At 38.1% G+C, this 72,089-nt stretch overlaps 1 protein-coding gene across 1 annotated transcript; it reads left to right on the top strand.

Moving 5' to 3' along the window:
* Positions 1–35,181: 35,181 nt before the first annotated feature.
* LOC128636669 (olfactory receptor 1-like) lies at positions 35,182–58,227 on the top strand. The gene is made up of 3 exons (XM_053689660.1): positions 35,182–35,253; positions 43,038–43,116; positions 57,287–58,227. Exons 1-3 carry the CDS (start codon positions 35,182–35,184, stop codon positions 58,225–58,227), a joined length of 1,092 nt encoding a protein of 363 aa, XP_053545635.1.
* Positions 58,228–72,089: the final 13,862 nt, after the last annotated feature.

Genomic DNA, 72,089 nt, shown 5'->3' with positions numbered 1-72,089 from the left:
GGTGCTTTATAAATAAAGTATAATAATAATAATAACAATGTACCCCAACTGTAGCACAAATATTAATGATCTTTTACATAAGCAAAAATGGAAATCATGTGTATCACTTGATTTCACAAGCTTATATCAGATGTTAAATAAGTAAATATATAGGAATCTGATATTTATTTTATGTTTTCAGGAATTTAATATTTGGCAATATTATCACAGAGAATAATAAAACACATAAAACACAGATACAGTTGTAATCAAAATTATTCAACCTCCATTGCAAATCAGGTTTATTGTAAAAAAAAGTACTCTCAGCTGTTTGCAATGAACAAATCAAACAAAAGCAATTGAAATAGCTCAACACAATGAATGCTTCAAGTGGTTTCCCCAAATTCAACTGAAAGTGCAACTCTTAATGAATTCTGCAGTCTCAAAATTATTCAACCCCTTGTTTTAAGCTTTTAATTTGTGCCTTCCTAGTGCAGCTTTTTTTATTTCTCTGCAAAATTATTCATCCCCTTCATGGCAAGCATCTTTAGTACTTAGTAGAGCACCCTTTTGCTGTTATGACTTGCTGCAAACAAGATGCATAGCTAGACACCAGCTTCTGGCAACATTCATGAGGAATCTTAGCCCATTCCTCTTGATCAATGGTCTCCAGTTCAGTAATATTTGTGGGTTTGTGTGCTGCAACCACCTTCTTCAAATACCACCAGAGATTTTCTATGGGGTTCAAGTCAGATAACTGTGATGGCCACTGTAGAATCTTCCAGGACTTCTGCAATCAAGCCTTGGTGGAATTTGAGGTATGCTTGGGATCATTGTCCTGTTGGAAGGTCTAATGACGCCCAAGCTTCAGCTTCCTCATGATGTTTTCTCCTAGGATTTCCTAATACTTCAATTAATCCATCTTGCCTTCAACACACTGCTGATTTCCAGTGCCAGAGGATGCAAAGCAACCCCAGAGCATCACCAAGCCACATCATAATTAACATTACCCAAAGTGTTAATTTCAGTGTATGCTTCATTCTCCTTCCTCCAGACATACCGCTGATCCATCGGGTTGAAAAGTTCCAGTTTTGTTTCATCGCTTCAAAGAACAGAATCCCAAAATGTTTGTGGTTTATTTATATGATTTTTAGCATATTAGACCTGACTTTTCGTGTGCTTTTGGGTCAGTAGTGGTGTATGTCTTGCAGTTCTGGCATGGAAACCTTCTGCATTTAGTACGTGCCTTACTGTGCAAATTGAAACGTTAGTGCCTGTTTCTATCATGTCTTGCTGCAGGTCTTTTGGAGTCACTCAAGGGTTTTTCTCAAACTGCCTTCAAAGAAATAAGGTTCCAGCAGTTGATAACTTCCTTTTTCTGTTCATCCAGGTAGGGTAACCACTGTTCCTTTAACTTTGAACTTGCGAACTATGCTTCCAATGGTTTCTTTAGGAACATTCAGTGCCTTTACTATCCATTTGTATCCTGTTCCTTGTTTATGAAGGGCGATGATCTATTTTCTTAACTTTTTGGACCATTCTTTTGACTTAGTCATATTTCTAACTTGCTGTCACAAGCGACACTCAAAAAAAAACCCTAGCGAATTCAGGTATTTCATGTGTTCTATCTCAAGCACACCTGGTGCAACTAATGAAGCCCTTGATTAGTTGCATCAGGTGTGCTTGAGAAAACACCTGTTTTGCATATGTGTGCTGTTGTAAGGGATTCTATTCAGTGGGTTGAATAATTTTGAGACTGCATAATTCATTAAAAGTTGCATTTTCAGTTGAATTTGGGGAAACCACTTAAAGCAATTGTTGTGTTGAGCTATTTTAATTTCTTTTGTTTGATTTGTTTATTACAAACAGCTGAAAGTCTGTAAATTTTGACAATAAACCTGATTTGCAATGGGGGTTGAATAATTTTGATTACAACTGTGTATGGTCCATTGATAATAATTATTATATGCAAATAATCTGCTTCTTACATTAAAACAGAGAAAAAAATAAATGATTTTCTGCACGATGAGGAAAGTATGCACAGTTTATCTGTCTTGTTTTATTGCAACATACTTCAGTATGATGCACTTTACCTATTTCACAGTGGCATTTATCTGACACTTGTCTCTGTGACACTTACTCACAGATCATATCACTAAAGCTCAACTCCAGCCCTCATATGTCACTAACAAGCCAGAGTCTTAGGTTTTACTAATTTGAGGGGAATCAATGATTGAGCAGTGGTCTAACCTAGGAAGGGAAATACTCACACTGCCCTGTTAGGAATGCTCAAGGGTAGAAATGAGAAACACAGCTTTCTTTGATATGTCTACAACAGATAAATCAGTAAAAAAAAATATAAAGCCCAATTCCTGGAGTACCCCTTGCCAATGCCCCAATCCACCAGGGGTACACGTATCACAGGTTGAGAAACTAGGCACTAGAATACCTCTGCCCAGTTCCCTTAATGCTAACTATTAGTGAAGTTTATAAGGGGTAAGAGGAATGGAAAAATATAACTGAGCATTTTAGAGGCTTGTAATGGCTTTGAATTTAGAATTCCAAGTACTTTATATTAATTTATTGATGGATTATAATTGACTTTTATGAAATCATTCAAAGGCTCTGATGATATTGATACATCGTTTTCAAGGCCCGATTCTCCAAAGCTCTGTGGTCTGGTGACATTATCTAAGATGTTTCTTCAGTCTTGTGAGGTCCCTCAAAAATATAAAAAATAAAAGTAGCTTCATGGATCTTTATCTAACTGCAGGTTCTGGATATGATGCACCTACATCAAAATATAATGCTAAAAAAAAAACTCCAAAGCTTCTAAGTGGTTTATCTCCATCCAGGTGAGTTTTAGATCAAAGGGTCCTCAAAAAGAAATGCTATGAGAGTTGTGCATATTTATCTACAAACATAGTAGGTGAGGTTGAAAGAAGACAGAAGTCCATCAAGTTCAACCTATACAGAGATCTGATTTACTCTAAATAAGCTGACAATTGAACTTACATTAAACAATTAGAAAGCTGAATCAGTTAACAAAAGCAATCATATCCCTGAATTCTGTTTTAGCCAGAAATGTATCTAAGACATTTTTTAAATTGATCTAATATATTGGCATTCACTACCTCCTTAGGCAATGAGTTCCACAATTTGATTGCATCATTCATGCTTATTTAAAATGAAATGAAAATAAATCTATAGAATTAGAAACACTAATGTAAAATTCACTTCTATGCATTAAAAAACAAGTAAACACTTCTATATTTGCATTTAACTTAAATAAATGCTTTGAGATTTGTGTGGAAACCACTTGGAAGTTTGTAATTTTGCAATTTATTCAGGCTTTTTAAGGAAATCAATAGATTATTTATGAATAAAACATTACAAATTATTTCCTTTTATACTATTATGTCATTATTGTTACTAGATACGTGTATGTTCTTACAAATAGGTTGCACCAGCGAGCATACTTTTGGTGTGTGATTAAAATTTAATTTGGATGTCTTGTTCCCACAGAATATATATATAACAGCAAAAATCAATCTAAGACATTATTTATTTAAGAAAACCAAAAAGCAGGAAAAGACAATAGATAAAAAAAACAAATACGTTTATTAATTCCAGAAAATATCTTATTGAGGCTGTAATGAACAGTACATTACTGAGAGAATTCTATTTAAAGACATTCTTGGTCTCTGAACAAGGCCAAATTATGGTTTTTATTGGAGTTTTACTCATGTATCTGCTGGCTGTATGTGGCAATCTAATTATTTTTACAATTGTAAGTCTTGTGTCACAACTACACACGCCCATGTATTTGTTTTTGCGTCATCTTGCAGCCCTGGACATTGTGTATGTTTCATCTATACTTCCCAAACTCATGATGATGACGATCACACAAGACACCAGCATTTCATTTTCAGGCTGCCTTACACAGTTGTTTATATATGTATTTTGCATTGATACAGAATTTTTACTGCTTACCTCAATGGCTTACGACCGCTATGTGGCCATTTGCATCCCACTGCGCTATTCTCTCATCATGAACAAAACATTGTGTTGCTTACTGATCACTATGTCCTGGATCGGAGGCTTTCTGAACTCATTTATTTTATGTATGATGATGTCTAATGCAACATTTTGTAAAGAACATGAAATTAACAATTTTTTCTGTGATGCTATAATCTTACTGAAGCTCTCCTGCACTGACATCCTCTACATAATGATATTTATTACTACAGAATCTATAATAATTGGTTGGTTTCCATTCATTCTTATCATAATTTCATACACTTGCATTATATTTACTATCATAGAGATACGATCATCATCTGGAAGACTCAAGACCTTCACCAGCTGTTCTTCCCATCTCACAGTGGTTATACTTTTCTATGGGACTTGTCTGGGCTTGAACTTTAAACCTAAGTCAGTATATTCATTAGAAATGGATAAAATACTTTCTATGCTTTACATAGGTGTTCCTATGATAAATCCTCTAGTGTATAGCTTGAGAAATAAAGATGTCTTGAGCGCCATGAAAAATGTTTTAATAAAGATATTTAGCAAATACTCAAATAATGGTGACATACATCTTTGAGATTATTATACAATGTTTTTGTGATATAATGGAAATTATTTTATAATTAAATGCTTACAAGATTGCAACCAATCAAAACGCAATGTTCAAGATAAAAAAGAGCACAAAGGTTGATCAATGTCATCAGTTTAAACAAGATAAGTAATAAAGTTGTTTCACATCCACATTAAAAAACAAAGATAACACTGTAATGATTAATAATAGACTACATAATTGAGTATTATATTAAGACATAATCAGCAAAATCATTATATCTGGACACACACATTATAATTCCTAATTATTTTATTTATAAATATAAATCATTAAATTACATTAAAAAAAATATTCAAACTTTCAATGCATAGAAACAGACAGAAATAAGTAACTGATGAAAAAAAGTGTCCATATACTGACCAAAGTGCTCACCAACCTCCTCTTTCTTGTCTTATGCTAAGAAAAAGTTGAACCAGACTGCAAATGAAAATCCAAAACAAAAGAAAAAAAATTGCAGATAAAATCATCATAATGATGACGAGGCAGAGGAAATTGATGAGGGCAACAAAATGTCATTTGTAACTGGGAAAAAAGTTTCTAAAGTCTCGAAGTCTTAGGAAACAGGTAAACCAGGAAGGAAGAAATTACAAACTGAGAAGAAGATTTCACTATGAAAGTCTTTCTTCATTTTTTTCAATAGAAATCTTCACTTTGCATTTTTTCATTAAAATCTATCCAATTCATGGAATTTAAGTGTAATACAGATATTTCTAAGGATACTAATATGTAAAGCTTATGGAATTAAATTATATCCTATATCTTTCTCAACTCCTTAGCTTCTCTTCATAATGACATTTTTTATTTTAATTTTAACTGATATATTTTTTAATAAAATGCAGATTCTTTCAATAAATCGTGCTATTTTTTATATTCTTGATATCTGTTTAAAATAAGAATTGCAATTCCCTCAGTTACATTTTAAAACAAGGTTTTTAGTCTTATTATTACATTTAAGTGCATTAAGAAAGTGCAGGGCAAATAGCCCGGAACGTAGCTAAGGGTTAAGGCCTGGAGGAGTGAGGGCTGCTGTGTGTGTGTGTTAGTTACAATGTTGCATTGTGTTGGGAGGGGTCTACTAACCTTATAAAAGAGATGTGCAGGGATTCCACTTCCTCTTTGTTCCTGTGGACTCCCAGAAGATCTTTCAGCATAGCAGCTTGCAGCATTTCCAATGGAAGGAGAATCTGGAGAATGGGAAGAGATGGTGTTAGAGGACGTCGATTGGGTCGCACCATCCCCATCAGGAAATATTGCGGTGGGTCAGGGCCATGTGTCTGGGCTGTGTCTGCCCGTTTCTCCCTCAGGGGGGGAGGGTAGCCCTGTTTTATTTTCTTCTCCTGCACAGGAGAATTTAGTGGGGGATGGTGGGCCCAGGCAGGCTTATCAGCCTGTCGGGTTAGAGTGTAAGCCTCAAGGGGATGCAGGGCCTGAGGGGCGAGCAGGCACGCTAGGAGGGTCAAGCGTAGGGCCTAGGGGGTCCCAGGGGAGTTCCGGTTTCTGCTCCGGGGGTCCCGGTGATGCACCCTGGGGTTCCGGAGTGGGCCTGAGGCAGGGGCCTATAGTTGCTGGGTCCAGTGAGGACATAAGGGGTTCGGGTACCTCTGGGGAGGGTTTCCGTTGGCATCGGTAGTGGGAGCAGTGCGGCCTTACCTGCGTCGGTGGTCCTCTCCAGGGAATCTGTGGCGGCGGCGGTTGCCCTCCTGCAGTCCTTAGCATCGGTCCTCGCGGGTGCGTCTTCGGGTGCGGCGGTACTTCAGGCCCAGGCTTCGGCCCATAGTAGTATGCAGGCCTCCGGTTCGTCATATGAAGCATCCAAAATGGCCACCGCATCGACTTCCGGTGGCGTCGCGCGTCCTTACGTCACTTCCGGTGACGTCACTCGCAATCTGGCCAGTGACCCGAGTGGATCGTTCCCCCCTGGCTCCGGAGGTAAGAAGGGAGCACCTCGGGGGGGACACCCGCTCTTGGGGGCAAGACTGTTAGGCCTCTGGAGGCCGAAGGGGCACATGGTAGGCCAGAACAGGGGGCAGCCGAGAGGAGTCAAGGGGCAAGTGAGAATGAGGAAGCGGGGCAGCAAGGCCCCTTGGGGGGCACTCCGGGGGTGGCGCAGCAGGGAGTGCGCACAAGGGCCTCAGCGGGAGCAAGCAATAAAGGAGGGGATGCCGAAAGGGCACCCTCCTCGCGCTCGTGGCCTACGTTAGGAGGGGGCAAAGCCAAGGCGGCTCGCGCACGCGCTGTGGCACAAAGTAAAGGAAAGGCCCCCGCGGCTAAAACCGTGCATAAGGGGGCCAGTGTGGCACATAGCTCAGGGGGTTATGCCGCGGTAGCAGAACCCCAGGAGCAAAGCCTGCAGGGTATGTTAACGCCCAGCAGGACCTCACCAGCACGGTCGGGGCAAATAGCCACAAGAGGGGCTGTAAAAAGGGGGCATGCTAGCATTAGCGAGGGCCCTGGTGAAGGCCTGGAAAGCCCTGGGAGGGGGTTGGTAAGACAGGACAGGGGATCGAAGTCTCAGGGTCGGAGTAGGACCGTGAGATTTCAGGAGGATTATGCAAGTGGGCAGGCCACCAGTACGGATGATGATGGGAGTTTGGCATGTGGTTTGAGTGATAGCGACCGGGAAGGGTATCTAGAATTTGGGAAAGGGGGGGATAGGGAGGAGACGGCTGGCTCTTCCCGAGGTACTCCCCTCTTGGCTTCTATTTTGCAGGTACCCAGGGCATCCTCATCCAGCAGGGACATGGCGACTCAGAGTTCCGGAGCTCTCGTGCCTAGAGGAGTCAGCAGTACTTCTGGACAAGGCCAGGCTGCATCGGGTGCTTCCTCTGGTGAGTTACATATTGGTTTACCTAGGGGGCGGTGTGGTTCCTCCAGCTCTAGCAGGTCAGTATCGGGGTCTGAGATAGATGGGTCCCTGGGACTGCACATGAAAGGGCATAGGAGGATGTACAGAATGTTGAGAAAGATGAGTAGGGGCAATCACGGGATGGCAATGCTAGTAGTGTGGGGCAGTCATCTCAACTCCTAGGGGTTGCTGGGGGGTCACCACAGGCAGTAAACAGGAAAGCAGCAGTACATGGGGATACTTATTGTGCCAGGTACACAGTTTGCATGCACACCTCAAGTCTAAGACGGTGAAGCGTATCCAGGACGGTAAGTATGTAAACATGTTCGAACTGTCTGCAGAGGCATTTAAGTTTAAGGAAATGGCAGAGGACTGGACGGGCCCTAAGAACTTTAGGCGGCCCGATACCCTTGAGGAGTGGCATCGGTGTTTTCGTGTCTACGCCACCTGCTACTTGGGGAAGTTTCCCGATCAGGGGACTGCCCTCTTTAAGTACGTTGACACCATTTATGCAATACATAGAAAGTTTGCTGATGGTGCGTGGAGAGAGTACGATATGTTATATCGTAAGAAGAAGGTGGGCAACCCTTTAATTGATTTCAGCACAATGGATTTGCACCTCTGGGCGCATCTTGATGCGGAACGGAGGGCGCAGGGAGGCTCAACGGCGGTATCGCCGGGGAGTAGGCAGACATTGCGCTTTCGACGGCGGCAAGGGGGTGTGTGCTGGCGATATCAGGACAAAGCTTGCGAGCAGGGCACATCGTGCACGTTCAAGCATGTCTGTAAGTTCTGCAGCGGACAACACCCTGGAGCTGATTGCTCCAAGAAGCGAGATTCCCAAACTGATCGGTTCGGGGGCAAGGGAGGCGCTGGGAGTAAGGGCGGATTTGCCCCTTAGGGTCCAGGTTATCAGCAAATGGTTGAGCAGGTACCCGGACAGGGCGGCTGCTCAGCTGTTGGATGGCGGTTTGCGTAAGGGTTTTATTATCCCGATAGTGGGTCGGGTAGTGGGAGCCCGAGACAGGAAGAACCTGAAATTGGCTTCTCAGTACCCTGAGGCAGTCAGGGAGAAGTTGGGAAAAGAAGTGGCCTTGGGGAGGGTTGCAGGCCCTTTCAGGGAATTACCAATGCCAGATTTGGTTATTTCCCCGCTGGGGCTTGTCCCCAAAAAGGAAACGGGTAAGTTCCGGCTCATACAGCACCTCTCTTATCCGAAAGGGCGGAGGAATTGAGCTCCGTCCATTACCAGTCGTTTGATGACACGCTGGCTATGGTCAGGGAACGGGGCTCGGGAGCCTTGATGGCGAAGTTAGACATAGAATCCGCGTTTGTCTGCCCATGGGCTGTTCAATATCCTGCGCGTATTTTGAAGCATTTAGCACTTTCCTACACTGGGCGGTGGTCTCGGTGGCTGGAAGTGACAGAGTTGCACACTATTTGGACGATTTTCTCCTGGTTGGGGCAGCCAATTTGCAAGAATGCGCCTCATTAATGAAAGTCATGAGGTTCATGATGGCCAGGTTTGGGATTCCTCTGGCAGAGGATAAGAAGGAGGGACCGTGCACGTGTTTGACGTTCTTAGGCATCGAAATTGATTCGGTGGCAGGGGAGTGTAGGTTGCCTAAAGAAAAGGTTGCCAAGATGTTGGCGACAGTCCGTGCTATGGTTTCAGCACAGACATGTTTGCTTCGGGAGCTGCAGTCGCTCCTTGGTCTCCTTAACTTCGCGGGGAGAGTTATCCTGTGGGGTGGGGTGTTTAGCAAGCGGTTAGAGCAGTGCCTGGGCGGAGGTAGGGCTCCGGCATCGCGCATTCGCATCACGAGGGATCTCGTGGCGGATTTGCAGGTCTGGGAGAGGTTTCTCCAGCACTTTAACGGCATCTGCATGTGGTGAGGTGATCCAATATCTAACCAATCACTCCATCTGTTCACAGATGCCGCTGGAGCATCCGGGTATGGGGCTTACTTTGAGGGGGCATGGAGTGCGGAGCCCTGGCCGACCGAGTGGGCAGACCGAGGGCTTACACGCAATCTTTGCTTTCTGGAACTGTTTCCTATACTGGTGGCAGTGGAACTGTGGGGTCACCTGTTTAGTAACAGGGATGTGATTTTCTGGACGGATAATCTCAGCGTGGTGTTTGCTATTAACATACTTTCAGCTTCATCGCCTGTGGTGGTGCATTACCTGCGACACCTGGTGTTGAGATGTTTGCAATGGAACATTGACTTTAGGGCCCGGCGTGTGCCAGGGGTGCAGAATATAGTTGCTGATGCATTTTCTCGCTTCCAGTGGGAGGCATTTAGGGCTGCGGCACCGGCCGCGGCTCCTAATGGTCTTTCTTGCCCTCTCTTTTTGTGGCAGATGGCGAGGGACTACAGCAGCTGATTCCCCTGTTGCGGGCTTCGTTGGCACCCAGCACATGGTCGGCATACATGAGGTACTGGAGCGAGTGGGTAGGTTTCTGCAACCTACGTTAGTTCCCCTCCTGTGAAGGAGAACAGGGGTTTCTGTTGCACTGGCTGGCTGACCTGAGAGGTAAGCGAGCAAACAAGGGGGCGGTGGTCGCTAGGCTATCGGCTGTGGCTTTCTTCTGCAGGTTATACGCTTTTAAAGATGAGTCATCCTCCTTCCTTGTGAAGCAGTTTATTAGGGGTTGGGGCCATCTGGAAGTTCCACGACGGGACGCAAGGGAGCCCATTATGGCAGAATGGCTGGTAAAGTTGCTGGCGGTCCTACCAGGGATATGTTCCTCGCCTTTTGAGGTTCTGCTCTTCAGGGCGGCCTTCGGCCTGGCGTTTCATGGCGCATTAAGGGTGGGTTGGTACTGCGCGCCAAAACGGCGGTCACAGGGGGGGTCATGCACAATCATGTTAGGTTGGTGGATGACTCCGTGCTATTGTTCATTCCCAGGTCGAAAACCGACCAGGAGGGCCGGGGGGCTTGGCTGTCCTTGCCGGGGCAGCCTGGTGTTACCTGTTGCCCAGTACGGCTGGTGTCATCTTACCTGGAAGTGCGGCCAGGAGGCTCCTCCGGGTTTCTAATACATGCCAATGGAGACCCGCTGACCAGATACCAGTTTGGGAAGGTTTTAGGTAGGGTTGCACAAATGGCTGGTCTAGACGGGTCTCGGATTGTCCCACACTCCTTCCGAGTGGGGGCAGTGATGACAGCAGCAGAGCTGGGTTGGTCCTCGGATTGCATTCGCTCATTAGGGCGGTGGTGGTCGCAGCGGTACAAGTCCTATGTTAGGCCGCTGTATGCTTGAGAACGGGGGTCAATGTGACAAGGGTGCAAGGGTTTGGGGGCTTGGGGGGGTGATACCTAAAGAGTAATGGGCCAAGGTTTGTGAGTATCTGGTCCACTGCAAGCGGGCTAACTCTTGTTTTCTTTATTTTCAGAAACACGTCCAGGTCCTGTACGGGTGTGGATCGTCGGCCATTCTTATGTGCACTGGGCCACAATTAGAGCTGCAGCCATGCCAGGAGGACAGCAGCTAGGATTTCCTTCGTCCAGGGCTGTGTTACGTTGGCTAGGGCGCAGAGGCTTGGCCTGGGCAGATCTGCCTGCATTGCTCCAGACTGCCGCGAGAAGGTGGGAGAAACCCCACATTCTGATACTTCATGCCGGTGGCAACGATGTGGGGGCCATTCCCACATTGGATCTAATTCGGGCAATGCAGTCAGACCTGAGGCAGTTCAAACTCTGGTTTCCAGGTGTGCGAATCGGGTGGTCGAATGTGATCCCTAGATTAAGATGGAGGCACATGGTGTGTCATAAGGCGGCTTTTCAGGTCAGAAAAAAGATCAATAGGGACCTGAGGAAGCAGGTAGTTGAACTCGAGGGTTTTGTGATAGACCACGGGAACATCTCGGCAGCCCATAAGGGTTTGTATAGGCAGGATGGGGTTCATTTAGAACCAGCAGGAGTAGATTTGTTCTTGCAGAACATCAGGCAGGAGTTACTCCTAAGAGTATAGGGTGGCGGCAAGAGTCAGGAGCATTGAATATGCAGGTCAGTCTCTTGTGGCGGGTGGTCAGGATCACGGCTGCAGACTGGAAGGAGGTTTGAGTAACGGCCATTGCGGTCAGGGTGACGTCACAGGCTTGGTATGCTTGGGCGTGCTCGGGCTGATTATTGTTGGGCCGAGAAACCCCTAAATTTAAAGCTGCGTGAGTATCTCCGCCTTGTGGTCTGCAGCAGTGTCCCTTGGCCATTTTCTAGAAGGGGTTATTTCATAGTTAGAATGTAGGCCCCGATTGCCGCTACCCGTGGTTAAGTTACCTGCCAGTTCCACGGCTGGTATCAATAAATGCGACCCACGGGTCTTTTACCCACAAACTGTGTTGTGTTGTTATTTATATATAATAAAGTTTTGGTAAGTGTTAAGTTATGGTTAAATTAGGTTACAAGCAGACACTCAGGAGATGTAGGGCATTTAATCCCTTACAATTTATAAAAAATATATGATAGGATATTTGCATAGACTAAATCAAAGCACTGTAATGACAATATCTATGTAAAAACGGGTGTGTAGAAATTATTTTTAAAATCTTTTTTTGTATCAAAATGTGTTTCTTTTAAAGGTGTTAATTTTATTATATTCAAACAATTGTTAATGGAAGTAGATTGCTACTCTATCTGAATCGTGAAAGTGTAATGTTGAATTGAGTGTCCCTTTAAAGACTGAGAAGCAAAAATATAAAGATAGCACTATGTTAGCCTTTCTTAAATCTATTCAATAGAAAAAATCACTTCGCATATTTCTACTAAATCGATCAAATTTATGGAATTTAAATGTAAAGCAGTTAAATATTTCTAGGGATACTCATATGTAAATTATTTTTACTTATTGTATCTGTAATAAATTCTTTGAACTGTGACATTTAACAGTCATAATAGTAGGGATAGAAACATTATATATATTATACATTATCTATGCAACATAAATGAATCTGTGTATTGCTAAAGATCTGCAAATAAAATGTGTTTTACAAGCACTTTAAAGGGACACTCTAGTCCAAAATAAACTTTCATGATTCAGATAGAGAATGTAATTTTAAACAATATTCCAATTTACTTTTATCACACATTTTGCTTTGTTCTCTTGGTATTCTTAATTGAAAGCTAAACCTAGGAGGTTCATATGCTAATTTCTAAGTCCTTTAAGGCCGCCTCTTCTCTCAGGGCATTTTGACAGTTTTTCACCACTAGAGGGTGTTAGTTCATGTGTGCCATATAGATAAAACTGTGCTCACGCACGTGGAGTTCCAGTGAGCCAGCTCTGATTGGCTAAAATGGATGTCTGTCAAAATAACTGAAATAAGGGGGCAGTTTGCAGAGGCTTAGATGCAAGGTAATCACAGAGGTAAAAAGTATATTAATATAACTGAGATAAGGAGCAGTCTGCAGAGGCTTAGATACAAGGTAATCACAGAGGTAAAAAGTATATTAATATAACTGAGATAAGGAGCAGTCTGCAGAGGCTTAGATACAAGGTAATCACAGAGGTAAAAAGTATATTAATATAACTGAGATAAGGAGCAGTCTGCAGAGGCTTAGATACAAGGTAATCACAGAGGTAAAAAGTGTATTAATATAACTGAGATAAGGAGCAGTCTGCAGAGGCTTAGATACAAGGTAATCACAGAGGTAAAAAGTGCATTAATATAACTGAGATAAGGAGCAGTGTGCAGAGGCTTAGATACAAGGTAATCACAGAGGTAAAAAGTATATTAATATAACTGAGATAAGGAGCAGTCTGCAGAGGCTTAGATACAGAGTAATCACAGAGGTAAAAAGTATATTAATATAACTGTGTTGGTTATGCAAAACTAGGGAATGGGTAATAAAGGCATTATCTATCTTTTAAAACAATAAAAATTCTGGTGTAGACTGTCCCCCTAAACTATATTTTTGCCAATAAATGTGCATTGTGTAGGATTCACGTGATGCACTGCAGTCTCTGTCAGGGGAGAGGAAAAGCTACAATTTTCAAAATGTACAGTAAAGTCATAATTAGACATTCACAATTTAGACAGAACATACCATTTTAAACAACTTTCCAATTTACTTCTATTATTTAATTTGCTTAAAAAATATATACATAAATAGGGGAGTCAGGCTGTAAAAATAGTAGAAAATAAACCAGGTATAGTGATTGACCTGGTTTAAACCTCTTATACAGGATTAGAATGCAGACCCTTTAAATTTAATACACACTATTTGTTAAAGAAAGAAGTGTGTAGTATCAAAAATAAATAACTACACAAAAGACAGGGATTTCAGCATCCAATTTTTTATTTTTGGGTCATAATGCCCAACTAAACATTAATGTCTAGAAAAAAGTTCCAGTGCAGTATTGTTCCTACAAGCATGTAACGGGTAAGTAAACAAATAATTAATCTTTGGCTATGCACAGGAGCTGTATCAAAACAGTACCTAGGATACGTTATGCTAAGTTTCTTGAAACAATAGTCTGAGACCTATGCCTATTTATGTACAAAATAACCTATACCACAAACAACACCTCCACCAGAGGTTGGCATGCAAAGATTTGCACAAATCAGCCAACTTAGTATACCGTGAGGATCTATGTTTGTAAGACACACCTCTATAATGAGTAAATTGAACACAGTGAATGTCATAAGTGTAGCAAATTCAGATAATGAAACCAAAATTGCATATAGGTCACCAAAACAAAATTAAATACATAAATAGAGCATGCTCTAAAAGGTAGATTTGGACCGGAAGGACCTAACAACACCAATTCAGAGGGCACCACTATTTATCATAGTATCTGGTGTCATGAAATGTAAATAGGGTCTATGTTAGGTTCCCCACTCCAAGGTCCAAAATGTACCAATATTCAGTTATAGTTGCAACTAAGTTTAGGGAGGATACAAAATAAAACAAACAGTATTGCACAGTATGTTAAAGTTCTCCTGGAAGGGGAGCTGCTGTAATCGTATCCTATTTCCAGGAGCACAATACAGATGAGATAGCTGTTCCTAGACTTTTCGGTTTGCCAAAATACCTTAAGTTAATACCGTCAATTTAAGACAAAGTATATTGCGTTTGAAAAGTTAGCCATATATTTACGTGTGCAGAGGGGTAAAATTTCCATCCTTCCATTCCAATAACACACGGCATAAGTTAGCACAGGACACCAAGCCACCGAAAGTCAGATATTGTGTATCTTAATAGAAACCGCCAACATTTGTTTCCTCCAGGTACAACATAGTATCAAACTTGTTTGTTTCAAGGCCGAGCCATCCGCTCCATGTACGTCACTTGCCGACTCGCGTTTCACCCCCCACGTGACTACAGCGTCATGGGGTTTCCTCAGGGCAAACGAATAACAATGTTAGAACGCTTCAGCTTTTTACCGGTCTAAGCTCACCATGATTGGATGGATATTCAAACAATAGCAGCCAATAGGATGGTCCATTAGTCTGACAACCCTACTAGAGGAGAAGTGAAAGATTTTTTGACATTAAACAAAGACACATAGTGACCATTACAAAGTTTTTTATATGAAACCTTTTTAGCAAAGCAATGCTGAATAGTATTATTAGACATTAAAACCGCATACCAGCAGACTTTTTCCAAACCATGTGCAAATTGATCAGCTCGTTGATTGAGTCTATTAAGGTGAATAATGCTAAAATAGTAGACATACAACTTATAAGAAACCATGTAAGAGATTACTTTGTTCAAGTTTTTTCAGATGTTCCGATTGACCACCAGATCAAACAAGCCTTTCGGGATAAAATTAACATCCCGCAAATTCCTAGTGAACATCTGGATAGAATTAATGCTCCAATCACTGATGAAGAGATAACTCAAGCTATCAAAACAGCTTCCTCTAATAAGGCCCCTGGCCCAGATCAGCTCCCTATAGAACTGTATAAGCTGTTAGGGGAAGATATTCGGCCAACACTAGAGAAATTGTTTAATCATTATTTTTCTTCAGGCATATTGCATTCTAATCTTTTTACATCTTCTTTAGTCTCTCTGATACTTAAGAAAGACAAGGACCCGAAACAAAGTGAGTCCTATAGACCTATTTTGTTATTAAATAACAATTATAAATTGTTAACAGGTATAATAGCACAACGATTAAAGCCGGTTATGCACTTATTGATACACAAGGATCAAACCAGATTCATGACAGGGAGAAATTCGACCAACAATCTAAGGAAGTTGCAGTCTGTAATAGAATTTTTTTGGGAAAAACGTAGAAAAGAGAGTATAAAATTACCAACTGATTTTGCCATTCTAACGATTGACGCGGAAAAAGCGTTTGATACAATTACATGGGATCATTTGCTATTTACATTAGAAAGATTTGGTTTAAAGGGTGCTTTTTTAAATTTTATCCAGCTAATCTATAATAATTCTAATGCTTCTGTCTTAGTCAATGGATTTCCTACTATACCTATTCTCCTTCAAAAAGGGACCAGGCAGGGCTGTCCACTTTCCCCCTACTTATTCAATCTTGCCATTGAACCACTAGCAGTACTTCTTAGAAAGGAACTTGAGGGTATCTCTATAGGGCATACCCAGGTAATACTCTCTTTATATGCAGACGATCTATTGATCTTTTTAAGAGACTCAAAGAGGAATATTCCACTTATTCTAAAAACTTTGGAGGACTATGGCACGTTCTCAGGTTATAAAGTCAATCGTCACAAATCTGAAATATTATGGCTATATAAGCACAAAGATGGTTTACAGGAAATCCCTTTTTCAACAGCAAACAGCTTGCTTAAATATTTAGGCATTAGAATATCTAAAAACCCTAATGAGTGGTACAACTTGAATTTTACTCCATTATGGGATGAAATTCACAAAGATCTGTTAAACTGGTCGAAATTTCCTCTTTCACTTTCCGGGAAGATTAATTTGATAAAAATGATGATCTTTCCTAAAATTCTCTATGTAATGCAGAGTATTCCTCTGTTTGTCTCCAGGAGGGATCTTGTGTTTTTTAGACAAATATGTACAAAATTCCTGTGGAATGGAAAGAGGACAGCCCTGTCGCATCACAGACTGACACTCCCAAGGGATAAAGGTGGGTTAGCCCTTCCTGATATTGAAATCTACAACTGGGCCTGTTTAGGTAAGTTCGCCCTTGACTGGATTACAGATTCTGATTACTATACCCCTCTATCTCTGGATCAGCAATCTCTTAAACCCTATTCGTTGAAAGCTCTGTTGCATCTGGAAAAGGTTAAACTGCCAGAAAAGATTAAATATTCTATAAGTACAAGAAATATCATCCTAGCCTGGAAAAAAATCTGTAACTGTCTGGGGATTGACTCCTCCTTCTCCAAATTTCTCCCTATTAATGGAAATAGTGAATTCCCGTATGCACTAAACTTTAAGATTTTTAAAAGCTGGGAACGTAATGGTTTGGTATATACTACACAACTTCTTGATTCTGAGTTGGTTTTGTAAGCCTTTTAACGAGCTTCAAAGGGAATTTAATATTCCCAACAAACAATTTTTTGCCTTTTTACAAGTAAGACACTATCTCCATGAGTTATTACAAAATCAACCCAATCTAAGTGATTATCCCCCATTATTTAACTCTATAGAAATGGAAAAAGAGCGATATCTGCCCTATACAAAACGATAAAGGGTTATCAGGGTGCAGTTAATCTAAATCGAATTGTAAATAAGTGGGATTTTCTGAGTATAACGCCTCAATTGGATACAATCCAAAAACAGCCTTGCCCTGGTGGATTCCACCACAGCCTCCATCTCTTGGAGAGAATCACATGTAAAGATTCTGAATATGACATATATTACACCAGCATTGACAGCTAAATGGGGAAGACAGCTAACAAGTCATTGTAGTAAATGTAGATTTCCAGCAGCCGATATATATCACTATTTTTGGAAATGCCCTAAAATCCAAAAATTTTGGTGTAAAATAAATTTCTGGTTTGACAAACTGTGTAACTGCACATTTAAATTAAAAGATGTTCATATATTTTTTCTTATAAACAACTCTACCCAAACAGGTGTTAATAAATTTTTGAATATTGTAATTCTATCAGGAAGGAACCTAATTTTGAAACAGTGGATTTCTAAGAAAAGCCCACAGATGGCTGAATTTAAAAATTTCTTGTTAAACCAAATGACTCTAGAGCAATATGATACTACTGACAATCTGGAAAGGAAAAGTAAACAGTTCTTTTCAAGATGGTTACCCCTTATCTCGTCATTTCCAGAGGAAACTCAACTGCAGATAATGCGCCCATTTCATGGCTCCAATTTTTTGGAAGAAGCTATGTTAAGAAGCGAGTTACCTAGTAGGTACAGATAGGATGTCTTTGATTCTCGCTTTGTCTAAAGGAAACCAGTTATGGATAGTAGGCATTTCTCCTAGTGCATCTGTCCCTGGTCGAATCCTTATTGAGAGGTAACCTGTGGGGGTGTATGGATAGGTGGTGAGGGGGAGGGATTGGGGGAGAGGAGGAGGAAGAGGTTAGGGGGGTTTTCTCCCCTACTTCTTTTTTTTTTTTTTGTTAGTCTGTTTGTTTGTTTGTTTGTTTGTTTGTATTTTTGGCTAAGTTTTAATAATATTAAAAATCCCAATACTGTGGTACTTTTTTTATATGTATTAACCACTTGAAGCTATCTATTACCATAATTCTAACTGTATGCTATTTGAATGTATTCTATTATTGTTGTTTGTGTCTATTTTCACACCCTGCGAGGTGGATTGAGAATACAATTTGTATCTATTTTTTTTGTACCTTTCATTGGTTATTAATAAAGATTTAAAAAAAAAAAGAAACCTAAAGTTAGTGAAAAAGTAAACGATTTTTTTTATTTGATCGCATTTGGCGGTGAAATGGTGGCATGAAATATACCAAAATGGGCCTAGATCAATACTTTGGGTTGTTTACTACACTACGCTAAAGCTAAAATTAACCCTACAAGCTCCCTAATTAACCCTTTCACTGCTTGGCATAATACATGTTTGGTGTGCAGCAACATTTAGCGGCCTGCTAATTACCAAAAAGCAATGCCAAAGCCATATATATCTGCTATGTCTGAACAAAGGGGATCCCAGAGAAGCATTTACAACCATTTGTCCCATAATTGCACAAGCTATTTGTAAATAATTTCAGTTAGAAACCTAAAGTTAGTGAAAAAGTAAACGATTTTTTTATTTGATCGCATTTGGCGGTGAAATGGTGGGATGAAATATACCAAAATGGGCCTAGATCAATACTTTGGGTTGTTTACTACACTACGCTAAAGCTAAAATTAACCCTACAAGCTCCCTAATTAACCCTTTCACTGCTGGGCATAATACATGTTTGGTGTGCAGCGACATTTAGCGGCCTTCTAATTACCAAAAAGCAATGCCAAAGCCATATATGTCTGCTATTTCTGAACAAAGGGGATCCCAGAGAAGCATTTACAACCATTTGTGCCATAAGTGCATAAGTTGTTTGTAAATAATTTCAGTGAGAAACCTAAAATTGTGAAAACGTTTGTGAAAAAGTGAACGAGTTTTTGTATTTGATCGCATTTGGCGGTGAAATGGTAGCATGAAATATACCAAAATGGGCCTAGATCAATAGTTTGGGTTGTCTACTAAAACAATATATACATGTCAAGGGTTATTCAAGGATTACTGACAGATATCAGTGTTACAATGTAACTATCGCTAATTTAAAAAACAAAATGGTTTGAAAGTAGCTAAGTGCTACTTGTACTTATTGCCCTATAACTTGCAAAGAAAGCAAAGAACAAGTCAACATTGGGTATTTCTAAACTCAGGACAAAATGTAGAATTTATTTTGCATGAGTGTGTTTTGGTGGTTGTAGATTTGTAACAGATTTTGGGGGTCAAAGTTAGAAAAAGTGTGTTTTTTCAATTTTTTCATCATATTTTATCATTTTTTTATAGTAAATTATAAGATATGATGAAAATAATGGTATCCTTAGAAAGTCCATTTAATGGCGAGAAAAATGGTATATAATATGTGTTGGTACAGTAAATGAGTAAGAGGAAAATTACAGCTAAACACAAACATTGCAGAAATATAAAAATAGCCCTGGTCCCAAACGGTCAACAAATGGAAAAGTGCTCTGGTCACTAAGGGGTTAAGGGAAATAAAACACTTTTTTTCATGATTCAGATAAAGAATACAATTTTAAACAACTTTCTATTTTAATTCTATTATCTAATTTGCATTATTCTCTTGGTATCCTTTTTTGAAAAGCATGCCTAGGTAGTCTAGCAGAAGTAACTTGTTGTTTAAAATTGCTCTATCTGAATCGTAAACATTTAAAGGGATATGAAACCCAAAATGTCCTGTGAATTAGACAGGGAATACAATTTTTAAAAAAGGTTCCAATTAACTTCTATTATCAAATAATATTCTGTGTTAAAGAGATACATAGGTAGGCATCTGGTGCACTTCATGGCTGAAATAGTGCTGCCATCTAGTGCTCTTGCAAAGGGATAACATTCTTGTTAAACTGCTGCCATCTAGTGCTCTTGCAAAGGGATAACATTCTTGTTAAACTGCTGCCATCTAGTGCTCTTGCAAAGGGATAACATTCTTGTTAAACTGCTGCCATCTAGTGCTCTTGCAAAGGGATAAGATTCTTGTTAAACTGCTGTCATCTAGTGCTCTTGCAAAGGGATAACATTTTTGTTAAACTGCTGCCATCTAGTGCTCTTGCAAAGGGATAAGATTCTTGTTAAACTGCTGTCATCTAGTGCTCTTGCAAAAGGATAACATTCTTGTTAAACTGCTGCCATCTAGTGCTCTTGCAAAGGGATAACATTCTTGTTAAACTGCTGTCATCTAGTGCTCTTGAAAAAGGATAACATTCTTGTTAAACTGCTGCCATCTAGTGCTCTTGCAAAGGGATAACATTCTTGTTAAACTGCTGTCATCTAGTGCTCTTGAAAAGGGATAACATTCTTGTTAAACTGCTGCCATCTAGTGCTCTTGCAAAGGGATAAGATTCTTGTTAAACTGCTGTCATCTAGTGCTCTTGAAAAGGGATAAGATTCTTGTTAAACTGCTGCCATCTAGTGCTCTTGCAAAGGGATAACATTCTTGTTAAACTGCTGCCATCTAGTGCTCTTACAAATGGATAAGATTCTTGTTAAACTGCTGCCATCTAGTGCTCTTGCAAAGGTATAACATTCTTGTTAAACTGCTGCCATCTAGTGCTCTTACAAATGGATAAGATTCTTGTTAAACTGCTGCCATCTAGTGCTCTTGCAAAGGGATAACATTCTTGTTAAACTGCTGCCATCTAGTGCTCTTGCAAAGGGATACGATTCTTGTTAAACTGATGTCATCTAGTGCTCTTGCAAAGGGATAACATTCTTGTTAAACTGCTGCCATCTAGTGCTCTTGCTAATGGATAAGATTCTTGTTAAACTGCTGCCATCTAGTGCTCTTGCAAATAGATAACATTCTTGTTAAACTGCTGCCATCTAGTGCTCTTGCTAATGGATAAGATTCTTGTTAAACTTCTGCCATCTAGTGCTCTTGCAAAGGGATAACATTCTTGTTAAACTGCTGCCATCTAGTGCTCTTGCAAAGGGATAACATTCTTGTTAAACTGCTGCCATCTAGTGCTCTTGCAAAGGGATATGATTCTTGTTAAACTGATGTCATCTAGTGCTCTTGCAAAGGGATAACATTCTTGTTAAACTGCTGCCATCTAGTGCTCTTGCTAATGGATAAGATTCTTGTTAAACTGCTGCCATCTAGTGCTCTTGCAAATAGATAACATTCTTGTTAAACTGCTGCCATCTAGTGCTCTTGCTAATGGATAAGATTCTTGTTAAACTGCTGCCATCTAGTGCTCTTGCAAAGGGATAACATTCTTGTTAAACTGCTGCCATCTAGTGCTCTTGCTAATGGATAAGATTCTTGTTAAACTGCTGCCATCTAGTGCTGCAGAAATGGACTCCTAAACTTATGTCCCTGCTTTCCAACAAAAGATAAGAAAAGAACAAAGAGAAATTAATAATAAAAGTAAATTAGAAATTTATTTAAAATCACATGCTCTGTTTGAATCATGAAATAAAACTGTTGGGTTTTATATCCCTTTAATATAACTTTACAGTTTATTTATCTGCCCAGATTATGAATACAGTGTAATGTGAAACTTCATTTCTTATACTGTACTTGAATATGTAAAAATCTGATATAAAAATGTTTTTTTATTTTTCTTTCAGGCTTTTTAAAATGAGTTTCCTGTACACTTAAACAACACAAGTTATATACAGTTTAGAGGTAAAACAGCAGCTAATAGGATTAATATTGCTAATGACTGACTAATGTGCTTAACTTAGCAGTGATATTAATAAATGATATATTTGTAACATGGCAATAATACTATTTTATAAACACATCATTACAACCATAAAAAGCAGCATTCAGATGATCGTCTTGTGTTTGTGAGAAAATAAAATAAGCAATATTTTAATGTTTTATAAAACCAGGAAACAACTGTGATTATTAAAGCTTGCAGGCACATTTAGTTCAATGTAAACTTTACACATTTTATGTAAATTTAATAAGTCAAATTAGGTTCTGAAGAGATAAAAAGCTTTTGAAATAAAAAAGTCCAAAAATTGTGCAAAATTATTCTAACAAATTAGCATTCAGTGCACTTGAATATCTCTGCCTAGTTCTCTTAATGCAAATTATTAGTGACGTGTATAAGGGGTAGGGGAAATGGGAAATATACAATTGTTGAGCATTTTAGTGTCTTGTAATGGCTTTGAATTTAGAATTCCAAGTACTTTATATTAATCTTTAGATGGATTAGAATTGACTTTTATAAAATCTTTCAGCAGTTTTTAAGACATAATCAGTCAATCCATTATCTCTGGGGACACACATTATAATTCCTAATTATTCTATTATATATAGATAGATAGATAGATAGATAGATAGATAGATAGATAGATATAAACATGACTTGTGCAGCAAAATGTGTTGCAGACTAAAATAGTTTTATGAATATTCATCTGTTGCACTTTTCAGTATTTGTTTAGATTAAAACAAAACGAATACTAAATATTAAGGAATATTTACATTTATTTTCATCTAAACTTACAATGTTCCTTTTCTACAGTTGAATAAGCTCACCTGTTTCCTTATACTTACCTATAGCGTGCTACTGCAGAAGTAAATCCAAAACATAAGGAAACAATTGCAGAGAGAATCCCCATAACAATGAGGCAGAGGAAATTGAGAAGTGCATCAAAATGTCATTTGTAACTGGGAAAACGTTTTTAAAGTCTTGGGAAACAGGTAAACCAGGAAGGAAGAAATTAACAACTGGGAAGACGATTTCACTATGAAAGTCTTTCTTCATTTTCTCAATGTAAAACTTTACTTTGCATTTTTTTATTAAAATCTATCCAATTCATAGAATTTAAGTAGAATGCAGATATTTATAAGGACACTAATACGTAAAGCCTGTGAAATTAAATGATTTCCTATGTCTTTCTCAACTCCTTTGCTTCTCTTCATAATGACATTTTTTCAACAAAATGTATCTTCCTTCAATAAAATGTGATATTTTTTATATTCTTGACACCTTTTTAAAATAAGAATTGCAATACCCTGCAGTACATTTTAAAACAAAGTTCTTCATCTTATTATTACATTTAAGTGCATTACAATTTATAAAAAAATATATGATAGAATATTTGCATAGGCTAAATCAAAGCACTGAAATGATAATATATATGTAAAAACTGGTGTTTCCAAATTTTCTGTAAAATCTTTTGTATCAAAATGTGTTTCTTTTAAATTTGTTAATTGTATTATATTGAAACAATTCATTTAAAGCCTTTCTAAGACGTGTCATCTGAACGTTTTTACTTTTTCTACTAAAAGTCTGTATATATATATATATATATATATATATATATATATATATATATATATATATATGGTATATTGAGATCTCTGATGAAGCGCATTGAGCATGCGTGAAACGCGTCAGATCTGTAACTACCGAGCCTTGTACATGTTTAGTGTTCCACTTGCTAAGCTTGAATAAAACCCCTTGGTTAATGGTTCCTGCATGTCCTCGCTCTTTTGTTGTAATATGGTATATTAATGTTAGTAGAAATACTTGTAGAGAGACAACTTTGCTGATGGACTTTGTTACTTACTAACTCGTTATGGCATAAATGTGGCCTTATTTTACAGAAAACGCATAACGTAATAAAGATCATTTTAAAGTAAAATATAAAAACTGTTATGTGTGACTCTGTTAGCTGTATGCTGGCTCATTGGTGTAATGAATAGTGCCTTGAACTTCTAGTTGATGGCAGACATTCAAGGGTTGTGGGATTGTGATATACCTTTAAGGTATATCCCGCCCTGGAACAGGAACCTCCCTATTTAAAGGGGTTGGTTCAGACTCTCATTGCCTGGAAATTGTAGAAGTCAAAGGAAGCTCCTAATTATTTGACTTGTTATCGATTTTGGTCTGTGAATCTCTAACTAACTTCTGATACCCTGTTCAATACTTTGTTGGAAGTTTATTACCTTGTTCTCATACACTTTGTATATTGCAGTGGCCTGTATCATTTAATCATCTTACCTGGTTTCTTGCAAACTTTTGCACTACCGTTTACTTTCAAAGGGCCGCCGGAACTACATTCTTGCCGGGACCGGAAGTCACACTCACACCGCAATAGCGCAACTGTCAGGTCAGTCTCTACCTACTCTCAGCCCCGGAGATACTTTGTGCCACATACCTCAAGGTAACCTATCTATGCTTAATAATTGCTCACACAATGTCATGTTAAAAGTGAGTTTCTCATTATAAATTGATACTCAGTTTGCGCTTTAACTACGGACTGTTTGGATGAATGGACTTGTACATATTTTATGCTGTGTTTGTGTGAGTGCATGAAGTCGGCCGAAGATCAAGGGGAGCCTTAAGTTATATGCAGGATTTATGCAATATAGGATATTTCAATATTTTGATTTTGTTTCTTACCCAGTATTGATAATAGTTATCACTATCTTAGTGATCATAGCAGCAAGGTTGCATAGATCATTAATAAGAATCTAATCATTCAAATAGCAACTGTCTCATTTAGAACTAAACTGGTTATTATAAAGATTGATTTCTGGTTTAGAATTCTCAAGAGCTACAACTCCAATATTTTAACACTATATAAAAAACGGTTTACAACCGGTGCATCACATAATTTCCAGGCCATTTAAAGTGTTAAAAGGAATTGTTGCTATAATGTCTCCTGAGGAAATTGAAAGTCAGTTTAACAGCATAGAACAAAAATTAGATTATCTGGCACATGCATTGACTGAAGTGCAAGCAGAGAATCTAGCTATTAAAACTGTGCTTAAAGATTATATGGCTGCCAAAAGTAGTGAGGTACCTGAGCCACATATCCAGTATCCACAGCCTTTCACTGGCAAGAGACAAGAGTTTAGGGATTTCAAAACTGCTTGTCATTTACTTTTTTCATTGAGACCACGCACCTACCATTCTAACCGTATAAAAGTGTGTACCACCATATCATTCCTACAAGGAGAGCCCAGAACCTGGGCAAATAGGTATTATGAGAATAATGACCCTATTCTGGATTCCCTACAAGATTTTTTCCAAGCCATGGCTAATCTCTATGAGGATACTGACACTCAGATATTAGCAGAAACAAAGTTGCGCTCCCTTAAACAGGGGAAGCGGACAGTGGAGGAGTACACTACTGACTTCCAGATGTGGGCAGTAGACTCCCAATGGAACCAGATCAGTTTAAAAAATCAATTCAGGCTGGGTTTGTCTGAGACTCTCAAGGATGAGCTTTCCAGACAGGAAATGCCGGATAGTCTCTCAGCACTCATAAAATTGAGTACCTCTATTGATAGAAGGAGTAGAGAAAGGCGTGCAGAGAAGGCCACATATGATTACGTTCCGAAAAGGTCATTTGTGTATACCTCTCCATCAGAGAAGACTACTACAAGTTCATCACCAATGGAGATCGGAGTTATTAAGGGTCCACTCTCAGAGGAAGAAAAAGCAAGGAGAAGATTGGAAAACCTATGTCTATATTGTGGAAAAAAGGAACACATTGTCTCACAGTGTCCACTACTACAACGACAAAAGAAGGGTAAGCAAAATGAACTAAATAATATATACCATATCTCAGAAACTATGCAATTGACTTTGATTCTCTCTTTGCAGTGGGATCAGGAAAGTATCCAGTGCAGGGCGTTGATTGATTCTGGTGCATCCGGAAACTATATAGATTCCTTGTATGTTGTAAATAATAAAATACCTCTTGTGTGTAAACAAAACCCTGTTTATGTGAAATCTATTGATGGAACCTTAATTAAAAAGGGACCAATCACACACCAGACAATACCACTTTTAACCACAATAGACAAAGGTCACACTGAATATATCAGTTATGATGTAATACCCATTGCTCTCCATACTACTGTACTAGGCTATACTTGGTTGCAAAGACATAACCCTGAAATAAATTGGGCACAGTCAAAACTCATACTGAACTCTACTTATTGTAAGACTACATGTTTTCCCCATAGTGTTATCGCTACTGTGATGGAAATTGTTCCTACAATCTATCAGGATTTGGCAGAGGTGTTCAACATGGTGGAGGCAGAAAATCTACCTCCACACAGACAATTTGATTGTCCCATTGATCTGATACCAGGGGCGATTATACCCCATGGGAAAATTTATCCTTTATCACAAAATGAGCTAACCTACTTGAGATCTTATTTAGATGATAATTTGAGAAAAGAGTTTATTTCTCATTCAACATCCCCTGCAGCCGCAGGGATGTTTTTGGTTAAGAATAAGGATGGCACGTTAAGACCAATAATTGATTATAGAGAATTTAATGCAGTAACTGTCAAGAATAGATACCCTCTACCATTAATTCCGGAATTAATAGAACGTTTAAAGGGAGCTACCATTTACACTAAGTTAGACCTGAAGGGAGCATACAATCTTATCCGCATGAAAGAGGGCGATGAATGGAAAACTGCTTTTCGCACTAGGTATGGTCTGTTCCAATATAACGTTATGCCATTTGGTTTGAGTAACGCTCCAGGTACTTTCCAGCATTTTATAAACGAGATCTTTCATGATTTGATGGATATATGCGTCATTATCTACCTAGACGATATATTGATTTATTCCAAAACACTTGCGGAACATGAAAGACATGTGAGATGGGTTTTAACAAGGTTAAAAGAACATAAATTATATGCTAAGAAGGAAAAGTGTCTTTTTCATGTGGATAAAATCAAGTTTTTAGGGTATATCATAACACCTGACAAGATCCAGATGGATCCTGACAAGGTCTCAGCAGTATTTCAATGGCCCATACCAAACTCGATACGTGCATTACAAAGATTCATAGGATTCGCTAACTACTATCGTAAATTTATTGACAATTTTTCCAATATAGCAAAACCATTGACCCAACTTACTAGCAAAAAACAAAGATACAAATGGACAGAAGAAGCCCAACAAGCTTTTGATATATTAAAACAAAGATTTAGTACAGCTCCTTTGTTACATATGCCAGACCCAAAACTACAGTATGTATTGGAGGTGGATGCCTCCACTTCAGGAATTGGGGCGGTATTGTCTCAATATAATATGGAAAAAACAGAGATACATCCTGTGGCTTTTCACTCTAGAAGGCTCACCTCTGCAGAGAATAACTATAGTATAGGTGACAAAGAATTATTAGCCATCAAAGTATCTCTGGAACAGTGGAGACATTTATTAGAAGGCACTATTGAACCTTTTAGAATTTATACCGACCACAAAAATCTCCAATACCTAAAACGAAGTAAGACTTTATCAGCTAGGCAGGTAAGATGGTCACTGTTCCTAGACAGATTTAATTTCCTAATAACGTATAGGCCGGGGGTGTTGAATACCAAAGCAGATGCGCTATCGCGATTCCACGAACAGACTTACATAGAAACCCTCAGTCCAATCATACCTCTTGAAAAATTCATAGGAGTCTTAACACCTTTAGAAAAAGAAATTAAAAAGGCTTTAAAAAGAGAACCTACACAACCCAAAACATGTATCCAAAATACTAAGACTGGATTACTCTATCACAATGAAAGATTATATGTACCATCTGCACTAAGAAAACAAATTTTGCATCACACACATGATATACCCCTTGCAGGTCATAGTGGTATACAAAAAACCATAGAAAAAACGAGACGATCGTTTTGGTGGCCACAGATGGATCAGTCCATACATGACTATGTCTTATCCTGTGACACCTGTGCCAGGAATAAAATAGACCATAAAGGTCCAATAGGTTTGTTATCTCCTCTGCCCATTCCTGAGAGACCCTGGGAGACAATATCGATGGATTACATAGTAGAATTACCCAAATCACAACAATATAACACAATATTAGTTGTAGTGGATCACCTTACTAAGTTGGGGCATTTTATACCCTTAAAGGGTTTGCCATCAGCTTATATTACAGCTAACGCTTTTCTAGCTCATATAGTAAAGCTACATGGACTACCAAATAACATAATCACCGACAGGGGTACCCAGTTCACCTCAGCATTCTGGAGATCCTTATGTAAACTACTGAAAATAAACCCTAAGTTTTCTACTGCTTTCCACCCACAGACTAATGGGTTAACCGAAAGGCTGAACCAACCTCTGGAGCAGTATCTGCGCTGCTATATAACTCACCAACAAGATGATTGGGTGAATTACCTCCCAATGGCGGAATTCGCCTACAATAATTCAGTTTCCTCCACCACAAAAGTATCACCTTTTTATGCAACATATGGTTTTCACCCAATAACCATATCCTTATCTAAAAATGAAGTAAATTCTCCAGCAGCTGCAGACTACTCTAAACAGTTACAAGAAAGACTGGAACAGCTGAAACAACACATTTCTGAAGCAAAGACATCTCAGAAACATTATTATGACCAACATCACAGATCTGGTCCTAAGTACCAGGAGGGTGATAAAGTCTTATTGTCCACTAAACATCTCAGATTACACGTACCCTCAAAGAAACTCGCAAATCAGTTTATTGGACCTTTTGTAATTGATAAAATAATAAATCCAAGTACAGTAAAGTTGAAATTACCTGCACAGTACAAATTTCACCCAAGATTTCATGTATCGCTCGTGAAACTATACAAAGCATCAGGAAATTCTGTCACACCAATTGGTAACCCTATCCTAATAGACAACCAAGAGGAGTTCGAGATTGAAAGGATTTTGGATTCCAGAATCAGAGGAGGTCGTTTGGAATACTTTTTGAAATGGAAGGGTTTTGGCCCTGAGGAAAACTCTTGGTTACAACACACTGAGATACACGCTACTCGTCTGATCAGTGCATTCCATCGTCGATATCCTATGAAGCCGTCACCTGCTGTTTGAGAGGGATCTTTGTTGGGGGAGTGTGTGATATACCTTTAAGGTATATCCCGCCCTGGAACAGGAACCTCCCTATTTAAAGGGGTTGGTTCAGACTCTCATTGCCTGGAAATTGTAGAAGTCAAAGGAAGCTCCTAATTATTTGACTTGTTATCGATTTTGGTCTGTGAATCTCTAACTAACTTCTGTCCTGTTCAATACTTTGTTGGAAGTTTATTACCTTGTTCTCATACACTTTGTATATTGCAGTGGCCTGTATCATTTAATCATCTTACCTGGTTTCTTGCAAACTTTTGCACTACCGTTTACTTTCAAAGGGCCGCCGGAACTACATTCTTGCCGGGACCGGAAGTCGCACTCACACCGCAATAGCGCAACTGTCAGGTCAGTCTCTACCTACTCTCAGCACCGGAGATACTTTGTGCCACATACCTCAAGGTAACCTATCTATGCTTAATAATTGCTCACACGATGTCATGTTAAAAGTGAGTTTCTCATTATAAATTGATACTCAGTTTGCGCTTTAACTACGGACTGTTTGGATGAATGGACTTGTACATATTTTATGCTGTGTTTGTGTGAGTGCGTGAAGTCGGCCGAAGATCAAGGGGAGCCTTAAGTTATATGCAGGATTTATGCAATATAGGATATTTCAATATTTTGATTTTGTTTCTTACCCAGTATTGATAATAGTTATCACTATCTTAGTGATCATAGCAGCAAGGTTGCATAGATCATTAATAAGAATCTAATCATTCAAATAGCAACTGTCTCATTTAGAACTAAACTGGTTATTATAAAGATTGATTTCTGGTTTAGAATTCTCAAGAGCTACAACTCCAATATTTTAACACTATATAAAAAACGGTTTACAACCGGTGCATCACAGGGATTGAGTCACCCCCCATAGTTCACTTTTGAAAGTAGAAAAAAAGACTATAATTTGTTCTTTGTTTGATACTCTAATAAAAGTCTGGCATTGATTGGCTTAAAAGAACAGTAAATACAGTAGGTTTGCATAATCAACAATTGCATGATAAAAAGACAATGCCATAGCATTGAAATTCAAATGAGTAGTAGATTTTTTTCAATTTCCACTCCTTCTGTATCATGTGACAGCCATCATCCAATCACAACTGCATATACGTATAGTCTGTGAATTCTTGCACATGTTCAGTAGAAGCTGGTGATGCAAAAAGTGTTTATATCAAAAGACTGTGCACTTTTTGTTAATAGAAGTAAATTGAAAAAAAAAAAAAATTGCTGCTCTATCTGAATCATGATAGTTTAATTTTGACATGAGTGTCCCTTTACAGATTGAGAAGCAAAAATATAAAGATTGTGCTATGTTAGCCTTCCTTAAATTATTCAATAGGAAAAATCACTTTGCATTTTTCTACTAAATCAATCAAATTTATGGAATTTAAATGGAATGTAGTTAAATATTTCTAGGGATACTCATATGTAAAGCTGATCAAATTAAATGATATCCTATTACTTTCAAGTTATTTAGCTTCTCTTCATAATGTAAAGAATGTAAAAATAGACACCCCCAAAATAATATTCTAATAACATGTAAAGGCTCTCTTAGTGAGGACACATTGACACTTTAAGCTAAACTCCTGTTTGTAGAGAGAGGACACATTTACCAGAGCACCTGCTGCACTGTAAGTGGGAAGGGAAACTTAGTTACTTGTTTCTGAGGGGAACCTTCTTTCAGTTACACCCTTGTTCCCTCAGTGATGAGTGTTCTCCATTTTATTGCAGGTAAGGGAGATGATTCTTATAAGCATAACTGGGAATGTAATAGATTAAACTGGTCTAGCTAATGTTCCAGTGACAAGTGAAAGTAAATGCAGTGTGATTATAGGACATGTGGCATCTTCCTTAGTGCAGCTTTGGGGAAGGATGTTCTCAGCAAACAGCACATGTTGACTCTGCTTTTGGATGTTAATCACAATAATTCTGTACTGTACCTGCACAGTTGTTATGCTTTATATACTGTATTATTGTGTTTTGCACATGTTGATTCTTCATTTGGATGTTAATCACAATAATTCTGTACTGTACCTGCACAGTTGTTATGTTTTATATACTGTATTATTGTGTTCAGTTACACACTTGTTCCCTCAGTGATGAGTGTTCTCCATTTTATTGCAGTTCATATTAAAGCACCCTAATTTCACCCAACCCCGATCGCACTGTGGAGTTTATTTATCAGAAGTGCAACAAAATTGGCGCCCAACGTGGGGCCGGGTAAATATGTCACAGAAAAGACACAGAAGTGAATGCTGCATATAGAAATAGAAGTCTGTGAGTGAAAGAAACTTGGTGCAATCCCTGTAATAGTGTATGGTGAAGAAACAACCTGTCTGCTGAGGGGAATAGAAACAAGGAATTAGGCAAAGGAGGATATATACTAAATTAACCCCATTGATGCCAAAAGCTGCAAAAATGGATATGGAGAGGTTACAAGATGAAATCAGCAGATCTTTAACACAGATGACAGTCAGTGAACTGATTGAAACCTGCAAGGTTATTAAAGCGTCAGAAGAGAGTATGGTGAAAGGCAAAAACCGCCGCCATTACATGAGGATAATTAATGTTATGATGGATGAACTGGTAGAGAGTGAGAGTGAAGAGGCTGTTATGCAATTTCTACAGACAACTAGGAAATTCATCTCTGAATTATGGAAGAGAAAGGATGCTGAAGCAGTAAGTGATAGTGACAAAGACCCCCAACCAGAACAACAACAGTTGGAATATTTAAAGCAACAGTACCGCATTATGCAGGAAAAATTTCAGGAAACAACTAAGATCGTAGAGGATCAAATTAAAGAACTCAGCACTAAAAGTCAAGATTCAAGGGACAGTCATTTAAGAAAAGAACCTGTTTTAACAGCTAAGACACCTCATTATAGTAACTTACCAGAAGTTGCAATAAGAAAGGACTTTAAAATTGCTGGTCAGATAGGTGAGAAGGGACAGACAGACAAATTGTCCTATACTAACCTCATGCACCAGATTGACATGGGACTACAAAGAGGATACTCTGAAATAGATATTGTGGAATCTGTAGTCAAGGCCATAAGTCCTGGTTTAAGTCTTAGAGGTATGTTGGAAATGAAGAATGAGCTGACTCTAGTGCAACTGAAAAGAATCCTGAAAAGTCACTACAAGGAAGAGAATGCGTCAGATTTGTACCAACAACTGATCAACATCTCACAAAATACCAAAGAAACACCTCAGAATTTTCTGTTTAGAGCAATTGAACTAAAAGATCGTCTCTTGTTTGTTTCACAAGGAGAAGAATCAGATGAACACTTTGGAATGGAATTAATACAGAAGAAATTCTTAAGGTCTGTAGGTACTGGACTGTTAAGTGATCACATCAAGTTTCAGCTAAAGCAATATTTAGACGACCCATCTGTTTCAGATGATTTGCTCATAGAGAAAATGAATGAAGCTGCCAATATGGAGATTGAAAGAGAGAGAAAGCAGAAGAAATCTCAAATCAGCAAACCAATGATGATGGAGTGTAAGTCCAGTCATCTACATTGTTCTCAGAAATCCGCTGACACCATGACATTGATACAGCCACAAGTAAGTAACCAAAATACTCAGCAAATTCAGAATACTAAACTGGATCTTGAAAAGGTAATACTGCAAATGCAAAAAGAAATGCTAGAAATGAAAACACTTTTGCAAAGTTCAGCAGCACAGCAGGAGCTTGTATTTAAAGGGCCAACAGCCACACCGAGACTAAGCAAAAGGGCTTGTGAATGTTGTGAGAACACAGGTCAGGGAACCACATGTAACCATTGTTTCAAATGTGGTAAATCGGGACATTTTGCAAAAGGATGCAGAGTAAGAAAACAGAAACTGTTAAAAGAGAGAGGGTTGCTGTCAAGGGACAGACAGTAACCTACAGCACACCTGTGTCCCAGAGTAATACACTGCCCTATATCAAAGAAGTATCAGATAAGAGTCCTCATATAGCAAGGAACACAGCAAAGGAAAGTTTAAAGCTGAATACTTCACGAAGAATACAAGATTGCATTGCTCAGCGTGCCCAGCAACCATATAATTCTACTAATGGACTGCCACCAAAAATGAACGGTGTTACCACAAAACACCATAGTAAATTGTTAAATCTCATTGGGAGAAGATGTAAAAATAATACAACTCCAATGACAGACAATGGTGAATTAAAAAGTGTAGCCGAAGTTCCCAAAGGGACTATCAGAACAGCACAAAAGGAAGACCCTGCGATTGGAAAAGTATGGAAATATAAACAAGAGAACAAGTTTCCATCAAAACATGAGCGCCAAGGTGAGTCTTCTGATTTTTCTATACTCCTGAGACAATGGCATAAACTTTATCTTGACAATGAAGGAATTATGAGAAGAAAAACACTATCAGGTTCTCAGTTAGTGTTGCCAAAGAAGTACCATCAATTAGTGTTTAAAGAATTACATGAAGAGATGGGACACTTAGGAGTTGAGAGGACTGTAAATCTAATCAGAGATAGATTCTTTTGGCCACATATGCAAAGGGACACCGAACATTACATTACTCAACAGTGTACCTGTTTAAAGAATAAACGCCCAAACAAGCCTACTAGAGCTCCTTTGAGTAATATTACCACAACATATCCTTTTGAAATGGTCTCCATTGACTTCCTTCATCTTGAGACATGTAAAGGTGGATATGAATATATCTTAGTGGTAATAGACCATTTTACAAGATTTGTTCAAGCATATGCAACCAGGAACAAGTCAGCAAGAACTGTTGCAGATAAAATATTTAATGATTTTGTCCTGAAATTTGGATTTCCTACCAAGATTCACCATGATATGGGTAGAGAATTTGAAAACAAACTGTTTTTGGCATTAGGCAAGCACTGCCACATCCAAAACTCTCATACAACTCCATACCACCCAGAAGGTAATGGACAAGTGGAAAGATTCAATCACACCCTTCTATCCATGCTTCGCACTTTGTCATCCGAATCAAAGAAAGATTGGAAAAATTCACTTGCAAAGGTAGTAGATGCATATAATTGTACACAGAGTGAAGCTACAGGATATTCTCCTTTCTTCCTTCTTTTTGGAAGATCTCCAAGATTACCCATTGATAGCATGTTTGACACTCCAGTAACTGAAAAATATCATACCTCTTCTGAATATGTGAACACCTGGACAAAAAGAATGAATGAGGCCTACAAAGTTGCTTCAGAAAGAGCTACTAAAAGTGCAGAAAGAGGTAAAACACACTATGACAAGAAGATTTATGGAGCTGAACTAATACCTGGTAGTAGAGTACTTGTAAGAAACCTCACAGAAAGAGGAGGTCCTGGAAAATTAAGATCCTATTGGAAAGATACTGTCTATGTTGTTCTTAAAAGGAAATGTAAAGACAGCCCAGTTTATGAAGTTAAGCCAGAAACTGGAAAAGGAAAAATCAAAGTTCTGCATCGCAATTTGTTGTTGCCATGTGATTATCTACCTGTAGATCCAGGTCACAAAACAAAAGACAGACCTACTGCAAGAAACCAAGAAAACCGTAAGAATACTGCATTACAATCTGCACAAAACTTCAATGATGAGACAGGAAGTGAGTCAGAGATGGAACAGGAACATTGGAAAACTTTCATTCCAATATCTCAAAGTGATCACAGAGATGGAAACACAACAGATCTGAATCCAGAAGCTGATAAGTTCTACCCACATCAGTTAGAGACCAATGGAAATCTTACAGAGATTGTTACAGCAGAAAATTCTTCTGAAGATGAGAGATCTGAAAATCCATCAGGACACATGGAAGAGGAAATGTAATCACCTGAAAACTCAACAGAGATAGTTGAAAGTGTGAGCGATGAGAATGAGGACTATTCAGATACCATTGCTCTAAAAAGACTAAAATCCAGCAGAGAAAGGAGACAACCAAAGACTTTGACTTATGATACTTTAGGTCAACCCAGCATAGTTTCCAGAGATCCAACAGTACAAGCCATACAGTGTAGAAATGTTTTACCTGTCTACCCTGATTGGTATCTAGATCCAGATTGTTTTGATGTAGATTCTAAACATTGGTAAATCTGTCAGGTTTAATGTTCTAATGTTTGCATATAAAATTATGCCGCAATTACTCATGTACAGAGCAAATGTTAAAGATGTCAGATTTAATGTTCTAATGTTTGCATATAAAATGATGCCACAGTTATTCATGTATAGAGCAAATGTTAAAGATGTACAAATGTAAAGCAAGCAGTAATTTTGAGATGATGGAACTAGATAAGATGGGAAAAGTTCGCCCAAAGGTATTGGTTGAAATTATAAACTGACATGGTGAATGTGTATCTAGTCTTCCACCATGTTGGATCAAGTAAAGGGACAGAGTAAGAGTGTGTACTCTAGGTTACCACCATCTTTAGTCTGACTACAGTAACTTACACAAGTAAGTGAGGAAAGGGGTTTACCAAATAGCTTGCTGTACGAGCAAGAATACCTCACCAGGTACTATAGCGCGCAATAGGCCTAGTGAGAAATTGTCACATACTCCTGATTACCCAACGGTGTTGTCAGACAACAAGCACATATTGTTTTACCATACAGGGTTGGCATATGTCGAGGACGACATAAAAGTTTGTGGGGGAGAGTGTAAAGAATGTAAAAATAGACACCCCCAAAATAATATTCTAATAACATGTTAAGGCTCACTTAGTGAGGACACATTGACACTTTAAGCTAAACTCCTGTTTGTAGAGAGAGGACACATTTACCAGAGCACCTGCTGCACTGTAAGTGGGAAGGGAAACTTAGTTACTTGTTTCTGAGGGGAACCTTCTTTCAGTTACACCCTTGTTCCCTCAGTGATGAGTGTTCTCCATTTTATTGCAGGTAAGGGAGATGATTCTTATAAGCATAACTGGGAATGTAATAGATTAAACTGGTCTAGCTAATGTTCCAGTGACAAGTGAAAGTAAATGCAGTGTGATTATAGGACATGTGGCATCTTCCTTAGTGCAGCTTTGGGGAAGGATGTTCTCAGCAAACAGCACATGTTGACTCTGCATTTGGATGTTAATCACAATAATTCTGTACTGTACCTGCACAGTTGTTATGCTTTATATACTGTATTATTGTGTTTTGCACATGTTGATTCTGCATTTGGATGTTAATCACAATAATTCTGTACTGTACCTGCACAGTTGTTATGTTTTATATACTGTATTATTGTGTTCAGTTACACACTTGTTCCCTCAGTGATGAGTGTTCTCCATTTTATTGCAGTTCATATTAAAGCACCCTAATTTCACCCAACCCCGATCGCACTGTGGAGTTTATTTATCAGAAGTTAAACAATAACAACAAAAAAATTATTTCAATTTAAAAGGGATCATTTTTAAGAACCAATAGTTCTGGTTTACAGATGTATTAAATTATTTAAGAAAGGAACAACGTTTGGAATTTTCATAGATTACACGTGGAGGAATACATTTTTGAGCTCTAACTGCACTCACGGTAAATCAAAAATACTCCCATATTAGCATTGGTATTGCAAGCAACGAAAGGGAAACCAAAGGGGGTATCCTATGGGGGCGCACCAAAAAGTTTTCAAAAAGACTTTTGAACACCAGAGAAAACCACTAGCATGTATTCGGTGGTAATGCAACAGAATTTAATATATCGTAATACAAATGATGGTTGCAAAAGTGTGTTGAAATGTTAGAATCAGAATGAAACCGTATATGTCGATAGCGATGTTAAATCCAATTTGTAGTCGCCGGCGAAGGACATGATCATCTGTTTGATTCTGGATGTGGGGTGAGTTGAAACAAGGCTGCTCTCCTTAAAACCCGGTGTGTAAGAAAAACTGATTCAAAATAGCTTCATCACATATGATTGATGTATTGTATTCCAATTGGTGTTTTTAAAATGACAAATTCCTTTTTTAATCACAAGTGTATTGAATGTTGCTAATGAAGCTATTTTGTATCCGTTTCTCTTACTGCCTGATGAAACGACCTGTTTAATCGTCAAGAATCGCGTTGCAAGAGAAAATAAAGCATTGTTTTAACATTTTATCCTTGGAAAGTTGTTTTATACGCTGACCTGGTTCAGATTTGTTTTTTACCAAATTGTGCTGATCAATCCTTCCCATGCTGGTATAACAATAGGAGATTGTTGAATTCTCTACTGGATTGCAGCCTTGGGATCCATATTCAGTGTATTAGCTTCTGGAAAGTGCAAGTCTGTTTTTAAGCACCGGTCATAGTACGATGCAACACTATCTGGTGAACAAAAGGTTTTTTTTAAAGATACTACACTCTATATTAGTCTCTTATAGCTAATCCCAGCAGACATGCAGACCTCTTAACTGCAAACCAGTACAAAAGAGAAAAAGACGGGTGTGGGATAGCGCTAAAAAGCAGAAGAGAACTATGTAATATTAATATTAGTTACCCATATGTTGTTTAAATATAATGATGATCAATTATGTGAGCACATGTGGTTAATAAAATATGTTGTGGAATATACGAAAAAAGGTCAATTATGTGAACCCAAGTGGTTAATAAAATGTGTCGTGAAATAAAGGAAAATACTTAAGCTTTCACTATATATGAGCAAAAAATGGTGCGTGTCACAGAATAAGTAAAATGTAATTTATTATTACAATCTGATCTTTAAAGAAATAACATATAAGATGCAGGCATCAAAATACACAATATATAAAAAAAGGTTACATACGAAAGAAAATGTTAAAATCGACACAAACTTGCGATAGCAATAATGTGCATATCCTATACCATAAAAGGCCAAGTGTGTTTGTCCAAAGCTGTCATGCGCAGTAGAGACAGCACGAGGACAAACACACCTGGCCTTGGATTCCCTACCTGATCTGCCAACTGCCGTGAGAAGAAGTGGGCGTGGCCGAGCGTGTGCGGGGAAGTGGCCGAGCGTGAAGGGGGCGTGGCCTAGAGTGAAGACCTGTGAAGGGGGCGGGGACGTGGGCAGGGCCGTGAAAGTCCATGGAGAGAGCTCAAACAGCTCAAAAGAGGGGAGAGGGGGGAAAGAGAGATCAAGAGGGGAGAAAGAGACAGGGGAGAGAGAGAGGGGGGAGAGAGAGGGGAGAGAGAGAGAGAGAGAGAGAGAGAGAGAGAGAGAGAGAGAGAGAGGGGAGATGGAGAGAGGGGAGAGAGAAAGAGGGGAGATGTGGAGAGAGAGAGGGGAGAGAGAAAGAGAGAGGGGGGAGATAGAGAGGGGAGAGAGAGAGAGAGAGAGAGAGAGAGAGAGAGAGAGAGGGGAGAGAGAGAGAGAGAGAGAGAGAGAGAGAGAGGGGGGAGAGAAAGAGGGGAGAGAGAGAGAGAGAGACAGAGGGGGGAGATAGAGAGAGAGAGGAGAGAGAGAGAGAGAGAGGGGAGATGTGGGGAGAGAGAGAGGGGAGAGAAAGAGGGGAGAGAGGGGAGAGGGGGGAGAGAGAGGGGGGGGGGGAGAGAGAGGGGGAGAGAGAGGAGAGAGAGGGGGAGATAGAGGAGAGAGAGAGGAGAGAGAGAGAGAGGGGAGAGAGAGACAGAGGGGGGAGAGAGAGGAGAGAGAGAGAGGAGAGAGAGAGAGGAGAGAGGGGAGAGAGGAGAGAGAGAGAGGGGAGAGAGAGAGAGGAGAGAGAGAGAGAGAGAGAGAGAGAGAGAGAGAGAGAGGGGAGAGAGAGAGAGGAGAGAGAGAGGGGAGAGAGAGGGTAGAGAGAGGAGAGAGAGGGGAGAGAGGGAGAGAGAAAGGAGAGAGAGAGAGAGGGGAGAGAGAGAGAGAGGGGAGAGAGAGAGAGGAGAGAGAAAGAGAGGGGGAGATAGAGAGAGAGGGGGGAGAGAGAGAGAGGGGAGAGAGAGAGAGAGAGAGGGGAGAGAGAGAGGGGAGAGAGAGAAAGAGGGGGAGATAGAGAGAGGAGAGAGAGGGGGGGAGAGAGAGAGAGGGGAGAGAGAGAGAGAGAGGGGGGAAAGAGAGAGATACAGAGGGGGGAGATAGAGAGAGGAGAGAGAGAGGGGGGGAGAGAGAGAGAGGAGAGAGAGAGAGGTTGAGAGAGGGGAGAGAGAGAGAGGGGAAAGAGAGAGAGAGGGGAGAGAGAGGGGAGATAGAGAGAGAGAGGGGAGAGAGAAAGAGAGAGAGAGGGAGTAAGAGAGAGGGAGAGAGAAAGAGAGAGGGGAGAGAGAAAGAGAGAGGGGAGAGAGAGAGGGGAGCGAGAGAGAGGGGAGAGAGAGAGGGGAGAGAGAGAGAGAGGGGAGAGAGAGAGAGGGGAGAGAGAGAGAAGGGAGAGAGAGAGGGGAGAGAGAGAGGGGAGAGAGAGAGAGGGGAGAGAGAGAGGGGGGAGATAGAGAGAGAGAGGGGGGAGAGAGAGGGGGGGGAGAGAGAGGGGAGATGGAGAGAGAGAGGGAGTTAGGGAGAGGGGAGAGAGAGAAAGAGAGAGGGGAGATAGAGAGAGAGGGGAGATAGAGAAGGTGAGAGAGAGCACAAAAGAGGGGGGGGAGAGAGAGAGTGCAAAAGAGAGGGGGGAAGAGAGAGCGCAAAAGAGAGGGGGGAGAGAGAGAGCTCAAAAGAGAGGGGGAGAGAGAGCGCAAAAGAGAGGGGGGGGAGAGAGAAAGCAAAAGAGAGTGGGAGGGAGAGAACGCAAGGGGTGGGACCACTGTACTGCAAAAAATGGCCTGTGTGAACGGGCTTTAGGACTAGTAATAAAATAATTGATTAAGTGCAAAGTGCTGTTATGCTGTTCAAGTGATAAAGCTGAGTACAATATACAGACAAACAATTCAAAACAGGTAAATATGATACCTGATGATATAATAACTCCCAATAGGATAAAGTCTGTATTGGAGGCTCGCAGTGCAGCAATGTATCTGAATGTAATAGCCTTCTTTGGATCCAAGGTAAAAGTAAGGCTGTAGATAGTACACAAAATGTGAGTATTGATTTTTTTCTTGGGAAAAAATGCTCCGGATGAGCATTATTGAGTGGTGAAATTTGCTTGATGTTTCAAATGGCTATAGGCAGTCTGAGGTAGATACTGGGACCAAGGTATTTGTTTACAAATCAAGTAGTGAATGTGGCGGTACCTCTCAGTCCTACTACCTATTCCGGTTTAAGGGTCGAAATAAACAGGTCACTGGTGTGGGAGCTGTGTTTACAGCAAGGATCCAAAGATCCATTTAGAGAAGTTATCTGTAGAATGGTAGATCCTGGGGCAGGGATTATACATATAGAGACCACTCATGTGCATTGGAAATGGCTCAATGTACCTGACCTACTACCAATACTTACAGGTAACAATGTATAGTAAAGGTGAGCAGATCAACATGTTTCATCCTCTTGATAAACCTCTTGAAAGGTTTAAGTGTATTTGCTACACTAGTTAAAAACATTATGGACTAGATTACGAGTGAAGCGCTATTTAGCTCCGTTTTACATTATGTTGGAAGTAAAAGGTTTTTGTCCGAGCACCAACTTAACACACGCAAAAAGCCAAACTTAGAATATCGAGACTGTATTAACGTATTTCCCCATCGACTTCAATGGAGCACGAAAAGTGGAATGAAAATCTAACACCCAACAAGTCACGCAAACCCGATCGCGCTTTCTCAAGTGTGCTTACCTGACATGAAATATTAATATTTCGCATTCCAATGTTCTTCACATAGCAGAATATGTTCTATTCTTAAATCTATATTTCTATATATATATGATGTCTATATAGGTTAGGTTTTTTGTATGTTTCATATGCTTTCCAATGTTTTCAATTTAACAAAGGTTCCTTCTGGAACCAAAACTTTATGGAGACCTTTTGTGTACTTTAATAAAACCTGGATTGTTATCCTGAGTGCCTGCATGGAGACTTTTTTAGAAGGATTAGGCTGTTCCTTAAGACCCCAGATTTGGTTATATGTATATATTGTGTGTATGTATGTATATATATATATATATATATATATATATATATATACAGTATATATACTGTATATATATATTTATTTAAATATTATATATATATTGTGATGTCTTGGAATTTTTTTATCAAACTGAATTGATGGGCATTATAAGCAACTGCAAGAGACTTAGACATACTCATTTGAAGCTTGTTCTATTATTCTATTCATTTTATTTAGAATTTTTAAGCAGGAAATATACAAAGTACCATCATCCAAATATGTTCAGCCATTTCAAAGTTATAAAAAATCAACCCCAATAAAGTTTAAAGGAACATTTTACTCAAAACAAATTCTGTTGTTTAGATAAAAAGCAGCATCCATGCATATTGTATATTGATTTTATTATTTAACAACATAAAGTAAATTCAAATTTAAATTTGAAGTAATATGGCTTTGTCAGTTGTGTACTGGACAATTTTTATACAAGTATTGAGTTATTTAAAAATGTGTTTATATTTGACACTTTCCCCAACTGCTGGTGGCGCCCAAGCAAAAATATGGAAACACATCTGCTTTGCATCACGGTGAACTTTTGGCGCTCAGATTTACGGACAAGAAAGACGTTGATTTTTTATCCATGATGCACACCAAAACCCACAGAGACAGTAATGGAAAGAGGACGGCATAAGCCAATCAACAAACCAATAGTATGCATTATGGGGGTATCTTGAGCTACTGCGCCACTCTAAATGCAACATGGGCCCAAGAAATTAATCTGTAAAAATTCCTGCTTTGAAAACAGAAATAGGCAGGTTCCTCATTTCACAAAAAGTAAACAAACCTATACATGTGGGGTAATCATGTATTCAGGAGATGTAGCTGAACACATATTGAGGAATTTGTCTGCAGTAGCACACATAAGAATTTCAATATTCACAATGAAAATGCTACAGATTTTTTATTTACTGCAAAGTAAGAAATTGGTGATGAGATGGCGGTTTATAAAAGCAGAAAATATTATGCATTATGGGGTTATCTTGAGCTGGTAGACTAATGAACTAATCTAAATGCAACATGGGCCCAAGAAATTAATCTGTAAAAAGTCCTGCTTTTAAAACAGAAATGGGCAGGTTCCTAATTGGGCCCTATAACTTTACAAAAAGTAGACAAACCTATATGTCAGGTAATGGCAGACTTAGGAGATGTAGCTAAATAAATATTGAGAAATTTGTCTGCAGTGGTAATATCAGGAGTTTGATATTCACAATGAAAATGCAACGTGTGAGTTTGTGTGTAAATCACAAGAACAACAGAATATTACCCCATATTCTGGCAGATATTGCTAATCAAATGACCATATGAAATGTGTCAAAAACCCCAAATGTAAAACCTCTGAGATGTCTTCTTTTTAAAACTATATACTCTTGTGTAGCAATTATCGGTCGTGTAAAAGCTTAGACACTTACAAGGCTGACATACTACGTTTTGAAAAATTGTAGTTTTGAAACAATAATGTTCTTCTTGAGGTAGGTGACCTTTAAGTGCCAAAAATAAATGATAATCCTACACATGTGAGTTATTTCCAAAATCAGGATAAATAAATGCATTTATTTTGACATCGCCGGAAATTATCCCCCTGCTAGCGGCCGATTGACCGAGAATCTGCAGGGGGCCGCGTTGCACCAGCAGTTCACAAGAGCTTCTGGTGTAATGCTGAATTAGGAGAGCGTATTGCTCTCCACATTCAGCGAGGTCTGTCAGACATGATCCGCTGATCGGATCATGTCGGACAGGCCTTTCATAAATAGGCCCCATTCTCTGAAAATTGTGGGGGGGTTTATTTTTTTTTGCATATATTTACATTTTATTCATAGTAAATGACAACATATATCTGTCCTTTAAAAAATAATATATAAAACATATGGGTCCACTAAATATAAAAGCAGAGAATCATGGTTGTCAAAAATAGCAAAAAAGCTCTGGTCATTTGTTCAAAAATGAATGGTAAACATATTGGTCCTGAAGGGGTTAAATGATGTTTAGTTAAATAAAGTTTTTGTTGTGTTGTACTTTTCCTTGATGTGTAATATTTCTTTACTGTAAACAAAAAGAAATCCCAATAGTTTTGTGATGTATCTGTAAGGTTTCTATGAATAAATATATTGCCCCTCTGAGATCTTTTCCTAAAGGTCCAAGAAAACATTAATAAACCACCAAAATCACTAGCAAACCTCACACTTGTCAGTATGGCCAGAACTAGATTTCCAGGTAAGAAGAATATCTAATGTATAGATACTGTAGATAGGGACCGTATATAGATAGCAATGTATAGCAGAATAGTTAAAACTGCCTGTTCAGTGTCTGTTTAGCTTATTGACAAGATTATCAAGTTACTGGGATACATGTATTCACTTGATATAAGTTCAGTATAACTATTATATATATATAGGTGCACTGCTGAGCCTGACAAATATTAGTATCATTTATCAGTCAGGGAAAAAATACAAATCCAGGAAAAGAAAAACAGAAAATGACTATTGCACTAATTATTAAAGATAGGGAAAAGCTTAATTTACTATTCATTCTCTGCAATTTCTCTCTAGTCTGGAACTAGTGCATATTATTTCTAGTCCAGATGAGTATTAAACTAAATTTAAAGTCTAGTTGACTAGGGGACTATTAGAAATGCCCATCCCTGAAGATATACTGTATCTATATACAGTAGATACTGATTGATTATTTAAACACACACACTTACTAAGGTCTAAAAAGAAATATATATATATATATATATATATATATATATATATATATATATATATATTATATATATATATACAGTATATATATTATTTTGTATATGTGTGTTTGTGTATGTATATACAACCATACTGTTTATTGATCAAAAGATAGATAGATAGAAATATTGATGATAGATAGATAGATATAGATTGATAGATAGATAGATAGATAGATAGATAGATAGATAGATAGATGATAGATAGATAGATAGATAGATGATAGATAGATAGATAGATAGATAGATAGATAGATAGATGATAGATAGATAGATAGATAGATAGACAGCCAGATAATTGGTTAATAGATAGATAGACAGACACAAACATACATTTAACTTGAATATATGCTATGCACCATGCATATACTCTGCAGGCATATCAGGGCATTATCTATGCAACACTGTTACTGAGAATATTCTTTTACCTGTCCTTTTGCATATTTTATGTGTTTTTGGATAGTTCAGTATATCATATTGCAGTAATATATATATATTTCCACTCCAACAATTTAGTCAACCGGGGGATGCTCAGGAATTAAATTGTATTTGCTCCAAGGTAAAATATCAGATACAAAACCCTGTATCCAAACTGCTTGTAACCAGAAATAGTTTGGATTTTGCAATATTTGTATATTTGCATTGCATGTCATCTAGGCAATGTTTACATGTCAGAATTAAGCTTATACATGCAACCTATAGGTAGTTTTATATCATTATTAATACTTTTTATACACATTTCTATCAGATAGATAGTACAGTACTGTAATCATAAAGGTAATTGGTGTTATTTACATAACTATAGACTAGTATTTGCATTTTACATAACTAACGAAAACCAAAGACGCAGGCAGAGTAGACTGAGAGATACTGGCAGGGAAAATTGTAATTTTTATTAATTTTATTTTTATTATATATATATATATATATATATATATATATATGTGTATATATATATATATATATATATATATATATATATATACATACATACACACACGTGCTAATCCTCAAATCCATAATAAATAAAAAAAACTGAATTATTCAGAAATCCAGACTTTTTCATTCTTTTTTTTTTTTTTAAATACAATTATTTAAAATTACATTTTTTTGCTGATAGTAAGGCACAGTCTTCCCTGCCTACATCTTTGGTTTGGTTTTTGTGTTCTAAAATGCAAATGCTAATCTTTATTTAATGCATCAACTATTACCTTCCTGATTACAGTACTGTTCTATCTCTCTGATAGTACTATGTATACAAAAGTAATACAAATAATATGAAACTAGTACTAGATAGACAGACAGACAGATAGATAGATATATAGATAGATAGATAAGTGATAGATAGATAGATAGATAGATAGATAGATAGATACAGATATAGATAGATGATAGATAGATAGATAGATAGATAGATAGATAGATAGATAGATAGATAGATGATGGATAGATAGATAGATAGATAGATATATAGATAGAAAATAGATAGTTGGATAGATAGATAGATAGATAGATAGATAGATAGATAGATGATAGACAGATAAATATATAGATAGATGATAGACAGACAGACAGACAGACAGACAGACAGATAGATAGATAGATGGATAGCTAGATAGAAGATAGACAGATAGATGATAGATAGATAGATAGATAAATAGATAGATAGATAGATATGCAAATACAAAATGCATACATTCAGTGGGCATATCTGGGCATTATCCATGGAATTAAGGGCTAGATTACATGTAATGCCATGTAATGGGTTTATCGCGACTCTTTGTGTGAGTTGGAAGTTGTGCGCATATTACGAGTAGAAAGTAAATGCGTTCACTTAAGCATAACTGAATTTAATGAGCATCAGAATAGCGCGACTTCACGGCTCTGGTTAACTGTTATCCTTGACTAAAAAATACATTTAAAAGTATAGTAACAATCATAACAACACTGTCTGGTAAAAAATTATTTAAAAAAATATTGTATAAAAACGTTATAAAGGCTCAAAGATATGAGGTCTCAGGTGTTAGGAAATAAAAGGACTACAAATGTCTTTAACATAGAGATACATACAGATACATGTCTATATATTTCTATGTATGGATATGTATATATGTGTGTACATATCTATTTATGGATTTACAGACATATATACCTATATGAACCCATAAATACATATGTGCACATATATAGACATATACATAAGTGCATTGGAGCCCTTTGCAGCCAAGTAGCTGAAAACATGAAAAATCTTTTTTATGCAATATTCATATTTAATAAACTGTTTAACAGCGTATTTACTGTAAATAATTTTAAAATAGAACCTTTCTGAGATAGAGGACAAAATGGTATATAATTATACACATCATTACATAGATTGCCTAAAGCTAACTTGATATTTCATTACATAGCTTGCCTAAAGCTAACTTGATATTTCATTACATAGCTTGCCTAAAGCTAACTTGATATTTCATTACATAGCTTGCCTAAAGCTAACTTGATATTTCATTACATAGCTTGCCTAAAGCTAACTTGATATTTCATTACATAGCTTGCCTAAAGCTAACTTGATATTTCATTACATAGCTTGCCTAAAGCTAACTTGATATTTCATTACATAGCTTGCCTAAAGCTAACTTGATATTTCATTGGTCATTTTAGGCATTCTATGGTATTATGGGTGTGTGTATGCATTACCATTTGTTTTAAGGGAGCAATTTGGAAAATGAGAATTACCAGTATTGGCAGGATGGTGCATTCATTTATTTACTTGCTTCTGGTATATTTCAACCTTCTGAGGGATACATTTTTGGGATGTCAATGAGAAGACTTTCTTTCTGGTTAACATCATTGAGTAAGGCTTAACATAAGGCACATGTGGAACCGTCTATCTCTCTTTTTAGTATTTCTATTGCATTTGATTTTTTTTGTTAAATGTTTTTATATTTTTTTACCTCTGTGTTATTTAGTTGCTCAGACAGATGCTTATACTTTTTGCCATTATAAAATATTTTTGAAATGTTCTTTTACGTATAAATGCAGTACACAACTCGCAATTCCTTTTTGCATGTTTTCAAATTGTTTGCTTTTTCCTAATGACTTTCAGTTTCTGTCAAGTCCAATTCCTCTTCCAAGATTCATTGCAAACTATCGGCTAGATTACGAGTTTTTGTCGGTAATGGTGTGCGGTGCTAACGCACAGTTTTCCCTTACCGCTCACCTACAATAACGCTGGTATTAGAGGTTTTTAGAAACCCGGCGTTAGCCGCAAAAAAGTGAGCGTAGAGCAGAATTTAGCTCCACATCTCACCTCAATACCAGCGCTGCTTACAGTAGCGGTAATCTGGCAAAACGTGCTTGTGCACGATTTCCCAATAGGAATCAATGGGGCAGATTTGGCTGAAAAAAAGTCTAACACCTGCAAAAAAGCAGCGTTCAGCTCCTAACGCAGCCCCATTGATTCCTATGGGGAAATAATTTTTATGTCTACACCTAACATCCTAACATGAACCTCGAGTCTAAACACCCCTAATCTTACACTTATTAACCCCTAATCTGCCGTCCCCGACATCGCCGACACCTGCATTATATTATTAACCCCTAATCTGCCGCTCCGTACACCGCCGCCACCTACATTATACTTATGAACCCCTAATCTGTCGCCCCCAACATCGCCGACACCTACATTATAGTTATTAACCCCTATTCTGCCGCCCCCAATGTCGTCGCAACCTATCTACAATTATTAACCCCTAATCTGCCACCCCCAACGTCGCCGCCACTATAATAAAGTTATTAACCCCTAAACCTAAATCTATCCCTAACCCTACCCCCCCCTAACAAATATAATTTAAATAAATCTAAATAAAAATACTATTATTAAATAAATTATTCATATTTAAAACTAAATACTTACCTATAAAATAAACCATAAGATAGCTACAATATAACCAATAGTTACATTGTAGCTATTTTAGGATTTATTTTTATTTTACAGGCAACTTTGTTTTTATTTTAACTAGGTACAATAGTTATTAAATAGTTATTAACTATTTAATAACTTCCTAGTTAAAATAAAGACAAATATACCTGTAAAATAAATCCTAACCTAAGTTACAATTACACCTAACACTACACTATAATTAAATAAATTACCTAAATTAACTACAATTAATTACAATTAAATTAAATAAACTAAATTGCGAGAAAAAAACACTAAATTACAGAAAATAATAAAATAATTACAAGTTTTTTAAACTAATTACACCTAATCTAATCCCCCTAATAAAATAAAAAAGCCCCCCAAAATAATAAAAATCCCTACCCTATACCCTATACTAAATTGGGGTAAATTAAAACCCACCACCCACAAACCCAACCCTACTCTAAAACCCACCCAATCCCCCCTTAATAAAACCTAACACTACCCCCTTGAAGATCTCCCTACCTTGAGACATCTTCACCCAACCGGGCAGAAGTGGTCCTCCAGACGGTCCGAAGTCTTCATCCTATCCGGGCAGAAGAGATCCTCCTGACGGCCAGAAGTCTTCATCCAGTCGGCAGCGGGTCCATCTTCAAGACATCCGATGCGGAGCATCCTCTTCTTTCGACGGCGACTGGAACAATGACGGGTCCTTTAAATGACGTCCTCCAAGATGGCATCCCTTCAATTCCGATTGGCTGATAGAATTCTATCAGCCAATCGGAATTAAGGTAGAAAAAATCCTATTGGCTGATCCAATCAGCCAATAGGATTGAAGTTCAATCCTATTGGCTGATTAGAACAGTCAATAGGATTGAGCTTGCATACTATTGGCTGATTGGAACAGCCAATAGAATGTGAGCTCAATCCTATTGGCTGATTGGATCAGCCAATAGGATTTTTTCTACCTTAATTCCGATTGGCGGATAGAATTCTATCAGCCAATCGGAATTGAAGGGACGCCATCTTGAATGACGTCATTTAAAGGACCCATCATTGTTCCAGTCGCCGTCGAAAGAAGAGGATGCTCCGCGTCGGATGTCTTGAAGATGAACCCGCTCCGCTCCGGATGGATGAAGATAGAAGATGCTGCCTGGATGAAGACTTCTTGCCGTCTGGAGGACCTCTTCTGCCCGGATAGGATGATGACTTCGGACCGTCTGGAGGACCACTTCTGCCCAGTTGGGTGAAGACGTCTCAAGGTAGGGTGATCTTCAAGGAGGTAGTGTTAGGTTTTATTAAGGGGGAATTGGGTGGCTTTAGAGTAGGGTTGGGTGTGTGGGTGGTGGGTTTTAATGTTGGGGGGGTATTGTCTTTTTTTTTACAGGTAAAAGAGCTGATTACTTTGGGGCAATGCCCCGCAAAAAGTCCTTTTAAGGGCTATTTGTAATTTAGTATAGGGTAGGGATTTTTATTACTTTTGGGGGCTTTTTTATTTTATTAGAGGGATTAGATTAGGTGTAATTAGTTTAAAAAACTTAATTATTTTATTATTTTCTGTAATTTAGTGGGGGGGGGTCGTAATTTAGTTTATTTAATTTAATTGTAATTAATTGTAGTTAATTTAGTTAATTTATTTAATTATAGTGTAGTGTTAGGTGTAATTGTAACTTAGGTTAGGTTTTATTTTACAGGTATATTTGTCTTTATTTTAACTAGGTAGCTATTAAATAGTTAATAACTATTTAATAACTATTGTACCTAGTTAAAATAAATACAAACTTGCCTGTAAAAAAATAAAAATAAACCCTAATCTAGATACAAATGTAACTATTAGTTATATTGTAGCTATTTTAGGGTTTATTTTATAGGTAAGTATTTAGTTTTAAATAGGAATAATTTATTTAATTGTAGTAATTTTATTTTGATTTATTTAAATAATATTTAAGTTAGGGGGGTGTTAGGGTTAGACTTAGATTTTGGGGTTAATAAATTTAATATATTGGTGGCGACGTTAGGGTCGGCAGATTAGGGGTTAATAAATGTAGGTAGGTGTCTGCGATGTTAGGGACGGCAGATTAGGGGTTAATAATATTTAACTAGTGTTTGCGAGGCAGGAGTGCGGCGGTTTAGGGGTTAATACATTTATTGAAGTGGCGTCGATGTCTGGTTAGGCAGATTAGGGGTTAAAAATTTTAATATAGTGTTTGCGATGTGGGGGGGCCTCGGTTTAGGGGTTAATAGGTAGTTTATGGGTGTTAGTGTACTTTTTAGCACTTTAGTTAAGAGTTTTATGTTACGGCGTTAGCTCATAAAACTCTTAACTACTGACTTTTAAATGCGGTATCAGTCTTGACAGGCAAAGGTTTACCACTCACTTTTTCCAAGACTCGTAATACCGGCGTTAGGAAAATCCCATTGAAAAGATAGGATACGCAATTTACGTAAGTGGATTTGCGGTATGCTCGAGTCGCAGAAAAAAAGTGAGCGGTACACCTGTACCTGCCAGACTCGTAATACCAGCGGGCATTAAAAAGCAGCGTTGGGACCTCTAAACGCTGCTTTTTAAGGCTAACGCAAGACTCGTAATCTAGGCGTATGAGATTGCCAAATTATTTGTATATGAGATTGCTTAGTCCTGTTCTACTTCCAAGGTTCGGACTACAAAGTTGCAAAGTCCTGTAGTTGCTTCCCTTGTCCATTTCCGATTATGATATTGACTTGGAAGAGCATCTATACCATGTACTCAAGAAGTAGTGCTTCAAATCAATTGAAAATTAAGTGCTTTTTGAGACCTGAAATAAACCATATTTTATTAATAGTATAGCATAGAACTACTGTGTGCTCCCATAGTAGTCTATCATGTAAGGGATTTACTACACCAGCACTATCCAACTTGCAGATGTTATTGAGCCCTAGTCTATTGAGCAATAAAAAATAACTTTAGACTTAATATAAGCACAAAAATAGAAGGCCTAATGATTGTGCTTGAGTGATGTTAAAGGGACCCTAAAGTAAAAAGTAAATTTTCCTGATTCGGATAGAGCATGCAATTTTATAAAAAAATACTTTTTACTTTACTTCCATTATCAAAATGTGCACAATATTTTTTATATAGACACTTTCTGTGGATCCAGCAATTATCAGCTGAGCTGTTCATCAATATGACTGTACAAACGACAAGACGTCATCCATTGTGACTTGAAGAACAGAAATATCACCTACAGAAGTGTAAGAGGTTATTGTAAGAACAATACGGATATAGAATTTTCTGTCTAATGAGGTGGTTGTAGCAAATTCAATAGATGCATTAAAAAAACAAAAAACTAGATGCCTTTTTCAGCAAATCAGCATTTACTGGGATATAACAATTAATATTGGCAATATAGTAGCTTGTTAATCCAAAGAGAAATCTCATTGATACTTACTCATTGATTTTTTCCTTTTGCGGAACAATTGTAAATTGCTTCAAGTGTGAACTTGATGGACTTAAGTCTTTTTTCAACCTATATTACTATGTAACTAGGTTCCATTTGTCTCAGTTAAGTTTTTAGATGGATTGGTTTATTATAGTATTTAAAAACCATAGCATCTCGCCTCATTTATTAAACCATTTTTTTGTCACGTTGGATGTCATCTGACCATGTTAAGCCATCAGATACATAGTAGCAACAAGTAGAAGCTCTCAACCTGGAATAAACAATAGCTCAATAGCTTGTTCTCTTGCAAATTGGCCGCTTAGGACAGCCTTTTTTTATTTTAGAAAAACAAATAATGGCACAGCCTCTTTTTGCCCAACTGGGCTTTTACAGAAGGAGGCCCTGCCTATACAGGTCAGTGCATCCCTGAAATACCAAACAATCCTCCACTGAACAAGGAACATAGCAACCCTAAACAAAAGTTTGGCCTTCTTTGGGCCTCATCAGTGAGGTGCAGCCATATCCCTATAGGGATATTGGGCAGGGACTTCAAGTCTGGTTTCCCCCATGACACTTACATATTAACAAATCATCAAATGCCCCTCACAAAATCTCATTCTAATCAATCATAAAAAATTATAGGTCATTTTAACCCAAGAAACCCTAAAAATGCATGAGTTTAATTGTTAATTTTTATACTCCTATATATAGGAAACAAAAGAGGAAGTTGTTTAACGAACCTGATATAGATCTATATCCCATCTGGAATTTATACGATGGGGTTCTTTTGTTCCAAATTTGAAGATCCATTGAACTTCTCTATCTAGGAGTTGTTTATATCTATCTCCCCCTCTCTTGTAAGCTGGGAAAAAATCAATAGCCTGAAAGAGAAGTGTTTTTTTTCTTTTCCTTGTGATAGAAGAAGTGTTTGCCAACAGGGTTTTTTTGGCGGATCCCTGTCAATGGAGGTGAGGTGTTCACAAATACTATCCTTCAGATTACGACTGGTGGAGCCTATGTACTGTTTGCCGCATACCCCACAGGTTATGAGGTACACAACATATTGTGAACAACAGTCCAACCTGTATTTGATACGGTGGGAAAAATTTGTTGATGTTGAGTTAGCCTCAGAACCAATGATGCATTACAATGCCTTCCACATCTAAAGAATCCCTTTCTTGTTAGCCAGTTTTCACTGCATATAGTTTCATTATTGTATACATATTTGATGACTTTACTCCCAATAGTGGGTGGTTTTCTTGAGACAAATTTTATACATTCCTTTAAAATTTGTTTACATTGGGGGTAGGATAGGATGCCAAGATTGTTTTTTATAATGTTCTGGATTTCTCCAAACTGACTACTATATTGGGTGACAATATATATATATTCGATTCTTTGTATGTATTACAAGACCTTTTATGTTTTTTGTTTTTCAAGTGCACATAAACAAGTTAACAAACAATTAGTAAAAAAGTGATTCCCGAAGGAAAAACTAAGAGGATGCGCGTACTAAAACAATGAAATAGCTAAAAAAATATATATATATTGAGCTTTCTTGAACAATGGGTGAGCTAGATGATAGACACTCTTGGACTGAAGAACTCTTAAAAGTTGTAAGTTCACGCTTGTAAACTTTCGCTATGGCGTATTTGATATGTGATTAAAATGTCAAAGATTAATATATATAGTGATAAACCAACAGATTAATTAAACAAATTAATAAAATTCATACAGTGGGTGATGGGGGATTCTCAGAGGAATAAGAGTGTGTAAAGTTAGTAATAAATTCTAACTCTTGTGAGTAAAAACTACCCCAAAAAAGTTAAATTGAGAAAGTGTAACACAAAATTATAATTTGATTCAAAAAAGAAAGTTCATTGCAAACCAGAAAATGTCCAAATCAAATCGTCCAAATCAAATCACAAAATGTGTTGAAAGTGCTTGAGTGCTTGGCAAGCTCCACGATGTGATGGGTTTAGTGTCTAGGATAAAGAAAAAACAAGGGGCACCAACATAGTGTAATATGTAAAAGGAAAAGTGAAATAAGACTGTGTAAAATATACTACTCACAAGGAGAGTTGCACCTTAAGCCAATAAGGTGCTAACAGGCAGGCTGACCTTCAAACCAGCAGTCAGTATGCTGTGGGTCTCGACCGTGAGACCCGTGGAATATGGATGAGAGCGTCAAAGGTAACAGCATGGATCCTCACGAACAAACAACCAGGTGTGTGCTCCGGAGGCTGGAGTAATCTCCCAAAGGCTGATCTCGGACAGCGGTCTGTGTATGGAAAGCTTGCTATGTCAGCAAACAAGGTTCTTATTCTTTGGAGAAAGTCCCAAACAGAAAATGGAATAAAACTACCACGTAAAACCGGGTCGTGGTTTAAAAAAAAGGGTTTTTATTGATTTTGCAACGCGTTTCTCGGTCAGCACAGGACCGTTTCATCAGCCTCCGGAGCACACACCTGGTTGTTTGTTCGTGAGGATCCACGCTGTTACCTTTGACGCTCTCATCCATATTCCACGGGTCTCACGGTCGAGACCCACAGTGTACTGACTGCTGGTTTGAAGGTCAGCCTGCCTGTTAGCACCTTATTGGCTTAAGGTGCAACTCTCCTTGTGAGTAGTATATTTTACACAGTCTTATTTCACTTTTCCTTTTACATATTACACTATGTTGGTGCCCCTTGAGGTATGTTCTTTGTATTGTGTTTCTGAAATCTTTCTGACGTTTTTGCACACCAGACGAGACAAAATAGTTAATCTACATCTATAAGCTCAGAAAGGGCAGTCTGGATTGCACTTACACCCTAAAGAATATACGTCAAGATTGGAGACAGACTGTTGTGGCTACTTTAGGTAGGGAACACCTGTCCCAATCTATCTTTGAGAAAGCGTGAGATTCGCGCAAAGCGCTTCAAATGACGTCATCAGCTTTACCGCTACTCCGTGAGTTGTCCTTTTAAATGCATACCAATATGTTTTACTTTTTCATTCTTACATTAAGGCTGTGCATGGTATTCTTATGCAAATATTGATTGCACCTCTTTATTGGAGTTCATTCTATTTTCTTATCTATACTACTGTCTATACGTACCTGTGGGTTTTGAGAAAACCACTGGGTATGACGGTGGGGTTTTTTGGCGTGGAGGGACGAAACTCCTACTCCTGATATAAAGTTTCATTTTCCATCACCTTGCCATTTTTGTGTACCTGTGCATTGTTGCGCACATACCTCTGTTGAATATATATATATATATATATATATATATATATATATATATATACAGGGAGTGCAGAATTATTAGGCAAATGAGTATTTTGACCACATCATCCTCTTTATGCATGTTGTCTTACTCCAAGCTGTATAGGCTCGAAAGCCTACTACCAATTAAGCATATTAGGTGATGTGCATCTCTGTAATGAGAAGGGGTGTGGTCTAATGACATCAACACCCTATATCAGGTGTGCATAATTATTAGGCAACTTCCTTTCCTTTGGCAAAATGGGTCAAAAGAAGGACTTGACAGGCTCAGAAAAGTCAAAAATAGTGAGATATCTTGCAGAGGGATGCAGCACTCTTAAAATTGCAAAGCTTCTGAAGCGTGATCATCGAACAATCAAGCGTTTCATTCAAAATAGTCAACAGGGTCGCAAGAAGCGTGTGGAAAAACCAAGGCGCAAAATAACTGCCCATGAACTGAGAAAAGTCAAGCGTGCAGCTGCCAAGATGCCACTTGCCACCAGTTTGGCCATATTTCAGAGCTGCAACATCACTGGAGTGCCCAAAAGCACAAGGTGTGCAATACTCAGAGACATGGCCAAGGTAAGAAAGGCTGAAAGACGACCACCACTGAACAAGACACACAAGCTGAAACGTCAAGACTGGGCCAAGAAATATCTCAAGACTGATTTTTCTAAGGTTTTATGGACTGATGAAATGAGAGTGAGTCTTGATGGGCCAGATGGATGGGCCCGTGGCTGGATTGGTAAAGGGCAGAGAGCTCCAGTCCGACTCAGACGCCAGCAAGGTGGAGGTGGAGTACTGGTTTGGGCTGGTATCATCAAAGATGAGCTTGTGGGGCCTTTTCGGGTTGAGGATGGAGTCAAGCTCAACTCCCAGTCCTACTGCCAGTTTCTGGAAGACACCTTCTTCAAGCAGTGGTACAGGAAGAAGTCTGCATCCTTCAAGAAAAACATGATTTTCATGCAGGACAATGCTCCATCACACGCGTCCAAGTACTCCACAGCGTGGCTGGCAAGAAAGGGTATAAAAGAAGAAAATCTAATGACATGGCCTCCTTGTTCACCTGATCTGAACCCCATTGAGAACCTGTGGTCCATCATCAAATGTGAGATTTACAAGGAGGGAAAACAGTACACCTCTCTGAACAGTGTCTGGGAGGCTGTGGTTGCTGCTGCACGCAATGTTGATGGTGAACAGATCAAAACACTGACAGAATCCATGGATGGCAGGCTTTTGAGTGTCCTTGCAAAGAAAGGTGGCTATATTGGTCACTGATTTGTTTTTGTTTTGTTTTTGAATGTCAGAAATGTATATTTGTGAATGTTGAGATGTTATATTGGTTTCACTGGTAAAAATAAATAATTGAAATGGGTATATATTTGTTTTTTGTTAAGTTGCCTAATAATTATGCACAGTAATAGTCACCTGCACACACAGATATCCCCCTAAAATAGCTAAAACTAAAAACAAACTAAAAACTACTTCCAAAAATATTCAGCTTTGATATTAATGAGTTTTTTGGGTTCATTGAGAACATGGTTGTTGTTCAATAATAAAATGAATCCTCAAAAATACAACTTGCCTAATAATTCTGCACTCCCTGTATATATATGACATTTCATTAACTTAAATTGCACTCAGGCGATCGCATTTATTTTCAACACAAGTGCAATTTAACCTGCACACAAATGAATGCGAAAACCCAATATCACTTGCACGCAAACAAATGCACATCCCTAATATTACGTTTTTTTACGGTGCTAAGCACTCAGTTCTGATATACAATGAAAATGGCTGATGGTAATTGTTTCAAAATGGTTTATCTGCCTTTAACAAGCTGATAATAATCCAATGATAGATTTTAACAAACCAGATAGGGCACATTTTCTTAACCCGATATTGCTCGCGCATAACTGTTAAGGCGCCACTCGTGATCTAGCTTTGGTTTGTTTTGTTGTTTTTGTCACAGAAAATGAATTGTTCTTATGCTTGTTGGCTGTGTCACTACCTGCAGTGACCTTCTATACCACAGACCAGTGCAGAAAAATATATTTCCTGTTTCACAAACACGGAAGGGAACTGCACTCTCATACCGTACTGGGTACACATCCATGACCCTGCAACATGCTCAGCCCTGGGTGCCACTGGCACTCACAGGAAGCTGTGCTGTCCCCAGAGCCACAGGCAGTTAACCCCAGACAGGTCTGGGTGCAAGAACCATAGGGAAAATTACAAAACAAATTAATACAACACACAGAGAAAACCCAGCACTCACAAGCTCTCAGCTAAGATTTAAAAGCAAAAATGGAAAGGTTAGTTACCGCATCTGGCCAAATGGGACAAGCCCAGGTACCTCATCTGGGGTTAACTGCCTGTGGCTCTGGGGACAGCACAGCTTCCTGTGAGTGCCAGTGGCACCCAGGGCTGAGCATGTTGCAGGGTCATGGGATGTGTACCCAGTACGGTATGAGAGTGCAGTTCCCTTCCGTGTTTTGAATATGTCTAGGGTGATTACATATGCCTGTGCACCCTTCCCTTGTTCCCAGTTTGTTTGGATTTGAGAGCTTGCATTGTGTGGCTGTTTTAGGGTCCCAGGTATTGGAAAGGACCTTGACGAGGTACCTGGGCTTGTCCCATTTGGCCAGATGCGGTAACTAACCTTTCCATTTTTGCTTTTAAATCTTAGCTGAGAGCTTTTAAGTGAGTGCTGGGTTTTCTCTGTGTGTTGTATTAATTTGTTTTGTAATTTTCCCTATGGTTCTTGCACCCAGACCTGTCTGGGGTTAACTGCCTGTGGCTCTGGGGACAGCACAGCTTCCTGTGAGTGCCAGTGGCACCCAGGGCTGAGCATGTTGCAGGGTCATGGGATGTGTACCCGGTACGGTATGAGAGTGCAGTTCCCTTCCGTGTTTTGTATATATATATATATATATATATATATATATATATAAAATTGTATCTTTATAGAGTTTTTCTATGCATGACAGATATATGACTTTCTACTATAGCAATGTGAAAAAAATATTATTTTTCAATATATTTTACTTTCCAAGGAAACATTCCTAGTGAAACTATAAAAAACATCACATCAACAAGAGAGTTCCATCTAAAGGCATTTTTGATCTCTGAAAAAGAGCAGCTATTGGTTTTCATTGGGATTTTACTCATGTATCTAATGTCTGTACTGGGAAACCTGCTTATTGTCACACTTGTATGTCTGGTGTCCCACCTGCACACGCCTATGTATGTCTTTCTGTGTAATCTGGCTGTTCAGGATTGTCTGTACGTCTCTACGCTTTTGCCAAAGCTGTTGGACATCACCATCTCAGGTAAAACCAGTATTTCTTTTTCAGGTTGTATTGCACAGATATTTCTGTTTGTATGCTGTATTGATACCGAGTTTTTTCTGCTGACCTTCATGGCTTACGACCGCTATCTAGCTATTTGTTCCCCTTTGCACTATGCTCTCATCATGAACAGAAAGTTGTGTGCCCTACTAATCGCCGTTTCTTGGTGTTTTGGTTTCCTAAATGCAATCATTTTCTCTTTATTGGTATCTAATTTATCATTCTGTGATAACCAAATCAACCATTTCTTTTGTGATGTAACAATAATCCTGAAGCTCTCATGCAGTGACATCACATATATGATCATATTTATTTTTGTTGAAGCCATAGTACTAGGTTGGTCTCCATTTTTTCTTATACTGACCTCCTATATTTTTATCATATCTACCATTTTAAAAATCAAATCATCAAAGGGAAGAAGCAAGACCTTCTCCAGCTGTTCTTCCCATCTCACAGTTGTTATACTTTTCTATGGAACATCTTTGACATTAAACTTGAAAACCAAATCAAAAAACTCAATGGAAATAGAAAAACTGCTATCCATGCTTTACATCGGAGTGGTTCCCATGGTAAATCCACTAGTGTATAGCTTAAGAAATAAAGATGTTTTAAGAGCCATCAAAAGTTTATTTAAAAAACTTAAATAAAGGATCAATTATAAAATGTGCTGTTTACATGTAATACTCTATCCTCATATATTAAGAAAACACTATAGCATGGATCTTTTGTTATATTAAATACATCTGTTATATAATAAAGGTAATATTGACTGTGTTTTATAATTGTAATGGTATGTATTCTGGTCTGCTATTACTGGCATATGTATGTACGGAAACAAATGGAAAGGCATTAATTTGAATGAACCAAAGATAAAGTCAATATCATATATGGAAATGGACCAGATAAACAACTACAGGATTTGCAACCTTGTAATCAGAACCTTGGAAGTAGAACAGGACTAAGCAATCTCGTATACAAATAATTTGGCAATCTCATACTTTGAAATGAATCTTGGAAGAGGAACTTGACTTGACAGAAACTGAAGTCAGGTACAAGTCAGGATAAAAACTCAGAAACAGGACAAGCTCTTAGTGAGGATGAATGGATCACAGAAAAGACAGAAAAAGCTCTTAGGATGTCCTGGTCACCAACAGGACAGCAAAAGCTCTTATTAATGATGAATAAATGAAAGACAGGACAGGACCAAAACATTTTAAAAAATTGACTGATGACAGGCAAGACAGGAAAAGCTATTGTCTCAGGATGTACTGGTCCTAGTCAATGTAGGGCAGACTCTAGGTCAGGATGGACAGGTCAGGGAAAGGACAGGTATGTCCATCTCAGTTCTGATTCCAGTAAATATTGTAGTGAGTTATTGTCCATATTAGAAAAAAGTTGGTTGTATAGCACTATTGTTTATACCTTATTTTTTTAAATACAATATTTATACTTCATCATCATTTCTGAGTCTGTGTTGCAGTCCATTCTCACATCTCATTGAGTACAAACCCACCCCTAGAGCAGTACAAATTCCCTCAATGGTGGTTTTGGTTTACACTGATACTCGGTTGTATGTATTGGCGAAATAGAGGACAGATAAATATACCTGAACCTTGTTTCACCTATTGTACAGACTACTAACAAATGTCAGTTATCAAAAATAATGAAAATAATGATTTAACCTGTTTATAGGCTGTAGTTTATAAATAAATACTCAAATAGTGCAGCAGGAATCAATATCTTTTATTTTAGACCAATATAAAAATGTACAGTGTGACGATAGTATATAAGGGTATTGGTACTGTCCACAAGTATTTACATACTTGTGGACAGTACCAATGCTTTTTTATATTCGTCTAAAATACAAGATATTGATTCCTGCTGCACTATTTGAGTATTTATTTATCAACTACAGCCTACAAGCAGGTTAAATCATTATTTTTCATTATTTTTAATAACTGACATTTGTTAGTAGTCTGTACAATAGGTGAAACAGGGTTCAGGTATATGTAGCTGTCCTCTATTTCTCCAATACATACAACCGAGTTTCAGTGTAAACCAAAACCGCCATTGAGGGAATTTCCAAATACATTTTCCTCTATACAGCATTATTTCATTGGTATATACCTTTACTCTATACTATAGTTAAAACAAGTCTCATAATTAGCACCAATACTGCAGTGTTTTTAATTTTATTGGGCAGCAAACAGTGTATCTGTTTTTCACGTTTTGCTGTCATTTTAATAGTTATAATAAAGGTTACATCTTAATAACATTGTTACAACATTTTCTTTGTTCTAAAAAGATTGTGCTAAGAGGGTGGGTTTGTACTTAACAAAATTGCTATTTATGCCTATGCACAACTATTCGTCCGGGCCTATAACTAAATAAACAGTCTCACATCTCCTTAAACACACTGTAGTCAGATTTGACTTATCACAGGTAGAACAGGACAGACTCTTTGTCAGGATGGACTGGTCGCAGAAGGGATACGACATGCTCTTTGCCAGGATAGACAGGTTACAGACAGGACAGGACAAGCTCTTAATAAGGATAGACTGATCACAGGAAGTATTTTTTTTTAAATTCTTTATTTACAGCCTTAAAGGTAAATAAATCACATAACACATAATTATAGTATTAAGTCTCATGCTATTGGCTCAATTCTTAGCTACATGATTCGATCTAGTCCTTTGAAGGTTTTTTAATTTTTTTCCCTTGTATAACAATGTGTAATACATAACCCCAATGTAACATAACAAAAACAGAAAAACAAAACAAAAAAAACAAAAAAAAGGGTAGAGGGGGGAAAATGGCCAAGCTATTTTTTCCTCCACTTAACCCACATACGCTGTCATTTCAAGTTCTATAATCCATATTGGACAACTCCATTCCCCCGTCCTTATAATATTCGTCTTTTTAATAGACAAGTGGTAGATCTCCCCTAATTATTGCATTCATTAGCATAAGTTGTAGCTCGGAGTGGGTAAATTAGACTTTTTTGTGTTTCAATAGGATAGGATTTGATAAAAATACCCCATTGTTTGAAGAAAAATTCAATCTCATTACTATGTCTATGGTCAATGGCGCATCGTTCCAGGATCATGTACTTCATTAATTCATTTGTAAATTCACCTATTGAGGGTTTCCTTTTTGAAATCCAGTTTTTCAATAGGAGATACATAGCTATTTTAATTGCAAAATCAATAAACAAACCCTCTTTATATTTAACTTCTTTTGACAGTAAAAAAAATACAAATTCTGGTTCAATTTTAATATCCTTTTTTATGATCTTAGATATCATATAGCTTACTTTATTCCAAAATTGGGCTACCTGCGGACACATCCAGAAATAATGAAGTACATCTGCCCTAGCACCACTACATTTCACACATTTATCCACTACTTTTTTACTCCATTTCGATAAAGCAGCTGGAGTGAGATAAATTTGATGTACTATATTTAAATGTGCTTCTCTAAAATAACTATATTTGGTTATGGTCTCTATTCAAGCTATACTATACTGTGTATTCTTTCATCATTAATAGCATTGAAACCCTTAGCATGCCATTTGTCTACTATATAATTTATATTCTCTCTGCCCTCTTTCTCTATTAATAGAGCATACCATATCTTGATTGAGTAGTTGCCTGTTGCATATCTATTTAAATTATCCCCAATTAAGGACCAACTCCAATCGTCACCATTCACCTGTCGTAATTTATTCGCAAAGCTCCTCAATTGGAGATAAGCAAAAAATCCTTTCTACAGAGGTCAAATTCATTACTAAGGTCCTCAAATGATTTAATACTAAAATTAGCGTCAAAGATTTGTCTAATAAAGATCATCCCTTTCCTTCTCCATCTATGAAAAACTTCCGAACTCAAAGCTTCAGTAAAATCAGGTGAACCAATAATCGTACTATAATTTGAGACATAATGATTCAGTCCAACTATCTTACAAAATTTCTGCCATGCCTGTATAACCCCATAAAATGAATACATTTTTTTAATTTCTATGGGCATAGACTTCCTATCTATATGTAAGAGTGCTTTTAAATCATAGGGTTTCACTATTGCATTTTCTAAATTCCTAGGTGCAATATATTCCACATCGACTAGCCATTCAACTGCAACTTTTATTAGACATGCCACATTATATTTCTCAAGATCCGGGAACGCAAATCCACCAATTTATTTAGCTTGACATAGTTTTTTTATCGAATATTTCTTTCTCTTCTTACCCCATAATAATTCTATCATATTTTGTTTAAATACCAAGATGTCTTTCTTCTTAATTAAGAAAGGTAGATTTTGTATAACATAAAGTATTTTACGAAATTAGATCATCTTAACTAGATTGATTTTTCCTGTTAATGCAATTGGGAGATGTTTCCATATTCTTATATAGTCCCCTATTTTTTGAAAGACTGCTTTAAAATTATCAGCATACCTTCTGATGGGTTCCTGCTTAACCAAATACCAAGATAGAGAATTTTATCTACTACTCTAAATGGGCTTAGCGTGATGGAGTCTTGTGTTTTTTTTAACCATAATAATTCAGATTTCTGTGTGTTAACTTTATAACCTGAAAAAAGGCTAAAATTTTGAATAATTTCCATTAGAATCTGAATATTTTTGCTTGAGTGTCTAATACAAATTAATACATCATCTGCATATAACATTATTTTTTCTTCAATAGATTTACAAATTACCCCCTCAATCATTTGGCGTATTTTAATTGCTAGTGGCTCAATGGCTATATTAAAAAGCAGGGGAGAGAGCGGGCATCCCTGCCTAGTCCCCCTTTCCAATATTACTTCAGGTGATTCTAAGCCATTGACTGTTATAATCAAAATTGGGTTACTATAAATTGCTTTAATAAAGTTTGTGATATTACCAAAGAAACCAAATTTTTCTAAAGAGAAGAATAAATGGTCCCATTCTACCGCATCTAAGGCTTTTTCTGCATCTATTGTAATCATTTCTGTGTCAACCTCCTCTGCGCTAGTTTTCTTATTCCAAAAATAATCTAATATAATACATGCTTTCCTAATGTTTGTCAGAGAACATCTGTTATTCATAAACCCAATTTGATCCGTGTGGATTAAGTCTCCTAATACTCCTTTTAATCTATCTGCTATTATTGATGCTAGTATCTTGTAGTCTAGATTTAGGAGTGAAATTGGTCTATATGCGTCCAATTGCTCAGGGTCTTTCCCCTTTTTATGGATTAAGAATGTTATAGCTTTTGAAAAATTCTTTGGCAATTTACCCTTACCTAGGAAATAATGATTAAATAGATTGTGTAAGGTTGGGCCTAAATCTTTGTTTAACATTTTATAATATTCAGCCGGAAGTTTGTCCGGGCCCTGGGCTTTATTTAAGTTAGTTTTATTAATCGCAACTTCTATCTCTTCATCTGAGATAGGTCTGTTAATTCCTTCTAACTTTACACTTGACAATATTGGATTCTCTAAATTACTTCAAAACTCAAATTTTTTTTTGCAAATCAATTGTTTTAGTACTGTATAACTGTTGAAATAATTTATGAAACTGATCAATAATCTCAGTGGATTTATCACAACACTTTACCCCTACTCTTAACATCTTTATAAAATTCGATTTCTTATTGGCTTTAACCACTTTAGCTAGGAAACTTCCTGTTTTATTGCCATATTTCATAAATTTTGCCTTAAACTTAATATCTTCATTATGTGCATCTTGCAATAAGAATGCATCCCTGATTTGTTTACTTTCCACTAGTGATGTCGCGAATAGTTTGCCGGCGAATAGTTCCCGGCAAACATAGCATGTTCGCGTCCGCCGCGGACGGCGAACATATGCGATGTTCGGTCCACCCCCTATTCTTTATCATTGAGTAAACTTTGACCCTGTACCTCACAGTCAGAAGACACATTACAGCCAATCAGCAGCAGACCCTCCCTCCCAGACCCTCCCACCTCCTGGACAGCATCCATTTTAGATTCATTTGGAAGCTGCATTCTTAGTGAGAGGAGGGACAGTGTAGCTGCTGCTGATTTAATAGGGAAATCGATAGCTAGGCTAGTGTATTCAGTGTCCACTACAGTCCTGAAGGACTCATCTGATCTCTGCTGTAAGGACAGCACCCCAAAAAGCCCTTTTTAGGGCTAGAACATCAGTCTGCTTTTTTTTTTTCCTGTGTAATCTAATTGCAGTTGCCTGCCTGCCAGCATGTGTGTCAGGCTCACGGCGTATACTGTGCCCACTTGCCCAGTGCCACCACTCATATCTGGTGTAACAGTAGTGTACATTTAAAAAAAACAATACTGTTTTGACTGTGAAATAATAGCAGACAGCTGCCAGTACCCAAGATGGCCGCCAATAAGGCAGATGGGGAGGGTTAGAGAGCTGTTTTGGGGGGGATCAGGGAGGTTGGGGGCTAAGGGGGGATGCTACACTACAGCATATGTAAATATGCTTAAAAAAAATTAAAAAAAATTTAAAATCCTTTTATTTTAGTACTGGCAGACTTTCTGCCAGTACTTAAGATGGCGGGGACAATTGTGGGGTGGGGGAGGGAAGGGAGCTGTTTGGGAGGGATCAGGGGGTCTGATGTGTCAGGTGGGAGGCTGATCTCTACACTAAAGATAAAATTAACCCTGCAAGCTCCCTACAAACTACCTAATTAACCCCTTCACTGCTAGCCATAATACACGTGTGATGCGCAGCAGCATTTAGCGGCCTTCTAATTACCAGAAAGCAACGCCAAAGTCATATATGTCTGCTATTTCTGAACAAAGGGGATCCCAGAGAAGCATTTATAACCATTTGTGCCATAATTGCACAAGCTGTTTGTAAATAATTTCAGTGAGAAACCTAAAATTGCGAAACAATTTAAGTTTTTTTTTTAATTTGATCGCATTTGGCAGTGAAATGGTGGCATGAAATATACCAAAATGGGCCTAGATCAATACTTTGGATTGTCTACTACACTACACTTAAGCTAAAATTAACTTTACAAGCTCCCTACATGCTCCCTAATTAACCCCTTCACTGCTGGGCATAAAACACGTGTGGTGTGCAGTGGCATTTAGCAGCCTTCTAATTACCAAAAAGCAACGCCAAAGCCGTATATGTCTGCTATTTCTGAACAAAGGGGATCCCAGAGAAGCATTTACAACCATTTATGCCATAATTGCATAAGTTGTTTGTAAATAATTTCTGTGAGAAACCTAAAGTTTGTGAAAAAGTGAACAATTTTTTTTTATTTGATCGCATTTGGCGGTGAAATGGTGGCATTAAATATACCAAAATGGGCCTACATCAATACTTTGGGTTGTCTACTACACTACACTTAAGCTAAAATTAACTCTACAAGCTGCCTACATGCTCCCTAATTAACCCCTTCACTGCTGGGCATAAAACACGTGTGGTGCGCAGTGGCATTTAGCAGCCTTCTAATTACCAAAAAGCAACGCCAAAGCCATATAAGTCTGCTATTTCTGAACAAAGGGGATCCCAGAGAAGCATTTACAACCATTTATGCCATAATTGCATAAGTTGTTTGTAAATAATTTCTGTGAGAAACCTAAAGTTTGTGAAAAAGTGAACAATTTTTTTTTTTATTTGATCGCATTTGGCGGTAAAATGGTGGCATTAAATATACCAAAATGGGCCTAGATCAATACTTTGGGTTGTCTACTACACTACACTTAAGCTAAAATTAATTCTACAAGCTCCCTACATGCTCCCTAATTAACCCCTTCACTGCTGGGCATAAAACACGTGTGGTGCACAGTGGCATTTAGCAGCCTTCTAATTACCAAAAAGCAACGCCAAAGCCGTATATGTCTGCTATTTCTGAACAAAGGGGATCCCAGAGAAGCATTTACAACCATTTATGCCATAATTGCATAAGTTGTTTGTAAATAATTTCTGTGAGAAACCTAAAGTTTGTGAAAAAGTGAACAATTTTTTTTTATTTGATCGCATTTGGCGGTGAAATGGTGGCATTAAATATACCAAAATGGGCCTACATCAATACTTTGGGTTGTCTACTACACTACACTTAAGCTAAAATTAACTCTACAAGCTGCCTACATGCTCCCTAATTAACCCCTTCACTGCTGGGCATAAAACACGTGTGGTGCGCAGTGGCATTTAGCAGCCTTCTAATTACCAAAAAGCAACGCCAAAGCCATATAAGTCTGCTATTTCTGAACAAAGGGGATCCCAGAGAAGCATTTACAACCATTTATGCCATAATTGCATAAGTTGTTTGTAAATAATTTCTGTGAGAAACCTAAAGTTTGTGAAAAAGTGAACATTTTTTTTTTATTTGATCGCATTTGGCGGTGAAATGGTGGCATTAAATATACCAAAATGGGCCTAGATCAATACTTTGGGTTGTCTACTACACTACACTTAAGCTAAAATTAATTCTACAAGCTCCCTACATGCTCCCTAATTAACCCCTTCACTGCTGGGCATAAAACACGTGTGGTGCGCAGTGGCAATTAGCAGCCTTCTAATTACCAAAAAGCAACGCCAAAGCCATATAACTCTGCTATAATGGCATGTCTGGCACACAGTGTTGGGGCAAGGGTCCATCTGACCACTGATACCTGGTCTGCAAAGCATGGTCAGGGCAGGTATATCACCTACACTGCGCACTGTGAAGCGGGCGTAACCCTTACACTACCTGATCGATACAACATCATACCTGATGTTTTAAAGCACGTTATTCCAAACAATTTATTAATGTTAGGTGATTTATGCCCTTTATGGATTAAAACCAGACTCTGCATCAACTATGTAATTTTCCATGGGAGTTTTGCCATGGATCCCCCTCCGGCATGCCACAGTCCAGGTGTTAGTCCCCTTGAAACAACTTTTCCATCACTATTGTGGCCAGAAAGAGTCCCTGTGGGTTTTAAAATTCGCCTGCCTATTGAAGTCTATGGCGGTTCACCTGGTTCGCCGGTTCGCGAACAGTTGTGGAAGTTCGCCGTTCACGAACCCACATTTTTATGTTCGCGACATCACTACTTTCCACATATTTGTCCCAATTGATTTTAGATGAATTTTGTAACAATTTGCTATAGGCATTATTTAATTGTCTTGCAAGCTGTATTTCTCTAGCTTTCCTTTTTTTCTTCCATCTGACCATATAGCTTATTATCTCCCCTCTTAATACCGCTTTTTCTGTCTCCCAAAAAATTTCAATTTTATTTGGATACTCATGATTAATATTACTAAACTCATTCCATTTCCATCTTAACCCATGAGACAAAACTTTGATTCTGAAACATGTAATTAGGAAAATAAAAATTGCCCTTTCTATTAAACTCACCAATGGTTAAATTAGCTAACTTTAACGATATGGTTGCATGATCTCAAATTGTAAAATCTTTTATCTCTGCTTTTAAATCTGTATTCAGCAAGAGATCGGAGATTAGAATTAAGTCAATTCTTGAGAGTGAATTATGGGATTTTGATAGACATGTATATCTCTTTTCATCCGGATTCTGAGATCTCCAAAATGTCATTTAAAAAATTAAAAGCTTGTAACAGTTTACTCTCTTTCTTTAAACTATAATCTATATTCCTGCCTGATGTACATTGCCTATCAATAGGGAACTTAGAAGTCATATTATAATCAAAGGCAACAATTAATTGCGTATCATTGAAATCTATCACCACCGCCTGCAAATTTGCCCAAAATTCGGGATCTAGATTATTAGGCCCATAAACATTACATATTGTCCAGATTCTACCAAACATTTCTATCCTAACTATAACATATCTGGCATTGATATCTAAAATATTTTCTAAAATTTTATAGTTCAGATGTTTACTAAACAATAATGCTACCCCTCTTTTCCTAGCAATGCAAGGTGTAGCACAAACCTCGCCCACCCATTGACATTTCAGTTTTTTAAGTTCAACTTCTGAGAGTCTGATTTCTTGTAAGCAGCCAATATCAGCCTTCATATTTTTCAACTGTTTAAGAATTGCTTTCCTTTTAATTGGCAATAAAATCCCACCCACATTCCATGAGACAATGTTTAAAACATTATTCGTCATTTAAATTTTGTATAAACCAGTCCAATAACCAAAACACTGGCCATTTGCCGACAAAAGGGAGGGACACAAAAAAAAAAAAACATTAATAAGACAAACTTAAAAATTTGCTTCAATCTAAGCTTCATAATAAGCTACCTTTCCTACCTAACAATCGCCGAGATTACGAGTTTGGCGTTAACAGGGGTGCGTTGCTAACAAGGCTTTTATTTCTAACGCTACCTTAAGACAACGCTGGTATTACAGGTATTTTTAAACCCGGCGTTAGCCGCAAAAAGGTGAGCGTAGAGCAAAATTTAGCTCCACATCTCACCTCAATACCAGCGTTGCTTACAGTAGCAGTAAACTGGCTAAACGTGCTCGTGCACGATTTCCCCATAGGAAACAATGGGGCTGAGCTGGCTGGAAAAAACCTAACTCCTGCAAAAAAGCAGCATCCAGCTTCTAACGCAGCCCCATTGTTTCCTATGGGGAAATTAATTTTATGTCTGCATCTAACACCCTAACATGAACCCCGAGTCTAAACACCCCTAATATTACACTTATTAACCCCTAATCTGCCACTCCGGACACCGCCGCCATCTACATTATAGTTATAAACCCCTAATCTGCTGCCCCCAACACCGCCGCCACCTACATTATAGTTATTAACCCCTAATCTGCCCACCAAACGTCGCTGCAACTATATTAAATTAATTAACCCCTAATCTTCCGCCGCCAACGTCGCCGCCACTATAATAAAGTTATTAACCCCTAAACCTAAGTCTAACCCCAACCCTAACACCCCCTAATTTAAATATAATTTAAATAAATCTAAATAAAATAACTACAATTAAATAAATTATTCCTATTTAAAACTAAATACTTACCTGTAAAATAAACTGTAAGATAGCTACAATATAACTAATAGTTACATTGTAGCTAGCTTAGGGTTTATTTTTATTTTACTGGCAACTTTGTATTTATTTTAACTAGGTACAATAGTTATTAAATAGTTATTAACTATTTAATAGCTACCTAGCTAAAATAAGTACAAAATTACCTGTAAAATAAATCCTAACCTAAGTTACAATTACACCTAACACTACACTATCATTAAATAAATTACATAAACTACCTACAATTAAATACAATTAAATTCAATAAACTAAATTATAGAAAAAAAACAAACACTAAATTACAGAAAATAAAAAAATTACAATAAGTTTAAACTAATTACACCAAATCTAAGCCCCCTAATAAAATAAAAAAGCCCTCCAAAATAATAAAATGCCCTACCCTATACTAAATTACAAATAGCCCTTGAAAGGGCCTTTTGCGGGGCATTGCCCCAAAGTAATCAGCTCTTTTACCTGTAAAAAAAAAATACAATACCCCCCAACATTACAACCCACCACCCACACACCCTTACTCTAAAACCCACCCAATAACCCCTTAAAAAACACTACCCCATTGAAGATCACCCTACCTTGAGCCGTCTTCACCCAGCCGGGCACCAGTGGTCATCCGATCCATCCAGTAGTCTTCATCTGATGGGGCAGAAAAGGACATCCAGACCGGCAGAAGTCTTCATCCTATCCGGGCAGAAGAGGACATCTGGACCGGGAGAAGGCTTCATCCAAGCAGCATCTTCTATCTTCATCCATCCGACGAGGAACGGCTCCATCTTGAAGACCTCCGGCACAGAACATCCTTCTAGGCCGACGACTAACGACGAATGAATATTCCTTTAAATGACGTCATCCAAGATGGGGTCCCTCGAATTCCGATTGGCTGATAGAATTCTATCAGCCAATCGGAATTAAGGTAGGAAAAATCTGATTGGTTGATTTAATCAGCCAATCGGATTGAAGTTCAATCTGATTGGCTGATTGGATCAGCCAATAGAATTGACCTTGCATTCTATTGGCTGATCCAATCAGCCAATCGGATTGAACTTCAATCCGATTGGCTGATTAAATCAACCAATCGGGTTTTTCCTACCATAATTCCGATTGGCTGATAGAATTCTATCAGCCAATCGGAATTCGAGGGACGCCATAGTATTCTTTTTTACAGGTAAAAGAGCTGATTACTTTGGGGCAATGCCCCGCAAAAGGCCCTTTTAAGGGCTATTTGTAATTTAGTATAGGGTAGGGCATTTTATTATTTTGGGGGGCTTTTTTATTTTATTAGGGGGCTTAGATTAGGTGTAATTAGTTTAAACTTCTTGTAATTTTTTTTATATTCTGTAATTTAGTGTTTATTTTTTTTCGTAATTTAGTTTATTGAATTTAATTGTATTTAATTGTAGGTAGTTTATGTAATTTATTTAATGATAGTGTAGTGTTAGGTGTAATTGTAACTTAGGTTAGGATTTATTTTACAGGTAAATTTGTACTTATTTTAACTAGGTAGCTATTAAATAGTTAATAACTATTTAATAACTTTTGTACCTAGTTAAAATAAATACAAAGTTGCCTGTGAAATAAATATAAATCCTAAGCTAGCTACAATGTAACTATTAGTTATATTGTAGCTAGCTTAGGGTTTATTTTATCGGTAAGTATTTAGTTTTAAAAAGGAATAATTTATTTAATTTTGTTAAATTTATTTATTTTAAATTAAATTATATTTAAGTTAGGGGGTTAGGGTTAGATTTAGACTTAGGTTTAGGGGTTAATACCTTTAATATAGTAGAAGCGACGTTGGGGGTGGCAGATTAGGGGTAATAAATGTAAGTAGGTGTCGGCGATGTTAGGGCAGGCAGATTAGGGGTTAATAAAAATTAACTAGTTTTTGCAAGGCGGGAGTTCTGCGGTTTAGGGGTTAGTACATTTATTAAAGTGGTGGCGATGTCCGGTCGGCAGATTAGGGGTTAATAAGTGTAGTTAGGTTGCGGCGACGTTGGGGGCGGCAGATTAGGGGTTAATAACTATAATGTAGGTGTCGCCAATGTTAGGGGCAGCAGATTAGGGGTTCATAAGTATAATGTAGGTGGCGGCGATGTCCGGTCGGCAGATTAGGGGTTAAAAAAATTTATTATAGTGTTTGCGATGTGGGGGGAGGCTCGGTTTAGGGGTTAATAGGTAGTTTATGGGTGTTAGTGTACTTTTGAGCACTTTAGTTAAGAGTTTTATGTTCCGGCGTTAGCCCATAAAACTCTTAACTACTGACTTTTAAATGCGGTCGAAGTCTTGCCAGGAGAGGGTCTACCGCTCACTTCTTCCAAGACTCGTAATACCAGCGTTAGGCAAATCCCATAGAAAAGATAGGATACGCAATTGACGTAAGGGGATTTGCTGTAGCCTCGAGTCGCAGAAGAAAAGTGAGCGGTAGACCCTCTCCTGCCTGACTCGTAATACCAGCGTTAGATAAAAAGCAGCGTTGGGACCTCTCAACGCTGCTTTTTAAGGCTAACGCCAAACTCGTAATCTCGCCGAATGTTTCTTCACTTGCAAGAGAAAACTAGAGGCATCCTCACTGTTTTGAAAAATCTTAATGCCTTCATTGGATTCTACCTTTAATATTGCAGGGTAAACTGCATATGCCTTTAAACCTTGCTGTATATATTGAGTACATATTTGGGACATATTTTTCCTCTTCCGGGCTGTTTCTACTGAGAAATCCTGGAAAATCATGATCCTCTTATCATCTTTTATCAGAGGTTCTGTTAATTTTTTATAATAGCTCAGTATTTCGAATTTGTCTTTATATTTAAGAAATTTGACTATAACTGGTCTAGGGAATTGTTTATTATCTAGGTTAGCATGTACTTCAGGTCTAGGACCCAATCTATAGATCCTTTCTATAATATAAACTTTCACAGGAAGTATAGGGCAAACTCTTTACCACAATGAGCTGATCATTGTTAAGACAGGACAAACTGTTTGTCAGACTGGACTGGTCACTCTCACAACACAGGATAAGTTGATAGCCAAAATAGACTGGTCAAAGCACAGGACCAGTTTATAGCCAGGGGGGACTGGTCACAGCACAGGACCAGTTCATAGCCAGGGGGACTGGTTACATCACAGGACCAGTTTATAGCCAGGGAGGGCTGGTCACAGCACAGGAGCAGTTCATAGCCAGGATGGACTGGTTACAATACAGGGCCAGTTTATAGCCAGGACGGACTGGTCACAGCACAGGAAAAGTTCATAGCCAGGACAGACTGCTCACAGCACAGGAAAAGTTCATAGCCAGGATAGACTGGTCACAGCACAGGACCAGATCATAGCCAGGAAGGACTGGTCACAGCACAAGACCAGATCATAGCCAGGATGGACTGGTCACAGCACAGGACCAGATCATAGCCAGGATGGACTGGTCAGAGACAGGACAGTAAAGTCTCTCGGTAAGAACCAGATGGAGACAGGACAGTACAGCTTCTTAGTTAAAATAAATTTGCCCCCACAAAGATTTTCTTACCTTCCATTCCTTTCCAGTCTCTTCTGATGTTT

The sequence above is a fragment of the Bombina bombina genome, chromosome 7, assembly GCF_027579735.1.
Source record: "Bombina bombina isolate aBomBom1 chromosome 7, aBomBom1.pri, whole genome shotgun sequence".
NCBI lineage: Eukaryota > Metazoa > Chordata > Amphibia > Anura > Bombinatoridae > Bombina > Bombina bombina.
The sequence above is the reverse complement of the archived record's forward strand: the minus strand, read 5'-3'. Positions and strand labels throughout refer to the sequence as shown.

Excerpts from the sequence above, each read along its gene's own strand:
- LOC128636669 (XM_053689660.1), top strand. The coding sequence starts at position 35,182 with ATGTACAAATGTAAAGCAAGCAGTAATTTTGAGATGATGGAACTAGAT. Across the intron at positions 35,254-43,037 it reads TGGGAAAAGTTCGCCCAAAG|GTCCAAGAAAACATTAATAA; the intron begins GTATTGGTTGAA and ends CTTTTCCTAAAG. Across the intron at positions 43,117-57,286 it reads GGCCAGAACTAGATTTCCAG|GAAACATTCCTAGTGAAACT; the intron begins GTAAGAAGAATA and ends TTACTTTCCAAG.